Genomic DNA, 69985 nt, shown 5'->3' on the forward strand with positions numbered 1-69985 from the left:
CAGCCAGTTTCTCACTGCGCCAGGGAAAGCCCTTCAGACTCTGCAAAGCTGAACTCATATCCCCAGATGATCTCAGTAGAAGGTCCAAGGCCACCTGCCCCCTCTCCTCTCCACCCTCTCCCTGGCCCCCCTCCTCTTCCCTTGCCCCTCTCCCCGTCCACGCCAGGGCAGTGTGTGCTCCCCCAGCACTTGACTTTGCCCGCCACATGCTGCTTATCTTGTGACATTTCTGCCTCTTCCCTGGGACTGTTTTCAGGATCCTTGCAGCATGAACATTTAATCTGCTACTTCTAATTGCGGACCCCAAATTCCTGAAGATGCCTTTCTCCTGCCTTTGCACGTGATGGACCGTTTCTTCAGGTCTAGAAATCCAGTGGGAAATGCTCTCACTGCAGACAGCTGCATCATCTTACAGATCCCACAGCTGCTGCCAGGAAGGCAGCCTTTGTGCGGTGCCTTCTTTTCCTCTCCCTGGAGGCTGTTAAGATCTTCTTCTGGCCTTCATTGTCCTGAAATTGCACAATAAAGTGCCTTAGTGTCGGTCTATTTTTATCCGTTGTGCTGAGCCTCTTTCACCTGCAAGCATGTGTCCTGCAGCTGGACAAGTCCCTTCTGATCTCTGCTCTCTCCTCTGGAAACCCTTACCTGGGAGCTGCTGCCCTGGGACGCGGGCCTCCCGTTTCTTCTCTCTGCAGCTGTGTCTCTTTCTGACACTTTCCCAACACTACCTTCCAACCTTGCTTTAGGTCTTGGATGTCACCCATCATGTCATGACATTCCCAAGCTCCTTTGGTTGTCCTTGTTGTTTTCTGAGTGTTGCTTTTTTTTGTAATCTCCCGTTCTTGATGCATAGATGAGAAATCTTCCCATCTGCCTGCTACTAATAGTAAGTAAGCAGAGTCTGCTTCCTCCAGGTTTTTTTTTTTTTTTTTTTAAGTTGAGAAATAATCCACATGAAATTCAGCCTTGGTTGATGTATTCCGAGTTGTGCCACCGTCATCATTATCCATTGCAGAACATTTTCACCACCTCCAAAGGAGGCCCCATCCCTGCTCAGTCATTCCCAGCCCCTCCCCCCAGGCCCTGGGAACCAGGAAGGCACTTTTCTGTCTCCACAGCTGTGCCTCTTCTGGACATTTCATACAGATGGACCCTATGGAATTTGGTCTTCTGCGTCTGGCTTCTGCCCCTAGCATCATGTTTTCAAGGTTCCTCCACGTCACACCATGTGTCAGTCCCTCGTTCCTTTTGAGGTGGAAGGAGCGTTGTCTTGTATGGGTAGAGCACAATACACTGGTCCATTCATCAGCTGATGGACATGTGGGTTGTTCCTACCCGGGGAGCAGCTCTTTCTGTGTGTATGGCCCCCGGGGCTGTTGAAAGCCTGATGTATTTTTATCTTTCCCTCTCCTCACTTCCCACCGGTGCTTGGCAGGCAGTCGGTTCTACCTTGGTGCTTACTTTTGATCTGGGAAAACTAGAAAACAGATTAAAGTCTACACGTCGACATGGGGCCATCCTGGAGACCCCCCCCCGCCCCCCGGGAGCCCCAGTAGTGTGGTCTGGCTGGAGGCTGGTAAGACGCTTCCAGCCTGCTGCTTGGAGAGTGAATGTCTGGCTGCCACCTTAGGGAGCAGGGGACCTGTGCCCTGTGTCCTGTGCAGTCCCACTGTGGGGGACAGCTCCTAGGCTCCTCTGTGCCACCAGCCCCAGTGACGGTCTCTCCAGAGAAAAAGTCTCCAGGCCCCTCCAGGGTGTGTGCGGATGCCCAGGGGTCAGCTGCCTCTCGGACGGCCCTCACTGTCCTCCTGATCCAGGTCCTTGCATGCCCACTTGCTCGGGTCTGAGCCCTGGAGTTTGGTACCCAGGACTTTCCACACCCCTGGGGAGGGTTCGGCTTCCCTGAGTCGGCAGAGCCCAGCGCCACCGTCCACCCGGCTCCGGACCCTTCACTGCTCTTGTCCTCGCTGCCCTTCGTCCTTATGCATTTCTGCCTGACACACATTAGTTGTCCTTTGTGGATGAGAGGTGTCCACCTGCCCTTGTCCCCCCGGGGGCTTTAAGCCGACCGTCTCATCCAGTCCTCCTGGAGACCCCTGGGCAGTTCCTCTGAGGTAAACTGAAATGCAGAGAGCCTCGGGGACATCACCACCGCCACGCTGCCCAGCAGGGCAGGGCCTCTACACACCTGGCTGTAGCGTCCCCGTTTCTGCTGCAGAGCTGACCGGGTCAACACGACAGTGGCTTCATGACGAGGTCCTGTCCGAGGACACAGGAAATCGGGGTCAGGAGGTGGAGGTGTGGGGAGAGAAGGGTCTATGGATGACCAGGACCACCCTGAGGGCCCAGAGGATGCTGTGCCAGCCAACATTGCCCCTCAGAGAAGAGAAAACGGGCCAGGTGACAGGTCAGAAGTGGGAGATGCCTGGGGCCAGCACTGGGCACCTCCCCCACTGGAGTCCACTCCACAGCAGTGGGGACAGTAGGGCATGGCGGCTATTGAGCTCTGGAGAGCGCACTGGAGGACTCTGTGACTCATGTCATATTCAACTTTCAGTGTCCTTCACTGCCACCCTCTCTCCAGAGCAACCCAACCAAACAGCTGCTGGAGACACGGTGGAGCAGAGAGGTGCCGGGTCAGGAGTGACGGAGGTTCTGCCCGTAAGAGACCTTCATGGCTGGGGTCTGGACCAACATCCTCATGTTTCTTTAGTTCTCTGGGCCAAGGAGCAAGGCTGGGGAGCAGCAGATTAGGGAGAAGGACGTGTGGGCACAGAGGCTCAGGCACCTGGAGTGGCCATGGGAAGGGGCCTCGGAAATGCCAGCACTAGGTCTGCCGAGAGGAAACCTCGGGAGGGGACTCTGTTCCCTCCCCAGCCGCCTCATCCGAGTCCCATGCAGTGGTGGGCATGCTCAGAACACAGCCCTGCAGAGCCCAGTGTGTCTCTCCGAGTGCACCTTAAAGCCCAATCCTGGTACCTCCAAATGTGACCTTATTTTGATATAAAATCCTTGCAGATGAGATTAGTAAAGATGAGGTCATACTGGTCCTTAATCCAATGCAATTGGTGTCGTTATGGGAACAGAGGAGGGAAAGAGATGGACACGTGGTAGAGAAGACACCATGTGGTGACAAAGGCAGGAGAGGAGCAATGTGCCTACAAGCCAGGAGGGCCCAGGACTAGGGGGCCATGCCTGGCACTCGAGGAGGCTGGAAGGACTCTCAGGTAGGGTTTTTGAGGGAGTGCAGCCTGCACACACCTTGATCATGGACCTCTGGACTCCAAACTGTGAGACAACCCATTTCTGTTCTTGTCAGCTGCCCAGTGTGAGGTACTGTGTCCCAGGAGCCTGAAAAATGAATACAACCTTCACGGGGGGGGGGGGGGGTCAGGGGCAGGACTTAAGTTTTGCTGCCACCACCCCCCCCCACCACCACCATGGTCCATTTGTTCTTGTCCTTATTTCAATTCCCAACACTAACAGTGACAACTTTGAGGCCTGGCTGGCTGTGAGCATCTGTAGGTTCGCTCGTGGTCAGCCATCACAGCCCCAGCTGGCTAACGTCCATCTGCCACCCATTCTCCACCTCTGCCTGCAGCCAGGTGCTCTCGGGGCTGGGGGCAGCCAGGGGAAGCCCTGCAGACCCTGCCCTGATTGCTGCCCCTGCTGCCACTCGGAAGGAATGCTGGACACACCCAGAGGACAGTGTCACGGTAGCCCTAAACGCAATTGTTCAGGCAAGATGTGACACCCCTATTCAAACGGAAACTGAAAACAGCATCCCTGTGATAGACAAAGAAGGGGAAAGGGGGTTTCACTGATTCAAAGTGAAAGGATAGTACCTGCTGGTAGAAAAACTTAAAATTACATAGAGCCTATAAAGTAGAATTAGCGGTGCAGCCGCCTTCTCTGCCCCCAGCTCTCACCTGTGCTCAGCATTCGGTCTCCCAGAAAGAACTGCTCTGACATGTGGTGGAGCATCGTTAGCTGTAGGGTCCCCGTGCCCCTGCAAACACGCCCCGGTATCATTTTGTTTAGTTTCATCTTATTTAAAAACACACAGTCCAACGCCTGCCTTTTCACTCACCGCATTATGGAGCTCTTTCCACATCAGAGGTAAGATTTATCTCAGAGAGTAATTGTAATGAAGTAATCTCAGAGCAGCCCTGTAGGATAGAGAGGTGATTACCAACTACAGTGTGCCCGGGGGAGACACCGCCTGTTTCCACCATACAATTTGCAGCACATTAATTTGACACACCACGAGGACTGGATAGCAGTAGGTTTTAAAAAGGATCCCAACCCATCAGCTGATTTTAAAGGTAAGGTTCATCGCTATAAATGTGGGAAGTGTCTCTTCTGAGACCGGGAGAAAGTGGCCTTGATGAGAATCAATAGTGATGGGTAATTAGAAATTGTCAGTGCAGAAAAGAGTCAAAGAACTGGTAGAATTTTGTATTTTTATTTTGAGTCAGTTGAAGTTGGAGACTTTACATAGTATGAGAGAATAGCTCATCTGTAATTGAACTCCTAAATCTTAATATTTGGGGAAATAAACCAGAAAGAAAATGAAAAACCAAGAGTATGAATAATCTTGAAATCCAGTGATTCCCTGCACACCCCAAGAACAAATTTTGAGAAGGGTGAAGCTCATTTCCCCACTCTGGTGGACCATGTTATGGCAGAGGTTCTTCACGGGGCGGGGGAGGGGGGAAAGGAGCCCCCAACCCTAGGGGACATTTGAAAATGTCCAGAAACATCTTTGATTGTCACACTGAGGGTGAGGGCGGGAGGGGACACCACTGGCCTGAGTGGGTGAAGGCTGGGACGCTGCCAAACATCCTGCTCCGCACAGGGCAGTTCCCATGAGGAAGAAAGTCAGTAACACCCGTGTGTCAGCACAGCGAGGCTGAGAACCCGCGCCACGTCACTCTCAGGGGGATCTGCTTCTGGCCATACCAGGCACAAGCCCTGTTTGATTCACTTACAGATCACATCCTTTTCTTGTGAATCTCAACCTAACCTGAACCATTTCACTCTCCCCTGAAAAAGTTGCAGGAAAATTAATTCCACGTGTGACACGATGACATCAGGTTGAACTGTAGCTCCCTGGACATCACAGACCTTCCAGAGAGGCCAGGGATGGCCTGTTAGACCATGGAGAGCAGGGCTGCAACCCATGTGGCTAAGTCAGGCACCATCTCATACTTCAGAGCAAACCTGCTCATCACTGGACAAGCACCATTCCCATCAGGAAGGGCAGGAAGGGCTGGGGTGTAGCTCTGTGGTAGAGCACTTGCCTAGCATGTGAGGCCCTGGGTTTGATCCCCAGCACTGCAAATATGAAATAAAATGAAATGAAGGAATAGGAGCTTAGCCTCTCATGTGGTTGGTTGCCTAATAAGACACATACACACTCTAGATTCCTGTGAATAAAATCCATCTCAAGACTAAGAAAAAAAAAATCATGGCCAGGAAAAAATCTCCTTTTTCCACTGACTTCGAACTAGGCAATGCATTCCAGAATCCAGCCTCTGACTTTCCCACCCTGTCCCCAGCCCACCCCCATCGCCACCTGGCACCAGATCTGGATTTCTCACTCCTGAGGCCAGCCATCTCCTTGTTGTGAAAGTTGCCACTGTCTCAGTGCATGTGCCACTGGGTGACCTGAAGCCCACCAGGAAGGCAGAAGCATGTGAAGCATCCCAAACAGTGGCAGCATGTGTATATAAGCTGTTTATTTAAGGGCAGGTAGTAATAGGCTGTGGGTGAGCCAGGAATTGCATCAATAGATTCACTGTGGCCTCAGAAAAATCCATGCAGTAACCACAGGACTAGAGATGACGAAGAATTAGCTGCAGGAGGCCTCTGCCCCAGGAGGGCCACCGCCTACTATGTTCAGGCAGGGCACCTGCAAGGGACTAGAGGCTGAACCCCACGGCTTGCTCTGCCAGGGTGGAGCATTTTCCTCCAACACCCACAAGCAGCTGCATGGACTCTCAGCAGCCTAACACCAATGCTCTGAACCAGCCACCATCATCAAATAAGAGGGAAATGAGGAGCAAGAGCCACCCTGAGGTTCAGGGTTCCCTCTAAGGAAACTGGGCTCTGCTCTGTGTGTTTTCATGGGAAACAGAAAACTGCTGATACCTATTTATTTTGAGCTATCACTAAACAATCAGTTCCTATTAATGATCCTAATTACTCAGCTCCTATTTTTAAATGCTGGTCTTTCAGCATGCTCTAAGTGGGTGGCTTTAATTATGCCTAATTGTAGCTACGTCACATCCAAATATACACCCTACACAAGTGATTAACAGGGTTTGGAATTTAGTTCATTGAAGAGGGGATTTGCAATATCAAGCCTACATGTGTCATATAAATCATTTTTCCCCCTGATATCTCCGATGGTGAAGAAGGTTGTTTATTCAGGCAGAGTCATTTGGAATCCAGCCTCCCCCCAGCTTCAGGAGACGAATTCTAAGTGGTTGTCAAGTTCACCGGAGGCTGGTTTCCATAACGCTCTCGGTTGGAAGGCACTGGTTTTGATTTTCTTTTGGATCTGTATTCCCAGATGTCTTCTCACATGGCAAAGTGATTTTAGTATTTAGGAAGCGCCAATCCTAAGTGAAAACAAACAAACTACCCACCTTCTGTGCAAAGTCCAATCGCTCCCTTCAGTCCCTCGCTAGAAATGAACTTTGAATTGCTGCCCATTAACTCGCACATTCCTGTCCAGCTAAGTCTCTGCCTGATCCTCCAATTCTGCTACATTTTTACGTTAGAGGTGAGGAGATCCACTCTGAAGGGCTGATCTCCTAGGGGCAGAGCCCGGCTGGAGGATGATCTGCTGTTTCTTCCACCAGCAGATGCTGAACAGGTGGTGGAGACCTGGTTTCCCAGGTGCAAAGCTCATGTGGGCGGGGCAACCCAGCAGCCAATCAGAGGCTGCCATGCAAATACAGCGGTGACTCAGCTGTCCACCTGCGTGCCCCCACCTGCCCATCCTCCCCGTTTGTAATCCAGGTTGTGCCTTCAACACCCACGGAGGACTTGGAGTTATTCCCAAGGTCTTTCATGGGCCACACCAGCACAAACTGCCCCCGTGCTCTGCTGCAGCCGGCTTCACAGGCTCGCAGAACCTGACCGGGGCTGTGACGGGCTTGGAGCGTCTTCTCAGAGTGGACGTCGGCTCGTTCCACTCTAGGGTGAAAAACCAATGAGCTATAGAGGCAGCCATCCCCAGGCAGGGTTTCTATCATGTTTAGCACCTTGTTCCTGATGGGAACGTGCTCTGAAGGGCGGTCGAAGTTGCTCTGTGACAGGGGCAGAGAATTGGCAGCAGGTGGAACCCAAAAGATGTCTCATTTCAGGTGTGGCCTCAACTGCGTCCCTCTCCTTGGCCTGATCTTTCAACTTAATTGGAAAGGATTCCCCTTAGAGGAGGTCAGAGGTTGGGATGTTGGAAAACCTTGTGCTGGTTGCTGTCCACCAGACGGTTGTGACCTTGAGATATTTAATCGCCTGGGGTGGGGGGTGAACCGTGGGGAGAGACTAAGGCCACAGGTTTGAGTATCAGGAATATTGACTATGGACCTCAGCTCTGCTCCTGTCCACTGAGTGACTTCAGGCGCGTTTCTTAACTTCTCTAAGCCTCTAATGTCCTGCAGGGGCATTCCCACTTAAATGATGGGGGTGTCATGAAATTTCAATGAATTCACAGAAACAAAGTGTCTTCCTCGTAGGAGATAACCAACATAGGTCATTTCTTTATCTGAGCCTCTCTCCTAGAGTCAGAACATTTTGGTTGAGCGTATGAAGTGTGGTTCCTAAGTACTCTCTTGCGCTTTGACCACTTGGAGAAGGCAGGGACCCTTGAATCCCTCACACCCAGGCCAGCTCCTTGGCAGCCTTTGGGTCTGGGTTGATGACAGTCTTGTTAACTGAAAGCACCGTGCCAACACAGTGCTCCTGGTGGCAGAGCAAAGCTTCTGCTGTTGCCCAGGACAAACGGGTTTCCTAAAGTTAAAGTCCCCGGGAAGCTACTGGAACTGCAGAGCACCAGGAAGGCTGATGGCACAACGGTGGCCTCAAAGTTCCAATAAAACAACCCCCTCTTAACTTCACCATTTTACATTGCGTCTTCCAAGATGAAGTCCTTGTGCCACGTTCTTTTTGCCACTTGTCCTGGTTCCGTGGAGTTGTGCTCGTTGTCTGAAGTAAATCGCGTAAGGACAGATGATTCCCTCAGAAAGGAGGTGGCTGGTGCCCGCACTGACATGCCATTTCACCGGATAAGGCAGAAGTGGCTCGGTAACCCACATCCCATCAGCATGGACTCTTCAGGCACAAACAGCAGATAAACACAAGCTGAATAGGATTAGTTTGCTGGGTGCCACCAGTGAATGGAGTGACAGAGGAGGAAGATAAAGAGAAGGCCAAAGAATCAAACGGGGAGACACAGAATGGCGCCTGTCAGAGTCTTGTTTGGAAAGCCCAGGGCCTGAGCCACTCCAGATGCAAATGGGCTTTTGTTTCCCACTCTGTTGCCCCACCCTGAGACTGGCCGTCCCTCCGTTCTGATGCTTGCTTACTGCTGGGCTGCCTGATGCCACCCCAGCCTCCCCCAGGTGCCGCCATCCTGCCCTTGGACCTGAAAGGCAGTGGTTGCATAAATTAAACATGGCAGTGCATGTACAGGTCACAGCCTACATGTTGGTCTCCATTAGAATGAGTAAGCCCATTACCAACCCTCTAAGCAAATCTGCTCCCTCCAGACCACGGTCTCCCAGCCTTCGTAACACGAGCATGATTCATCAGTCTGTCCATCACAACAATGACGTGAGTCACATGTTGTGAGAAGCTCAGGGAATGTATTTTGTGTACACAGAAATGTAAGGTTTGCAAATTTCTGGGATTTAACTTTATTGGGGAGGGAGCAGGGTAGTAATGAATTCCACATTTTTTCAAAGTGAATCAGAGGAAAAACCCACAACAGGCAACATCTGCATGAATTGGTCTCCAAGGACTCGATATAAACGGTTGTTGATATAAATAGATGTGCTTTTAAGCAAAGACAGATGTCCCAGACCAAAATGCTAAGAAAACACATAAAACAGTTAAGTTCAAAGACATCTTGGCTTTCCTAGCTTTCCCAGTAGGTGAATCTTCACAGGGCCAGGACAGGGAGGGTGGAAGACAGAACGTTCTGCTTCCTGTGAACAGGCCAGCAGCCCCACCAGAGCAGGTGTGGGTGCAGCACAGCCACAGGGCGTCCACCCAGGAGAGGCCGGCCGCAAGACGTCCTGGGCTCTTGTGTTCGCGGGCATTCGTGGAGTGATTGGAAGACTTTCTGCTCGGACCTCCTCGGAATACGATCTCAGGGAGGACTGAGTAGAAGGCATCGGGAAATAACCCAGCAGAATCTGGGGGTCAGTTCAGCTGACGTCAGTGAGAGAAGGACCCAGACGCCAGCAGGATTCTGGAGCCAGCGTGGACTCCGAGGCCAGGCTGCAAATTGTTTTCTCAAAGCAAGGTCCTGAAACTAGAAAGTCAGCAGAAGAGTTGGTATTTCTGGGGGAAGAGCATTCTCAGAGGGAGGGTGGAGAGAGTCAGAACCAGGGGGAAGGGTCTTCTAGAAACAGAGAGATTCGCATGTTGTGGTGCGCCAGGCTGCGCCAGAAGCATTTTCACATACACTGAATGCAAGAGATGCAGGAAAGAATTCAAACCACGCAGGAATTAGGGAGAGAAGGCCAGTGCATATTTTGATCACACCATCCTTTATATGGTAAAAAATTCCACTCACCCTGCCAAAGCAGGTCCTCCATCCCTTCGAAAGGTCACACCAAAGACCTCCCTGGCCTTTGGGCTGAGCTTCCCAGGGAAGGGAAGATGCTTACCCTACTGATATTGCCTGGGAGAATGTGACAGACTATGTTGGGGTGCTGTGCTGAGATGAGGCAGGCCAGGAGGCCACCCTGCCAGGTTCCAGCCAGAGCATCCCAGGCTCCACCATGCAGGCTCAGAGGAGGAGAGTTGGCATCCACCATACCCAGGAGTGGGCCATGGTTGGCCAAGGTTTGAGGTAGAAAAGCCCAGGTCTCAGCTATTTGTCATAAAGCCAAATTATCTGGAACTTGGTTCTCTGTGTTAAGCTATCGGTATTAGTCAGCTCTCTATCACTATGACAGACTACCTGAGAAAACCCATTTAAAGAAGAAAAGATATATTTGGGCTCAGGGTTTCAGCCCACAGTCACTTGGTTCCACTCTTCCTGGGCCTTGGTAAAGCAGAACATCATGGTGGAAGGGAATCTGCTCACCTAGTGTGTTTCTATCTGAGAAACACACACACAAACATACATGCAGGGGTGGGGGCAGAGAAGAGAAAATGGGCCAGGGACATATATAGCCTTCTAGGACATGCCCCTAGTGACTGCTTTCTCCAGGTGGGCCCCCTCTTCTGAGCTTCCACTACCCCTCCATAACCCATTAGATGGTGAATCCACCAATGTATTCAGCCATTGATGTAGTTAGGCCCCTCATGATTCAACCACCTTTCAAAGGGTTCCATTTCTGAACACCACTGTCTTGGAGACCAAACCTTTAACACATGGGCTTTGAGGGGGAGGGAGATTTGGGATCTAACCTATAATACTATCCAAAAGTAAAATAAAATAAAGTCCTAATTATGATTCACTTTAGGACATGTGCCACACTCTTTCCGTCCCTGAGCATTTTCATTGATGGAAGATTACCATTCACAGGTAAGCACGGCTGGACAAACTGTCAGAAGTTGTTAAGGCAACCTCTGGTTATATCCTTAGGATGTGGATATCTGTGAGCATTAGGGTGGACGTCACATTAATCAAACATTCAGAGGAGGCCACAGTGATGCTTGGTGACTGTAGACCTGGTGTAGCAGAGGTGGACAATTTTGAGTCCTCTTCCGGGTGTCCAGTAAGACTGCATGTCCCAGCCTCCCTGTAGTTCTCCTGGCTTCTCCCTGAGTTCTGGCCAATGGAAAGCGGGCAGCAGTGATGGAAGCTACTGGTAGACTTGGCCATAAGGCTCCCTGACTGATCTTTAACAGGCTCTCTTCCTCATCTTCCTCCTCTGTGATGACCCCAAGGGTCTTGCATTGAAGAAGTCCTCTCAAAGAGTTAGATAGGATCCATCCGTTAGTCCTGGAGCTCAGGAGAACTGCCTGGACTGCGTCACACGGTGGCGAGACGTGAAGACTGTTTGTCATAGCAGCTAGTGCTTATTATTCTGACTCACCATCTAGTTTCTGGGAATTATAGAAAGGTTACCAACCAGGGTGCCTTCAATTAATGTGTTTTCTGGCATTTTCCTGGTCTAGATCACAATTCAAAATCAGTCCCCAAATCAGTCACAGTCGGGAAGAGAAAGAGAAGCAGAGAATGAAGTGGGTACAGTCAGGCTCACTTGGGGGCCAAATTCACATTGGATTCTTGGGATTAAAAGGATTGATTCAGTTCATTCCCTCATTCTAAGCACAACTGTGTCCAGATCATCTTTGGAGAATAATGGATTCCTTGTTCCTAAACAGACAAGCATGAAATCCCCCAGCCCAGCTGAGTAATTCCATGACTCAAAATTGGGGGGCCTGGGGGTTCTTGTGGCGTTCCAACCCAAGCCCATGGCCAGCCGCTGCTTGCTCCTGTGGTTCCGTTCTTGGGAGCGGTGGGCTGTTGCCGACAGTTACTGGACTGTACATCTTCATTCCTGCTATTGCGTGACCTCCCCAGACTCTCTGTCCAGGTCACGTCACACGTTGCTTAGTCTCTCCAGCAGTTCCTGACGGTGCACCCAACTCTACTGCAGGAAGCCTGAGGCCCAGACCGACCTCAGAGGGAGAAGAGAGAAGTTAACAGGCTCTTGTGGCAGTGAATGGGCCTGAGGAGGGAGGCATGAGCTCCACTCTGGGGGCCCAGGGTTCCTGACAGAGGGTAAGAACTTGGAGGAGTTCTCTGTAGGTCAGGAGGCAAGCCTGGGAGCAAGAGGCCGAGAACCCCAGCTTGGCTGGAGCAGAAACTTCCAGTGGAGGATGGAGAAGAGGAGTAAGAGGAGGAAACATTAGACCAAGGCTCAGAGGATGCCGTCGGTAGATAACAGCCCTCCGAGGCTGCCCAAGTCGTCATATGGAAGCCTGTGAATGTCACCTTCCATGGCCAGAGAGACTTTGTGAAAGGGCCTTGAGTTGGGGAGATAACCCAGGTTATCCAGGTCATCCCAGCATCTTTATAAGGTAAGAGGAGGTGATGATGGAGGTGGAGGTCCAGCAAGAGGGAGAGGGACAGGTGTTAAACTACTGGCCTCGAAGATGGAGGAGGGGCCGGAGCCCAGGAATGCAGGTGGCCTGCAGAAGCAGGAAAAGGCAGAGCTGCAGATTTCCTCCCGAGCCTCTGGAAGGAGCAGGGCCCACGACACCTGGGTTTTAGAACTTCTGTGTGTTGTTTTGAACAACTGTCTGTGGCCATTTGTTCCAACAGCCTTAAAACACTGACACAGGTGACTTCAAACATGAGGCTGATGACATTGGGCCTGCACAACAGTCACTCTTGGGCTCAGAAGGCTCTCAGCCGAGTCCTCCATCAGCACCATCCAAATGGTCCTGGCCTGTGTTGGTCCCCACGGGCCCCAGCAGGGACGGCAGTGACAGGGTGACATCCCTCAGAGTACTTTCTGGATGGACAGATGTGTGGTGTCCCCCTGGTTCCCTCTCGCCTGAACCCTTCCAACCTTCCTTTTCAGACTGCTCAGTACTGGACGTCACTCCAGGCAAACCCACAGCCAGCTTCATCTCTGATTATGTAAATTTCATCCAAATAAAACCCAGACTCCTTAAAGAATTAGTGAAAACCCTCTTTTGGCTTCACATGACCTTCGGGAGCGGAAACCGTTGTTGACAGGACCTCACTATTAGACCAGACCCCTAACACGACTCTGACCATTGAAATCCTGTCTGCTGTCCTTTCACATCGGGGACACACACCACCTCCTCTAAGACGCCTTCCCTGAACGCCACGCTCTGAGTTTGCCCTTCACTTTATACGATCATCCTTCTTTGGCTACGCAGTGCACGTCTGTGTCCTCCACGTGGACCCTCTTAATGCCACCACAGGGTGACCCTTCGTCCAGCTGCATGGTGCAGTACAAAAGGAATTTGATGGAAGTCCCATGTTTAGGGATCAAATATCACTTCTCATGAATTAGGGCTTCGAGAAAATCCCTCTTTTGGAAACAGTTAGGATATGGATCAGAAAAACAAAAAACAATTCCACTAAGAAGCTTGAAAGAGTTGCTATCTAAAGGAATTTGTAAATAATAGAACAAATAGTGAAAGGCCACAGGAATACAGCCCACTTACCCATTAGGCAGGGGGGCTGGTGCTTAGACCCCATAACTTTTTCAGGAACTTGTGAAAGTTTCCGAAAGCCTGGAAGACAAAGGAAAACTATGAGATCAAAATTGTCTCATGAGACGTTCAACAAACTGCGAATTCCTCAATTTAAACTTTTCGTATGTGGAAATTCCTACGTTTAAAACAATATGTGAGCTGATTTTTCTCATTTCACCAGAATTCAGAATTCTCAAGCATGTACAATGGATGGAATTGATTACTTTAGCCAATTAGTTTTGAAAGCAATGTTATTTTTAAAAAAAAATCCTCTCAAGTTATTTTACATTAGGAAATATTTAGGATGGGAAATGGGTGCATTTTAAAATATGTGATGTCGTTTATTGTGGGGTCTCCAAAGCAGCATACCCAGGGCTTAGGACGGACTTCAGCCGGCCAGTGCTGTGGGTGACGGTGAGATCACCTCTCCTTCTCTACTTGCCCTGGTCTCCCTTCATCTTCTTCTCTATTGTGTGCGTAACGTACAATCAACCATTTTAAGATGTAAAACTTGGTGGCACTTAGTACCTTCACAATATTCAAATCCTACTCATCACCCTAGAAAAATCACCCACACCCCTCAAGCAGGCCTCTCCAGCCCCCTTCCCCCAGGCCCTGGTGACTGGCTCAGGGTCTCTGCTCTCCTTCTCTGTTCTGGGAAGTTCACGCACAGAATCTGACAATCTGGGACCTTTTGTGTCTGGCTTCTTGGCATGATGTTTTCAGGGTTCATCCAATGCGGCACAGACGGACCACACTGTATCCACTCGCCCGTCCACTCGCCCGTCCACTCGCCCGTCCACTCGCCCGTCCGTGGCGCTGGGTCGCCTTCACTCTGGCTCTTATGAACAGCGCTGCTACAAGCACTTGGAGCACATTTCTGTGTGGACAGATATTTTCATCCCTCTTGAGTGTGCTCCTAGGAGGGAAGTTACTGGTCTGCACTTAGCTTTTGAGCAATGATGCTTTTACTCTTCACAGTGGCCATGGATAAATTGGAGATAATATGATCCTATGCCCCAGGTGACAATCAGGCCCGTCTGACTCTAGAACCCTGGTCCTTTTACTTGGTTGAGGTGTCTGGTGAGCACACGTGAGACAGAGCCTAGTGGGACAGCTCATTTCTAGGGAATGGCAGGCTAGTGAGAGTGTCGTGTAAAGGCTAGTGAGAGTGTCGTGTAAGGGCTAGTGAGAGTGTCGTGTAAGGGCTAGTGAGAGTGTCGTGTAAAGGCTAGTGAGAGTGTCGTGTGGGGGCACATTCTGAGGACGCTGACGGTGGACTGAGGAAAGCCAGGCATCCAGAGTCAGGCAGCCAGAAGTAGGTGGCTTTAGGTCCTTTAGTGACTCAGGCAGCAATGGTGGCCAAGACTAGGACAGGTCAGAGTCTGTCCTCAGCCATAGAGAGGAGCAGCACCGCGGACTGCCAGCTTGACTGCCCATGTGAGTTGGGGAGAATCGCCGTCTCTCAGTAGAGGGGAGACATGGTCACTGGACCACACAGACAGACCCGGAGGAGGCAGCGTAGCCGACAGCAGCTGCAGAAAGGCAGCTAGGGAGTCCGGGGGCTGTTCAGCCCACACCCACACCCGCTGTGGCCCGCCAGAGGGACCGGTGGACCCTCCCTCATGCGCACACAGACTTCACAATCTGGTCTGCATGCTTGGACCCCAAGTTTATTTGTCTTTCTGTTCTTTTCTTAGCATATTAAGATGGATGCTTAACTCATTAATTTTCAATCTTGCTCTTTGCCCCCCACAACATCAATATTTAAAGCTATATTTGTACTTCTTGCAAATATTCTCTAATTTGCATTATGATTCTTCTTTGAATCTTTGTCTGGATATCTATATCTATTACTACATTACACGTGTGCGTGCGTGCACACACACACACAAACTTAGCAACCTAAAACAAGCAAATTTATTGTTGTCATGACTTGGTGTCATGAGCGTGAACAGGTCTCAGGTGAATGAAACCGGTTCTGCTCTGTTCCAGGCATTGACTGACGCAGCTAGGGCTATTCAGTGGGCAGCTGGGCTGGTCCAGAGGGTCCGAGGGGGTCTCACTTATTGAGATTGTCATCTTATTGAGGATGGCCAGAAGGTTGGCTCAGGTGGGACTGTCGGATGAATAGTCACACGTCACCTCTGTAGCTGTTGGGCTCAGGATGGTTTAGCCAATTCAAGACAGCTGAGGAGTCCCAGAGAGAGAGTTCGCCAACGTGTTAGAAATACCAGGTGCCGCAGGCAATCAAACACGTGCTTGGAAGTAGCTCAGCAAGGCCAACCCGACTTCTGCAGAAGGGCGTGCTCCCCACACATCCAGCAAGCACACCTGGGCGGCAGTCCACCTGTTTTTACCCCCAATGCGTGCTGTCCCTTGCTCTGATAGGAGCTCAGTGGCCATCTGGGTGCTTGGCTCATTTTAAAATTGGGGCAGACAAAGGGAAGGGCTGAAGTTAAAGTGGCTACGATTGGATCTTATATCTCAAATAAGGCTGAGTGCTGTATTCTGAAAATGGATCGTGGAACTTCCTATTTCTCACAACAGGAGGAGACCTACCAGGCTAAGGTCTGTTTAACCCCCAAAATGAAATGCTGAAGGCCCCCCATTCCTCAGAACATGCCTCTGTTTGGAGATGGGGCCTGTAAAGAGGTGATTAAGTTAAAACAGTCTTCAGGGTGGGCCCTAGTCCAATGTGATGGGGGTCTGCAAACAGGGAGAAGAGGGTGAGACAGACAGACAGACAGACAGGAAGACCGCTGCAAACCCAGAAGATCTACCTCAGAAGCATCCAATCCATGGGCACCTGGATCTTAACTGTGAGAAAATAGGTTTGTATTGATCCAAGCGCCCAGCGGCTTGGCCTTGTTTGGATAGCCTGCAAGCCAACCCGCCCTCTCTAATCCTTCTGTCCATGAACTGTTTACACTTGGTTCTTAGACTCCAGCCTCGTGGGTTTCTTCTGGCGCCTATTGGCCGTTCATTTCACTTACAGACGTGGTGGGTGGCTGGAGAGTAGGACTGGCTCTAGCAGTGGTTCACCTGGGCCGAGGCTGGCCCCGTGGCCTTTGGTGAATATTCTTGGTAGGATGGACAGGAGTCTTCTACGGAGCCCATTAAGAGACGATCAAAAGGTGGTGATGATAACTCAACCAGGAACGTGTGGGGAAGTACACGCCACCCAAACGAGCGCAGAGAGCTGGCCTCCCTTCAGACCCGGGCTTTGCTGGGGAGCCAGCTGCTTCCCCGGGAGACGGGCCCCTTGGTCAGGCCTCTGTCCCAGGGAAGGGCTTTCTGGTAAACACGGTCACCTTTACTTTGGGCTCACCAGAAAAGTCTCTCGTTGTCAACCCAGCAACAGGTTCTATTAAACCCAGGTAGACTCGGGTTGCCTGGCTGAAAGGAGGACTTTGGAGCTCGGCCATCAGACTCTGGGCACCACCTCCCGCCACCCCACAGGAGCCTCTGACCTTGAGGGTTGCATTTTCTGGGGTAACTGCTGTGTGCTCAGATGGTGCCCAGATTGGGGACTGCAGCTCCCACTGACCATGGCTGGGTAGTCCATTCCATTGTCCCACGGGAGGGGACCCTGAAAGATGATTTATAACTAGTCGGCTACCCAAGAGCAGGATAGAACAAAGTAATAAAAAATGAGACTGCTGTCAAGAGCAGGCTGCATCCTGCTCTGTGTAGACAGCAGTTCCCAGGCTGGGCCTCACCCTCGCTGCTCCGGCTTGTAAAGCAGCAGTTTGCCGTCGGCTGCTCCATTTGGAGTGTCAATCCCGAGGCAGAGTGACTACACCTCGTCTGTACAGGTAAACAACGACCCTCTGCCCAGCACCACCTCAGGGCACAAATGATACTTAAATTAACAGTGCTAATAAATAATGACCTCTGGCGAACGTGTTCAATCAATGAGAAGCTTGAGGTTGCAAGGGACATCACCCCTGGGCAGAAGGACCAGGCCCACGAGCTTAGCAAACACCCAGGCCGCGGAATAAAGCAGCCCCCTCACCCGAGGCCCATGAAGGAGGAGTACCCCAAGACTGGACACAGCCACACAGTGACCCTGTCCCCTGGTCAGTTGTCACAAACCTTGCCTGTGAAAGTCCCTACAAGGATGAGCCTCTGGTTCTGCTGTCCCTTCAGGCCGACTCCAGGCTGACCCCTGAACTGCCCTCCTTCCTGACGCTGGCCCAGGACAAGCTCCTGATCGTTGCTAGCTCGGTCTGACCCTGCAGTGCCTCTCTGCCCTCCTGTCTGCTCTCTGCCCTGGCTCTGAGCCAGCCCCGACCCTAGCCCTGTCCTGGCTCTACCAGTGGTTCACATTGGCATACCTATCTCACCGTGTAAAGTGTGACTTAAGATTGCAACAGAAGAACCGGCCTGGCTTTTGACCACCAGGTGACCTGAGCAGTCAGTGAACCCCCTGCTGACAGTGCTGCAGCCTGTGGATTTACTGTTAAGAGCGAAAGCTAGCTCTCTGCGAAGACACAGGCCTGCTCGGTCTGTGTCAATGACACAGGTCCCTTGACACTTCCGTTTCCACTGTCTTCCATCTTATGACATTTTACTAGATTCTCACACTTCCGTTGTCCTACCAGGTTCTCAAACTGGAGCAGGAAACCATCCTGCCTTACACAAAAGCCTAAGACTGGATCACTTTGGGATGCGGCGTGGCCAGCGAGTGACAGCACTTGTACTTCCAGCATAGATTGGGGGCGCTGGTGTGATTGATAGACAACTGGCGATAGATAGAGGACAGATGATGGACGGAGCGCCAGGGTGGACACTGGTCCTTCCAGTAGCATGGAGAGGGTGCCGCCACCAGGTCACACAGCTTGGGAATGGTGGCACCAGGATGGGACGCATGCCAGGTCGGATGCACGCTCTCCGGCTGCCTCTCAAAGTACACCCCAAACAGAACCCACCCTGTGTGTGCTGCAAGCTCTCCTTCTACTGGGCGGCTGCTGAGCTGAATTAGACCCCGGTATAATGCAAACTAAAATATCCAGTGGCCAAAGCTTAAAAATAAAATGTCGGCCTGCATTCTGTTTCTTAGTCCAAATGTGGCTTTGGGGCCACTTTTTTTTTTTTCTAAGTTTTTCTTAGTTTCTTTCCCAGCTTTGGCAGTTTAGACCCAAGCACACAAAAGCAGTGAAGACAGCGATCCCCGTGGCCCTCCAGGCAGGGTTGAGGAAGTTCTGCGTAGGGACAGGGGCTGGCGTGGCTGGGAGCAGTTAGGTCCACAGACTGTGTGTGTGAGTCTGTGTGTGCACACGTGTACAGTGATGGTGGCTGTGTGGATGAGCATATGTGTGTGTGGCTGTATGGGTACAAATGCCTATGTGTAGGTGTGTGTGTTGTGTGTTTGTGTTTGTACATGTGTGTGCATGTGTGTGTGTGTGTGTGTGTGTGTGTACACACCTTCCCCACCACACTCTCCTGGACTTTCTCTTGAAGTGGTCTGTGTCCCTTGACAAGCCTGAGATGGTCACATAGAGAAGGCCACATATTAATTAGAAAAAGGGGTCTTCATAGAGTTGGAGATTTTCTTACAAAATTGGTTGTTTAATGACATCATCATTATTGTGCTTTTCCGTCTGCAACCAGCTCCTGAACTCTGACCTTCATTTGGCAAACATTTACTAAGCACCTGCTGCCTGCGGGTGAGCTGAGGCGGAGAACCACTAACGTGCATCACAAGAGCCTGGGTTTCTCTGTCACCCTATGACACCACCCGGGGAAATACAGGGTACCTGATGCCAGTTGCTCCAGACTGGTCTCAGGAACATGGAGGAGCAGGGTGCAAGTCCTCATGATCCCGGGAAGATGGCACCGACTTGGTCAAACACAAAAGCCCAACCTGTCACCTTTAACAGCCCCACGATGATCAGGGCAGAGCTGGGCACCCTGCACCACCTAGATGAGTGGCTATCACTGATGAGGATGCAAATGCTTATGTTGGGAGAGGTGAGGACATTTAGATGGTATTTCATTATAAATAAGTCTGTGTTCCTGAAACAATTTTATTTACTATCATCATTAAGAAGGTGTCAAATAATTTACCTATTCTTGTGGCATCATTTCTCTTGATTTTAAAGCAACATCTTGTCTTTTTTAATTGACATTAGTATTGAACCCCAGAATAAGACAGGATGTATAAGCCAGGTTCCCTCTGTCCATGCTTGATTATAGTGTCGCTTCAGAAATACAATAAAACAGTTGAAAAAAAATGAATTTTTAATTTTATAGACCAGAGTACACTGAACATCCTTCTAAACTTACTCCTGAGTTTGGATAAACATGGTAAATATTTCATAATTCACATTTATGATGGCCATAAAAGGCTATCATGCAAGTTATTTTACCATGTCAACAGTGTTCAAAACTGCGGGATGGAGCTGAGGTCTCGAGACGCAGGCTGTCTGTTAGAAGGACATGTTTTTGGATGCTGAGGTTGGCCTTCAGTTCCAATGGCGGCCCACGGTCCTCTCCTGGCCATGCCCTGCCCTGCCCCTACATTCCAGAAACTCCACTGCCCGCCCCACCATCATGCACTCAGGTTTCTAAGAGGAGAACCCAGAAAGATTGACATGTCGACAGCGTGTTAACGGCAGGTGTGGGGCACCCTGGCCTAGGGACCCCCTGCCTGTGGCCCCCAGAGCTGGCTGCTGTGATCTGGGGTCTGCCAGGGTCTTCCCTTCCGGGGGGTGGAGTCCTGGCTGGCACCATCCCCGATCCGTCTGGATCGATTTCCTCCGTGGTTTCTAGGTGCCTCACAGTATCTGTTGGGGCCCATGACTCACTGGGGACCCTATGAGGACTTTCTCCCTCCCGATAACATCTGGGTGAGTCATCCTAGGACACGGGGAGCTCAGTGCAGGTTTGTTCGGGCCGCGTTCACCCCGGGGGCTGTCCTTCCTGGAATAGAAACTAAAAGTCGGTTCATCTCTGTGGCCCCCGACATGATGAGTCCACCCACTCGCAGCAGGCGGCCCCTGACTAAGGCGACCGGCAGCTCCTGGGAATGAAGAAAGGCCTGGCTTGTCCCTGGAAGTCAAGGTGTGCCACCGAAGACACCCATCCGAAGGTCGGTGCGCTGCCAAGTGTGACCGGCCAAGTGTGACGGGCCTGCCAGGAGCCGCTCGCTCATGAGCCCTCCTCCGTCCGACCTGCAGTGAGATGGCCTTTGTTCCACTCACCCAAGGGGAATATTTACTGTTATTGCGGTGACTCCTCTCAGGGTACACAGGACTACACCTAAGACACATGCGCCTTTCACAGAGAACAAAGGTGCATTGTGCAAACCCGCTGGGAAGACGGAGCAGCCAACACCGATAACCGCCTGCCCGACCTGCCTCTGGCTGCCCCTGGCCTTTCAGCTTGGTCCTTATTTATTCCAAAAGTCGCTGCTTCCTTAAGAGTAGAATTAAATATCTGGAGACTTGATTTGTGCTGAAATAATAAAGCCACAAATGAACACCCTGCTAGGGAGTGAGCCTTGGCTAACGAGTCCTGGTTTGGTCCTGGGTCTGTATTTTGGACCAGAATCCCCCAGAGCCATGGGTCTCAAAGTGTGGTCCAGGGGCACCAGAGGACCCTGCGCCTCTTGCTGTCAATCCACGAGGTCAAAATCACACTCACAATTGTTCTTTGCTGCCTGGTGGGGTGTCGCACATGTGGAAACCCAGGGACTCTGGAGGCTGAGGCAGGAGGATCCCAGGTTCAAGACTAGACTGGACAACTTAGAGAGACCGTGTCTCAAAATAAAAATGAAAAATGAAAAGGACTGGGGAGGTAGCTCAGTGGTACAGCAGCCCTGGGTTCAATCCCTGGCATTAAAACATAAAGAAAAAGACAGGAGCCTCTTGTCATTGGTATCATGTCCACTGGGCCCTGAGAGGTTTGGGAGCACCCCTTGCCTGGTCCATGAGATCTGGTTCCTTTGGTGGAGGTGAGCAGCTGGCTCGGGTTCTCCTGGAGGACAGTACACCCTCCTCCAGGGGACCAACCCTTCATTCAGGGGGCTCTGGGCTGTGAGAGACAGGGGCCTCAGGGCCGGGGGAGGCTTTCCAGCCTCCGTGCTGGCCAGGAAGGTCATGCCCACTCACCTCGCCTGCTTCTGACTGCTCACCTTAGGTGGGCCCCAGCTCCTGGTAAGCCCAGGAGTAAGTGACCATCATCACAGACCAGGCCTTGCTGCCTTTTCTGGAAAGTTCTGGAAGGGGAGAGGAAGTTTTAGGCTCAGCCACCTGAGATCCCGGCTTCCCCGAGTGCATGGACCTGTGTCACTGCCAGCCTCCCAGCCTCCCAGCCCGGAAGTAACCTCCCCTGAGTCCCGTAAGACCTCGGTGCTTCCCCCCACCCTGAGAAGGCTCCCTCTCCTGCCCCTCCCTCGATGGATCCTGGCGCTCCTGGGGAGGCAGCCAGGTGCAGAGTGGGAGAAACCGCGGGCAGTGCAGACGGGAGCCAGGCCAGGCTGCCGAGATTTTATTTTCAGAGCAGTGCAGAGGCTTTGGGTGTTCTTAAGCAGGAGATGCCATACGAAAAGGAACCTGTCGGGGAGGGTGTTGGGTTGCTGAATCAGAGGGAGGGCACCTGATGGGAACAGCTCCCCAAGGCCACAGTGTCCCCGTGAGACAGTGAGAACAGGAAGAGACGATAGGGTCTGAGAAGTTCAGTGTAAGGAGCTGGGATCCAGTCAGGTCCTCCCAGGCACAGCCCCTGAGGGTGCCCAGCCCTCCGGGCGCCTGGCTCCACTGCTGGCCGGCTGGCAGACACCCGAGGATGACAGGCACCTTTCAGACGAGTGCACAGGACCTGATGATGCACAGGAAGGATGCACAGAAGGATGCACAGGACCTGATGATGCACGGGAAGGATGCACAGAAGGATGCACAGGACCGGATGATGTCCACTTGATGTCCAGGCGCGGCACAGACTCATCCAGCTGGACCACCTCCCAGCCGCCCTTGCAGCTGTGTGAAGTCACGTGGCTCCATCCCGACCAGCAGGACTGTGCAGCCCGCCCCCTGCAGCTGTCACCAGCACCGTAAGACCAGGAGCCACCGTCTCCCTCCGTCCTCTCTTGGTGGAATAAGGTGGTGAAGCCACCTTCCGCCACAGGGATGAGGGCAGAACCAGACAGGAGAAGCCTAGGTCCCAGTGTCCCTGGCCCACCTTCTGCAGCTCATGGCAGCCCTCCCCCACCCCCGGGTGACCCCTCTGGTGACATGCTATCTCAGGCCTTGCTCTAGGTGAGGAGCAGACCTGTTTGCTTTGGTGGAGAGGCTGAATCTGAACCCAGGTTCTGAAAGTCACCCTTCCCTGGCCCGCAGGCTCTGGGGATGTCTCAGCACATGGCAGCAGGGGACAGAGGCCACACGGGCCGGCAGCATGCCTGTGGGCAGCAGTGAAAATGCATGTGTGCTCTGGCAGGAGCACAGCTGAGGGAGGTCCCCGGTCACAGGACTTTGTGAAAACAAGTTGTGTCAGTGTGACCGGGTGGCTGTGCCCGAGAGGAGCTGAGCCAAGCGTGGCAGATGTCATTTGCTCTCAGGCAGGACATTTTGCACAACGCCTGCTCTCTCCATGGGCAGTCCCAGGGGAAGAGCCGATCCTCCCCAGGAGGATGTCACCTCAAAGGGAGCGTCCCAGTGACACACTGAGGCTTCGCCTTGTCACTATTTGTTCAAAGACGTGCTTATCGGGGTTAAAGGTGACCGAGTGGTCAGCAAGAGAACATGACTTGGATAAGACACTCAGGAGGCACAGACCTGGGGCGCGGGGCCTGGAGTGAGTCTGGACAGTCTCACTCAGTGAACACGGGTCCCTGGACACCTGGAACGTCCCAGATGCTGTCGAAGGTGCTGGGACACCATGAGGAACAATGACAAGAGCCCGGCTCTCACTGAGCTGAGTTTCTATGTGGCAAGGGATGATAAAAGGAAGCAAGCAGGTGAACTAACAAGGCCACTTGGGTGGTGATAACCACTGGGAACAGCAGCAGCAGCAGGTGACAGTGACAGGAAGCTGAGGCTCCCTCACTCAGGGTGGGAAAGGGACGCCCACAACATGTGACTCGTGATGAAAAGGACCCAGCCTTGCGGAGACCAGTAGAGTTCCAGGGCACAGCAAGTGCTAAGGCCCTGGGGAATGCAGTGCAGCAGGCAGAGGGTTGTGTGCTGAGAAGGATGGGGGGAAGCGGGCAGGGAGCCCATCACAAGGAGCATTGAAGGAGTTTGGATTCTATTTTCTGTGAGGTGAGATGCCTTCTGAGGATTTTGGGGAGAGAAGTGGCCTCATAGGATTTATTTGTTTAATGAGATTGACTGCTCTAAGGAGGATGAATTATAGGAAGTGAAGCAGAGGGTGCTGGGCAGTTGGGGGACTGCTGTGTGGTCAGATCAGTGACAGCAGTGACCAGAGGACAGTTTAAGAAAAGATTTGATAGATAAACCCCCACAGGGTTTGCTGTTGGTTCATAGGGGACAAAAAAAAAAAGTCAAGAACAACCCCAGGGCCCCGGCTGGAGAAACCGGTGGGCGGTAGTCCAGTCCCGGAGACGGGAAGGCCTTATCTGCATCTCTGCCCTGAACTTGCGAGTCCACGCCCCCTGGCCTCTGGCTTCCCTACTTCTGCCACTCTCGCCCCGCAGTTTAGGACTCACCCTGAGAATAGCACCTGGGGTCCAGGTTACTCTCCCCCAGACCAACAGATGGGCTGGGAGGAGCTCTGGGTGGTTCCGATGCCGGCGACGGGCAGACGTTGGTCCCTGTGTGGGGCTGTCCTTGACAGCAGGAATGGGCGTCTCAGCCAGGCTTGAGACCAAGGCAGAAGTCCCGGCTGGAGAGCAGCATGAAGCAAGGAGAAGGTTCTGCAGCCCAGCAAGTGGAGTGTAGGGGGTTCTCAGGACCCAGCAGCGACCCTGGGCTGGCCAGGGGACAGTCCAACCCCTGCCAGCCCACAGAGCCGGCTGGGGTGGACTTCTGGTCCCCAGCTAGACGAGTGCAGGGCCAGCTTTCCTTGGCAATGATTGGAGCAGGGATGGGGTTGGACTCGAGCTGAGGGGCTCGGGGGAAAGCAGGAGCAGGGGAGCGGGTCACTCCCGGGTCCTTCTCGTTTCCCTGCGGCAGACACTATTATTAATAAGTGATCCATCTGAATCGGTAAGTTCTTGATCTTTTTGTGTGATTTCTTTTTTCTGCATGAATTGCAGACGGTGACTCACCCTGGGATTGTACTTGCCATTGCAGCATGTAATTGCCACCATAAAATGCACGTTGGCCCCAGCGGCTGGAGCAGGATTTTAAATCCCTTGTCAAAGACACAAGGGACTGCCTCATTCAAGGCTGTACTCCTTGCCTGAGGTTTCCGTGTCCTCATCCCCGCTCTCCTAGGCTGCTTTGCACCTTTGAATGTCCACCCCGGGTCCGCCAGCCTCTTGATTTCCCCTACAGGATCACTTCTCATAAGGACATGGTACTCGTCTTCCTGTGACTACTGCAACAAATCGCCACAAACGCAGGGGCTTAGAGCAAAACAGACCTGTGATCTGCGGTTCCTCAGTCCCCGTCTCCATCTTTATGTGGCCTTCTCTTCTTCTCCCCGTGTCTCTCCTGTGTCTCTTCCAAGGACCCTTGGATTTAGGGTCCACCAGGGTAACCCAGGGCGGCTTCATCTTGAGACCCTTTCTTACTACATCTTCTCTAATACCCAAACACCTTTGGTCCAATAAGGTCACTTTTGTGGGTACCTGAGGTTGGGGCACACGTATATCTTTTGGGGGACCATCACTCAATCCACTTTGGGGTGCACTGATGGCCCTATAGACGGTTACTTTACAGGCCAAGAGAAGGGGGAATCCGGCCAAGTCAAGGTAAGGTACGAGCTAGGCAGGGGGTGAGGTTCCCTTGCTGTCCTTACATCCCAAACAACTGAGACTGATGCCTTCGCCACATTTCAAAACAAGGCCTCTGTGCATCCTCAGGGTTCCCCAGAAAGATGAAGCCAGCCAACCTCATACCACAAATGCCAAGGGCCAAGCTGTGCCTCTTCTGCAAAGCACAAGGGAGGTACATGCTCTGCATCTGAAGTCCCCGTTCACTGTCTACTGTCATGTCAGTACAAACAGCAGAGGGCCAGCTCCCAGCTCAGCCAACCAGGCTGGAGGGTGGCTGAGTCACTAGCCACATCTCACTGCGAACCAGAGCTGACAGGCCAGGGGCCAGGGCCAGTGTCTGAGAGAGAGTTTGCACATGGCAGTGGCCCCACACGTGCAAAGGGCCATTCAACCTGTTCTCACAGGAAAACCCTCTAGGAGGTATGTGAAGGTCATTCCAATCTTCTGGAATTTTTCCTTGTGACTTTGGGCAGTCATTTACCCTGGAGGTAAGATGTGTGGTTACCTTTTGGATCTGGAAGGTTCCCCCCCCATAAATCCACATCGCGGGGAATGACGCCATGTTCATAGGCGAAAAGACTGGATCATGGGGACTCTGACCTCATCATTGGATGAATCCATTCACTGGATGGATAATCTGAATGGACCACAGGCAGGTGGAGTGTGGCTGGAGGAAGGAGGTCACTGGAGGCGTGCCTTTGGGGACTCTGTCTGAGCAATGGAGTGGGCTGACCATGGACCAAGACCTTTGAATCCAGGAGGCAAAATAAGCTTTTCCTCCTCTAAGTTGTCCTCGTCAGGAATTTGGGCAAAGCTCTGCAAAGCCGACTCACACACCATCCGACAGAGCAATGTCATACACATAGAAGGCTCTTCCTAGGACCGGGCAAAGCCCTGGGTAAATGTGGGGTCGTGGTTACCATGGTTTTCATCAGTTCAGCAAAGTATTTCAAAAGATATTGCTGAGGTTTAATGTGTTAAAACTTCGCCCTAAATTCAAATGTGGGTGGTATTTGGAGATGAGACTTTGGAAGGCAATTAAGATTACATGAGGTCCTGAGGATAGGGTCCCCAGGTGACATTAGTGGCTTTATACATAGAATAAGAGGGGCCCAAGCTGGCACATCTGCTCTGTCTCACCATGCCATGCCCTCCCCACCTCATGATGCGCAGGAAGGCCCTCACCAGGAGCTGGAAGACAAGGGCACAGGCTTTTGGACTTCCAGCCTCCTGAGCCATGAGCCAAAGAATATTCTTCTTATTCTTTTTTAAATGAATTATCTGGTTCCAAGCATGTTGTTATAGCAACAGAAAATAGACTAAGACAGCTGTTACACAATCTATTTCTATCTCTTTAACTGATAAAACTTTTTTTTCTATCTCTTTAACTGATAACATATGTGTTCAAAGTTACCAACCAACATGTCACATTTTTGTCTGAAAAATGATGACCATCCATCCTCAGAATGAATTAGTACAATTTTTTCAATAGACACACATGGAGAGCTGTGTCAGGAATTGTTCTAAAGTGTGCAGAAAAAATCATGATCAAGACAGACACAATTCTAACCCTAATAGGGTAGAAGACGTGCTGGGAAGACAGAATTAGCAAGGAAAAAATTAAAATACTAATTCAATTAAATATTAATTTAATTAACCATATAAAATAATAAAGGCTTAAGAAAAAAATGCACCCTGTGTCCAATGAATTGAAATTGTCAATGGGCAGCCGGGACAGCCCGCCAAGTCTGCCCACGTAGTAAAGGTGAGGGGGAGTCATGTGGAAGGGGGAACCCCCACCTCGGGGAGGGAGCAGCCTGCCTGGGGGACACGCAGCGCATGCGCAGGAGGCTGGCGCGGTGGTGCCCAGGGGAACTGGGGAAAGAGAGATCCCAGCAACTGGAGGTCCCAGAGCTCCTGACAGGCCACAGGCCTCCCTCTGAGAGCGTTAGGGGAGGAAGGGCCCAGGGACTGGTGTTTTTAACAGGATCTCTCAGTTTAGAAGTCTCTAGAAATTAGTGAAGTGTTGGAATTGCAAATCCCATAAAAAGGCATTTCTAAATGCAGCACGCTTGCTTTTCCCCCCCGAAGGAAGAGCAGGTGGTTCTTGGCAAAGAGATGGTCCACTCCTTTTCCTACACCACTGCCGTGGTGTGGGGCTGGAAGGAGGGAGCAGAAGGCTCGCTGGCTAGTGCAGCCAGGCCCTCTTGCCCCTCTTGAGGCAGTGCACAAGCTCAAGCAGGGCGCGCCTCCTTTGCTCCTCCCCATGCACACACAGCTGCCATGGCGGTGGAGGAAGGACCAGAGATCACACAGCTCCCTGCTGTGCCTGCCGGCCACAGGGCTGCACAGGACACATGGGGCCTGAGCGAAGCTCATGCTGCCCGGGCCACCTGCCCATGGTGACCTTGCCTTTCCATTCAGGAAAAGGACACAAGGAATTGTCACCATACATCCACAGTGTCACAGGTACCTGCAAACAGAAATTGGATAACTTGGTATTCACACACACACACACACACACACACACACACACACACACACACACCAAAATAGAAGTGAAGTAGTGACACTTGCCAAAACATGGGTGAACCTGGAGCATAGGTTGTGCTCAGTGAAGGAAAGCAGCCAGTTATAAAGAGGCACTATCGAACATCCCGGGAAACACCCACAGGAAACAACTCGGCAGAGATAAGAAGTGCATTGGTGGCTATTAGGGCTGGGGGACTGGAGGGGAAATAGGGTGATAGCTTATGGGGACAGGTTTGCTTTTGAGGTGGCGAAAATGTTTTGAAGTGGAACAGGGTGACGCTCGCCCTTATCCATGCATATTATAAAACCTACTGAATTGCACCCTTTCGTGGGATTGCTATTGTCTGAATGTCTGTGAGCCCCTTACGATTCATATATTGAAACCAAGGGTGTGGCTCAGGGGTACAGCGCCTGTCTGCATGCACAGGGCACTGGGCCCAATCCTTAGCACCACAAAAAAAAAAAAGAAAGAGAAAGAAGGGAGGAAAAGGAAACCCAGCCTCCAAGGTGCCAGTGCTAGGAAGTGGGGCCTTTGGTGGTTAGATCAGGAGGCGAGGCCTCTGGCCTGAGGGAGTACTGCCATGTGAACTAGGAAGCAGGCCCTCATCAGACCCTGAGTCTGTTGGCTGCTCAAGCTTGGACTTCCCCGTCTCCAGAGCTGTGAGATGAAATTTCCTTTGTCTATAAGTTGCCCAGCAGGTTGGTCAGTTTTCTGTTTCTGTAACAAATACCTGGGGTGATCAACTCATTCTGGAGGCTCTCGTCTGTGGTCAGTGGACTCTGCTGCTTTGGGCCTGGGTGGGGCAGCCCATCATGGCAGGAGGGTGTGGCAGAGTAAAGCTGCTGACCCCATGGCCAGGACTTGCAAAGAAAAAGGGAAAGACACCAGCATCCCACAATTTCCTTCAAGGGCTCCCCACAGGGACCTCACACTCTCTACTAGGCCTCAGCTCTAGAGGTTTCCTCCTTCCTACAGCACCAGGCTGGGAACAAAGACTTTAACACGTGCACCTGTGGGGAATGTTCCAGATCCAAGCTGCAGCACACCATCTAGAATCTTGTTAGAGCAGCTTGGAAAAACTAAGACACAGCTCATCGTCACAGTTGTGATATGTGAATTGTGCCTTAACAAGTGTGTGTCCCACCCAGACATACACAGGCACAAACACAATGCTCTTCTGCAACCTCAGAAAGTATTAATAATTCCAAATGGAAATATGTGCACTCTTTACAGTATGACTTTTGTCAAACAAGAAAGCACAGTTTGAAGAGATGGATGAGATTGCCTTTTCGGGTGGTCTCACCCTGTCCACTGTGCGCTGGTGGCAGCAGGACTTGTACAACCACCCAGGGAGACTGCATGAGTCCTGGGGCCCAGTGCAAGAAGAAAATGGGCCTCTTGATTGACAAGGATTATGAACTTCAAGATGGCAGCAGCAGCAAGCATTGATGCTCTGAGAGGTGTCTCTGCTAGGAGAACCCAAGTAAATCCAACCTCCAAAATTCTGTGAGGATCTTCCAGAACATGAGGGCTGGTGGCCCTCTCCCTGGAGAGCTAAGAGTGGAATTTGACCTTCCTCCTTCTCCTCCTCTTCCCCAGCCTGTTCGAAAGGGTAACCTTTGGCAGTTAGAGGTAAAGACAGCATTAACTGGGAAAACGGAGCGCACCAGGACAGGTAACTTCATATAACAGCCGTGAACAGCTGGTCTAAAATAGACCCAGACACTGGAAATCACACATGTGACGCAGTGGGGTTAAGTCTGACGGCAGGAAGAAAGCCGATCCTCAAAAACGTAACCGAAAGACTCCACTGATTTATTCACGTGCCTGCTTAAGTTAGTTACATTTTTTTCACCTTTCACGTAGATTACAGTTTAATCCAGATTTTGTCACCCAAAGTGGCATGTGAATTAACCTTCCATAATCATTTGCTAGAATGAGACTGACAACATAATGACTAACTCCCAGTGTTCCAGTTCTGCAGTTTGCAGAGAAACCAACTTCATGCTCTGAGCATCCTTCAGGTCAATGCATGTGGGATTATTTTTGTGATTCAGAAAACACACACACACACACACACACACACACAAAAAAAAAAAAAAAAAAAAAAAAAAAGACAAAATCATCTACCTGTGCAGGTCTGACTCAGTTCAGACATATTTACTTAAGGATTATCAATTTTACAGAATACCTCGGTCCCTATTATGGTCTTGGTTGCTCAGACATGCCTGAGGCACGTCACCATGCAGTTTAATATCACGGTGGATTTTCAAGGTGGCTTATGAATTTCGAGAACACTGCCTTATAAGGGAAAGCAGGTGGGAGAGTCACATGTGGTGGACTTGGGGCAGCAAGCCAGGAAGTAGCCACGACCCTGGGCTATTTCCAAGAATCAATCCTCGGGGGCCTCTGTTTCCTTATCTATGAAAACAGGAGTTAGCCTCACTTACCTACTTTCTAAAATTGTTTCTAGTTTTAAAATTCAGTGCTTTGTTCCCTGGCCTCTTACCATTAAAGACTAGAAACTTACAAAGACACCATGGCTCCAGTTACCAAAACCTTGCCCTGAGTGGGGTTCAGAGAGGCAGACGCCAAGTCCTCTGGGTCAGGTCAGCAGACCTGCTGTTATTGATCACACAGGAGACGGGAAGACGTGCCAGGCACTGTTCTAAGTGCTCAAGAATCATCAAAAGACTGTGGTGGAAAGAGGCCAGAGAGGCTCAGCAACTCGCCTTGGGCCCACCTACAGCTGGACAGCTAGTGGAAGGCTTCGCTGGGCTCTGACCCCAGCTATCTGGTGTCACAGCTACCAGCAGACAGAAGAGATGATAAAGGGACATTTGGAAAGCTTTGATACCCACTCCCATGATTGTACCATATTTGCTATTTGAGCATCTTAAAGAAGAGAATAGATCGTTCTCACTCCTGCTTGATTTGAGACCACCTGGTTGGGAGGCTGGGAGGCTGGGGGCTGGAAGGCTGCCAGTTGGCCCCACCTCTGCCAGGGATTCCTGGTACTTAGGCCAGTAAACAAGTGAGCGAGATGAGCTGGATTGGGAGGTGGGGGAGATGCATGCATGTTAAAAAGCTTGACTGTACCCACTCTTAAACCTCATGTGTATGGGTGGAATAGTGTATCCACTCTTAAATCCCATGTGTATCTGTGGAACAGCCGACACTTCCAGACTCACGTTCTAGATGATACATAAATTATTTCTGTCTCTAAGTGCATTTTTTTCCTCCCAGCTCCCCACCCACAGGACATCCAAGGTCTCACTTTGTGTGTGATTTTTATAACACCGTGTACTTTGTTTCTACTTGTTCAAGGGCAGCGACTAAGCCTTACTCATCTTTGTCCTCTCAGCATCTGACACTGTGTTTGCTGAATGAATAAATGATACACCTCCAACTAAATGACGTCTATTTAACTTGCGACTGGAAACCACCGCAAACCATGTGTGGCCATTGATTTGGATCCAGGAGACTTATTTGTGCTGTTTTTTTTTAAAGGATGACTTGGGAAGTTAATAATTTTTCATAATTGTGTTTAGATTCTAAAAAATCCTACCTGTGTATAGCACTTCCCCTGCACTTCAGGGAAGAGTTGAAAGTGCCTCACTTTCAGTCTCCCTCCCACATCTGCTTACTTGGCTTTCAATTTCCTGGACCTCCTAACTCCCATGACTTTTGATCTCCAGGCACAAGGGCTGTACTTTTATTAGGTTTAATTTACCTTACAGCCCCGTGTTCCCTGTGAATCGCACCATAATAGTCAATGAATAATCACAGAATTAGCCAGGCTGGGCTTTAATTCTGCCGAGTAACTAGGAAACCGACTAATAATAGGAAGGAAAAAAAAAAACTGTAAGGAGCCCTGATGTGGCTCCAGAACCAGGTCCTCCGTGTTAACATGAGCATGTAACTGCCCAAGCGCCAGTACGCGGGCCACCAGGTAGCACCCAGGCCAGGGAGACAGGCAGGAGCCTGGCGGGGGCAGGCTCATGGGGGTGACCTTGGCCAACAGGGCAAGCCCCTGGGCAGCCTACCGGCAATCTCTCAGCTCTGGCATTTGTGTTTCCAACCACTGTCATTTTTTTATAGTTTCCCACATCTAGACCTGAGAAGGGAAAGATCTGTGCCCCTGCTGCCCCCCGCCCCGCCCCCGTGTATAGGATAGTTTTTTCAAAGTTTTTCATAAAACACTCTCGGAGGAGAAGAAGTTAATTGCTATACCATCTCGAGCCCCTCGTGACCATGGGCTCCACCCTCCCTGTTGGGTTCTGTTCAGTGCCTACCCACAGTATGACATAGGTTCTGTAATCCGCCCTTATCCTATGGAGGAGGCTCACGACTAGTAAGCAGAGGAAAGACCCCAAGTCTTTGAAACCATGGGCTCCTTCCTTTAAAAGCTTTCTGCTCATAGGGGTTGTAAAATGCCCAGCAAGACAAGCACCCGCTTCTGTCCCTCAGCCCGTACCAGCCCTGGAGGAGGAACGAGGTCTTGGGTCAGGGAGCCTTCCCTGGGAGGCCAGCACAGCTCCCAGGCTCCAGAGCAGTGTGTGTGTGTGGGGGGGGGGAGCAGTCAGGCCCTGAGCTCCACGGGTGGCCTGTCTGGGACAACCTTCTCAGACATGGCCAAAGCCAGGTGGTCAGCCTAGGGGTGGGGGAAGGGGGAGACCCTCTATTAACCAACTGCAGCCCAGATGAGTCAGTATTTTCTGCTAGTGATTTTTACAGAATCAACATATGCTTCGTATCTCCATGGCAACACACTATGGATCTGCATTCCATTTGTGGAGATCCTTCTTGACCTCTCTGTGTTCTCTGATTCAGCCTGAATATCTGCTGAGAAGCCATCAGAGTCCACCCAATCTCCAAGAAGTATGGGTTCCCTCAGTCCTGGCTGTTCCAGAAGGGCAGACGCTGCCTCCATCCATGCAACTGGAATATCTGGAGACCTTCACCTGGAGACACACAACAGTACCTCAATTAGGGGGTAACCCTGATCCGGAGTTGCCATGGAAACCCGGTTGTATTGAGTACTGGAGAAGCTGAGTGCTTCCTCGCCCTTCCCAGTATGGTGGTCCTTCAAGGTCTTGCCTAAGCTGCGTGTTTCTGTTTCACATGCATCTTAGAAATCTGAACGTCCTGCTAAATACTGAGCGTCTGACCTGAGCCTAAACAAGAAATGCACAGGTTTCTAGTTATGGACTCCAGCGCCTTAGGGTAAAAATGGAGACCACATATGGCTGGTAGTTTTGACCACGGGTCTGGGAGGCAGATGCACTCGGGGTTCACCTGTGAACTTCCCACTTAGATGACCTGGCAGGTTTTTACTGTAAGGTTCAGTTGGCTCCTGTGAAGAGTGGGAAGGAGCGAGCGTGCCTCGGAGAACTGGAAGGATTAAAGGTTGATGCACTAGAGCCCTGGGTCCAGAGAAAAGCTCCGTCAAGGCCCAGCTCAGCTCTAGGGGGCGCCACGCACACGGAGGCCATGGGAAGGGGCTTCCTGGTAGCAGCGTTACATCCCGGGCCCCGGCCAAGGGCCCAGCTCCACATTTATAACCTTAATTAGTCCTTTCCCGATGGACTGGCCAGAAGTCAAAGTCCATTCGGAGGCTCAGATGGGCCAGCCCCGGTGCAGAGGCCTTACTACCCCAGCCCCGATGCCATCGCGCCACCAGCGCCAGCGCCAGCGCCAGGTTCCTGCGGAATCCGAAAGGCACGTGGGCGTCGGCGCGAGGGACTGGCCCGCCGCGACACTTCTCGCCTGACCTAGCAGGGCGCACGGCCGCCCGCTCGGCCGAGACCCCCGGTCCCCGAGCCCCGGGCCGGCAGGCGGGAGACCAGCCTAGTGACAGCGGGCGGGGAGTCCGGGCCGGAAGGAGCCGCCCTCCGCGGCCTCCCTCCGCGGCCCCTGCCGGCTCGACGCCTCTCTCCTCCTCCCCCGCAGCCTCCAGCCTCCTCCCCTCGCGCTCGTCGTCCTCCCCGCCCCCTGTCCCCTCCCCTGCCCTCCCCCCGCGCCTGAAGAGCGCGCCGCGAGGGGGCCGGGCCGCTTACTTCCTCCGCCGCGGCGCCGAGCGCGGAGTGGCCCCAGCCGAGCCTGCGCCCCTCCGCCCGCCGTCGCCCCCGGCCCGGCCCGCGCCCGCCTCGCCTCGCCTCGCCTGCCCGGCGCGCACCGGCAGTCCACCCGGCCGCAGCCGCCGCCCGGCCGGCCCTGCCGCAGCAGCACGGTAAGAGCGAGCGGCCGGAGAGGGACACCACGCTGGGCAGGGACGGGCACCAGGGCCAGGTCCCGGGTGCCGCGGGCGGGGGTGGCGGCTGTCCGGCGCGATCGAGGGTCGCTCGTGCGAGGTCCACTCGCGCTTGTTTTCCGGCGGCCGAGTGGCTGGGGTAGTGGGGCCCGGCCACGCAGAGGGGCTGCCCTGCCCGAGGTCCCCGAGCCGGTCCCCTGGCTTTTGTGTTTGGAAGGAGACGCGGGCCTGACAGGGGCTCCTGCCCAATACGCGCCCTGGCTTCGGAGGGCGAGCCCGAGGTGGACCCGGGTTTGGGGGTGATCGGCTGGAGGGGCGTCGTTCCCCGAGGATCTGGGGCGCCCGAAACACCTGGGCGGCTGCGGCTGCCCTGGAACGAGTCACCTGCTCCACCAGGTCCGGGCCGCCAGGGCCCTCGCCCTAGGAGGCCAGCACAGGGCACTCTCGAGGTGGGGTGTGCAGGCTCCAGGAGGCCGCCTTTATTTCCTTGGCCTTGGAGCTCTTGGATGGAGGGGTAAAGGCGTTCGCTGGTGTGTTTGGGTTGTGGTTTTATTTCTTGTTTTTTAGATTCGTTTAAGCGCAGGAGGTATGTTAGCCTGTATTCAGTTTCAGGGTGGCCTAAAATAGTAGTTGACTCGCTACTTATTTAGAAAGTGAAGAAGTGAGCAGTCCTCTTTGGAGATAGGAGTAATTTATTTTAATTCACCAGTAAGCGATTATGTTTGTTCCCTACAGTGGAAGCGCCTCTGCGTTATCCGCCTGCCCACACCACCGCCAATCGCGGAGATCAATCTCCACGTTAAGCTTTATTAAAATTCTGAGTAATATCTCAGTACAGTAAATGTGAACACCGTGCGTCCCGCAGGCAAATAGTCAAACCCTCATTTCTGGGATTAGTCATCCTCTCTCTAAACTGATGGCTTGTAAAGCCAGAAGCAGAAGTGTTACAGGGTTCTCCCCCCACCCCCAAATATACCTACATACAAACCTGTCCTCTAATCTTACATAAGTGACTACTTGTTCCAATAAGGATACTGTTGTCAGGCAAATTCTCCTTGTTTTACAATTTAACCATTTTCAGTCCTGAGCCTGCTGCCATCTTTCTTCCCCCACCCCCATGTTTCTTTTGGTTCAGAAGCAGCAGCCAATGACAGCACCAAAAAGATCTAAACTTGAAATTGATTTATATGTTGCCACTTGGTCTGCCTGCTGAGTTAACAAGCAGGTTGAGTAGAATAAGTGAACTTACATTTGATGAGTTGTGTGTCTGCCTGAAACCATTTAGTAGAGCACTTTAAGTCTACATGGTTTTTTAACAAAACTCATTAAAAGCTGGACAACAAAAGAATCCTATTCTGCAGATGGTAATTACGCTCTTTATGTGGGAGTGGTAGGCTGGCTGCCTTTTCTCCTGGTATTTGTACACAAAAGCTGGCAGAGCTCTTCAGTGGCCCTCCACATCCATTCTCTGTCCATCTCAGAAGCTAAAAACATAGAATTAAGTCAGCAGGTGTCTGTAGACCAAATCATGACAAGAAAGTGCCGTCTGGGGGCTCTGGAGGGGTGATTGAACACGCCCAGGTGTGCTGGTTTTGTTGACTGACCTAGAGACCTAGAGTTGTAAGTTAGCATTTCCCGGGTCCCAGGGTAGTGAAAAGGGCCTGGTCTAATAATATTTGTAGACTCTGTCAGATATAGTCATACTTATTCCAGGGTTTTAGACCACCCTCGACTGGAATTCTGATCCCCACTCTTGCCCCTTACAGGCCTCCATAGTAGCTGTGTGGCCCCAGGCCAGTGACTCATGTTGCTGGGCCTCAGTGGCCTCTCTTGAAGGAGGTAGAGCATCTGCCTAGAAATGCAGAGACTCAGGGACTGGGGACACAGGGTTGTCCAGCATAGGGCTTATCCCTTGGTGACTGTGGGTTCTGGTATGGCCACCATCATTAGTAGCAAATGTTGACTTCTGAGCGAATGTTGCTGACACCATGCACCAAGTGGAGACTCCAACAAGGGTGGCCACTTACGAGCCAGTCCCCTCCGCATGCTCCCACGGGCTTCTTGCTCATTGCAGTGCTCCTCGGCCTCTGAAGGCTACTGCGATCTTACCTCTTTCCTTTAGCCCTTCCCAGCCCTTGTGGCCTCTGTTATCTCTTTAGCCGAGATGTGTGCACATGTGTGTGTGCGTGCGTCGGCTGTCGGCATTGTTGACACATCTGCTTTAGCCCTAATGTTGACCATAAAGCGAGAACGAGAAAGCTTAAACCCTCATAATTCCATGACAATGTGCTGTTTGCTGCCTCCAGTAGGTTCTCTCAGTAGCACGGTATTTTAGTTCAAGTTCTCAGTTGCAACAGGTAGGAGCACCCACAGGAGACCTGGGTGGTAATTAGGGGTGCCCGTGGAGCAAGTTGAAGGCCTTCAATACTGTAGCCATGAGGCAGGGAGGGTGGGGGATGGCCTTCAGTGGCCTTATTTGCCATGTTAGAAATAGTACAACCGATGACATGGATTGCATTACATTTCAATTACGTAATAGATTCAAAATATTCTATAAGCATGCAGTAAATGAATAAGTTATTGAGATATTTTTCTTTTTTCTCCTAAATCTTTGTGCTGACCATGTTGGTCAGCACAGATCTCTTGTCAGCCCACCTTATCAGAGCCAGTGAGGCTGATCCCTATTTGGGATTACTCCCACTGTGGAAATTGCAGAAATCGTTTAAGCTCTGTATTCAGAGCAGGAAGATCCTGGGACAGCAAGGGTTTCATCTCACCCTCTCCCTTTTACCCCCCTTCTGGGCCTGTGCTTCCTGGCATCTTGGAGAGCAGAAGGGAGAAAGGGGAATTTTCTGAGACTCCTCCTAGGGCGGCTTTTCCAGATCTGGATCCCATGGGAGCTATTTGGTGGGGCCACCAACCCTCCTGCAGCTGCCTTGGTTGAGGGGACTATGCCCCCGCAGGCAGGAAGTGACCCACTGCCCTGCCAGCCCCCCATGTCATTGAAAAGCATGAAAGTGCCGCCTTCCAGCATGAAGGTGCCAGCCATCCAAAATGGTGCTTAATCTGGAGAACCATTTCTAAGGGAATTCAGTAGGGAGTCAGCATTGTTATTTAAATACCTGATTTGAGGAAACGCCTTGGGAGGAAAGCCCTGTAAATAAGAATCCAGGTGTGAACTACCTGTTACTGTGGAATCAACCAGGACTTCCTGGAAACCTGCTTCATGTGTTGCCCCTTTAACTCTTCATTTCCTTTTCTTTTTCAAGATGAATGATTTTGGAATCAAGAATATGGACCAGGTGGCCCCGGTGGCTAACAGTTTTCGAGGGACGCTCAAGGTGAGTGAGTCTTCATGACAATAATTTACAAAGAGGAGAAACCTCCATCTCTAGGAGAAAAACACATTGGCCTTGTCCCAGAAGATGGGTAGTGAGGCCTTTGTAGTGGACTTGGCTCCTTCCATATGAAAAGGTCCTGTGATTCTCAGTCTGACAGTTGGAGCAGCTTCCTGTCCTGCCTTTTTATCTACTGGGGGGTTTCCTCTGTGGTGAAAAGGCTGTTTATGAGCTGCTGTGAAAGAGGTAAGAAGAATTAGCTGCTGCTTCCATCAGAAGGGGTGACACCCGGGGGAGGTCGCAGGGAGCCTGTTGTCACTGGTGCAGAGAAACAGGCCTGTTTATGTAAACTGGAAAACAGATTAAAGATGAAAGAGCCTGGGTGGCACATGCCTGGAATCCCAGCTGCTGGGAGTCTGAGGCAAGTTCAAAGCCAGCCTCAGCAAAGATGTGAGACCCTAAATACAAAGTAGGGCCGGGGGATGTGGCTCAGTGGTTAAATGCCCCTGAGTTCAATCCACCCCCCCCCAAAAAAAAAAGATGAAAGAGGCTTCTTCGCTGCAGAAACGTGCTTCATGTCTCTTCTATCATGATTCCTTTTGGAGAATGTTTCGTAGCCCAAAATGGTAACTTCCCATTTGCTTTCTCCAAGTGTAAGTGACAAGGTGCGGTTGTTTTTGTATAGTAAGCATGTTTCAGAAGTACTGATTTTAAGGTTGGCCTCCTGAAAGCTGGGTCTGGCAGGATGATGGCGTTATCCCCGATATGTTGTATTTTCCTTTGTAAATCACTAGTGAGGTTATTTGTGTGATACAGTACCGAAAGAAGCCAGAAGCCGGTGCAGTATTCATGTCATTATGAAGAACAAAAAATTTCAGTGAGTTTTCATGTGTGTTTGGTGCGATGTTTTAAGCCAGGCAGAAGTGGAGTAGAGATTATGGTTACTGAGTTGCCACCAACACCCCTAAGGAAATCCTTCTATGAATTAAAAGAATCTGATGATGCATCTGAGGTCTCTGGATTCGGAAAAGAAATAGTCATTGCTGAAATCTGTGTGTTGAAATACAAAATGCGGATTTGATTTGTTCTTTGGCTTCCTGATTTTAAAACAAGAACTTACAGTCCGGAAAAGCACTTGTTAGCGGCTTGGGTAATGCTAGTGGGAATTTTTAACCTCTATGGGACATTTCACCAAAATTAGCTCTGCTGTGAAGTCGTTTATGACTGCAGATGAGTATTTTGCCCTTGCCTGGTGAGTTTCTCCTCCCAGGTCATAGGCAGTCAAGTCACCTCCTAGGGCTTGGGGTTTTAGGGGGCTGGGCTCCCAACTTCTGCCTGCCTGCTTTTGCAATGCGTCATTCATTGTTCTGCATTCTGGAAAAAAAAAAAAAAAGGGCACAACTGATTTTATTTGTAAATGTGTTACACATTTTTTTTTTGATGACTCAACAGATGGGTCATTGTGTTACACATAACATGGAATTTCCAGAATATGTTGGAAAAATAGAACTTTTCTTCACGTTTCCCCCAACAAGTTAGGCAATGACAATGAAGACATTATCTATGACTTAGAAATGTGTCTTCCATTAGAGACTGTGTTCGCAAGGTGCTGGAGGTGCTAGATCAGCACTCCACACACCCTGAGTTTTCTGTCCCGGCGCATCTGTCTCCCCTAAAGTGCAGGTGGTTGAACTTCAAACTCATTTCCTTTGGAAATCCTTCCACTTAGGGGTGTGTGAGTGGTTCTTTTCAATAACACACTTCACTTTTATAAAATGAAACCTTAAGGAATCTTTTTTTCACAAGTTATTATTTTCTGAACTGTTGAAACCAGAGGGGGACCAACTTCTCTGTTTCCATTTAAATTGTCTCATGAGAAACATTTCAAGTGAATGCTTCCAAAGATATTCCAAAGATATCTTTATTACAGAGATAAAATGTGATGGTTAGATTTTCAATTTTTATTTGTTTAAAAATATGTACCCCACCTGGTTGAATTCCACTCCTTCATAACAGGAAGGACAGGTGTTTACAAAAGGGGTCTTGAAGTTCCTCCTAGCAGAGTCCCAAGATTCTGTTGTTCTGAATTTTTTTTTTAATTTCTTAATTTATGTTGATTAGACCAAGAAAATAATCTCCTGGTCATTGTGATTCTGTGAGGTTAATTAAATAATCCAGAATAAAATGGAATCACCGGGTCACTCTCCCTTCTTAGGAAGTCTGAGTACTGAGTGGTTAATTGCGTGTGTTGCTTGATAATTGCTGGTTTAATCAGGGTCCATCAGTAAGATCACCCGTGGACCCCTTTTAAAGTGGGTAATTAAGTAAGTTCCTCTTGTATCTCCATTTGCTTTTGCATCTGTTTCTGCAGCGCCAGCCGGCCTTCGACACCTTTGATGGGTCCCTATTTGCGGTTTTCCCCTCTCTAAATGAAGAGCAAACGCTCCAAGAAGTGCCCACAGGCTTGGATTCTATTTCTCATGGTAATTTCATCCTTAGACTTGAGACAGACGCTGCATGATTTCCCTGAGTGGTTCAGTTGATGGAGAGGGTGATGGTTCAGAAGCAGTGAGTGTTCCTATGTTGAACTTGGGTGTGAAAACCCTGGTAGATGACCGGAACTGGGAGAAGGCGGGTTCCTTTTTTTCTCTTTTTTTTCCTCCAGTACTGGGTACAGGTGCTCTCCCCCTGAGACCTAAATCTGGAGAATCCCACCAGCGCGCTCACCCTGCGAGCTTCTGTGAGGAAACTGCAGGGGAGCTCTGTGTTTCCAGCCCCGGCAAGCACTTCCTCTTCTCCTGGGTCCAGCTCAGAAAGCAGACATTGAAATTCACCGGCTTTTAAGCCTGGGCTCACATTATTAGTTAAATTTCCAACCCCCACCCCCACTGCGGCTCTGTTTTCAGGACAACAAATTATTGTTGATCTGTTCCCATCCGATTCCTTTCTGCAGTTCTCGGTGTCACTGCTTACTCTTTTTAAAGGACCAGCATGGCAGATGATGGAGGGACTGGCTGCAAGCTGGCCAGCCCCTGCTTCCTCCTGTGAGGAAAGTGCTAGAAGATTCAGCCCAGGCAATTAATTGAAAGCCTATGCTTGCGTTAGCATAACATCATGTGACTATCATTTATCATTCCTGAAACTTCTGGAAGCATCTAGAGAAGACTGTTTTTCAATTAAAATTGAAGACTGGCCCCCTTTGTGGTGCTAAGCTCTGCCTGACCTGATCATGCCGGGCCTCCTGCCTGCTGCTTGGTTTAATGGACATAACTTCTCACCTGTGCATTTAAAATCCCTTATGCCTTTTGACCAAAAACCATACCATTTCACCTTTTTCTAAAATTTTAAATGACATTCTGTCTATTCATGTAAAGCTTTGCAAAAGAGGATAGATTTTTAGATTTTTTTTATGTGTGTGTGTGTGTGTGTGTGTGTGTGAGTGTAGTTCTGAGACATATAATGATTTCTCAATTTCCGTTGAGATTTTTTGTTCCTATTTATACTTTTTTTGTTGTTGTTCGCGGGGCCCCTGGTGTGCTAGGCTAGCTGCCTCCCCAGCCCCGCGATTACATTCCTTTAAGGAATAGTGTCCAGGTTTGGGATCAGAGTTGCTCTCTCCTGAAGTTGGGTCCCTGTGTCAGTCCCCCCTGGTGTCGCCCCAGGCCCTCACCTGCCCTGCTTTCCTCTAGACTCGGCCAGCTGCTTCGAGCTGCCTCTGCTGACGCCCTGCAGCAAGGCGGTGATGAGTCAGGCCCTAACAGCCACCTTCAGCGGCTTCCAGAAGGAGCGTCGGCGTCTTGGCATTCCAAAGAGTAAGTGCTGTGTGTCCAGCGCCGACCCTGGCGTCCAGGGCCAGGGGCACGGCGGGTGCTCCATTTTGACCCCGGGTTGAGGGGTGTTAGCAGAGGCAGCGATGCAGTGCCCGGAACCCGTGTTTCCTGCAGGGTCTGCTGCACACCCGGGCCCCCCATCAGGCTAAGTTTCAGGGCAGAGCCCTGCTCACCTCCTGGGTTGGGTGGGTCTCCAAGAACACATCAGGGTTGCCTAGTCCCCCCTTCCCGCTCTGTCCCCGGAGTCCTCATCACGTGTCCCCTCCTCGCAGACCCCTGGCTGTGGAGCGAGCGGCAGGTGTGCCAGTGGCTCCTGTGGGCCACCAGCGAGTTCAGCCTGGTGAACGTGAACCTGCAGAGGCTCGGCATGAGCGGCCAGGTGCTGTGCAACCTTGGCAAGGAGCGTTTCCTGGAGCTGGCCCCGGACTTTGTGGGCGACATTCTCTGGGAGCACCTGGAGCAGATGATCAAAGGTACCCCGAGTGACCCGACGGCCTTGTGCAGGGAGGGGAGGCTTGGGAGCAGCAGGTGCTCTTCCACCTGAGGGTCCCGTTTCAGATGACACAGAGGGCACTGCCTCGGCACCCACTAAGGGAAGTGACCGGAGGTCTTCGTGCCACTGCGGGAGGTGTGTGGCATACACAGGGGATGACGCCACCGGCAGCAGCCTTGGCCAGGGAGCGCTGCTGTGCCGGACGCCACCATCACGGCAGCCTGGGTGGACGGGCAGTGCGCCATCCAGGGTTCCCCGACTCTGAAGGCCAGGGCACCTTCATGGAGATGAGCTCTGTGCATCACCCAGTAAATTTCCTAAATCCAAAGGAAATCCAGCAGAGGACTCTCTTAGGAGGAGGAGCGTTATGTGTTTAAACAAGCGAGTGGTTGATTCCCACCTCTACACGGATGGTGTTACAGAAGCTGACCATTGACCACCAGAGACCTCACCAATACAGAGATAGCCACAATTCAGAACTTACCAGCAACAGCAATGTGTAAAATGCATTGTTTGAAAAGGAAAACGAAATTCATAGGGGTTGTTTAAGTTAAGAATTATAAGAGAATAAGCGTGTGTTGAGTTTGGGGAAATATTCTTCACTTAAATGGATTTTAAACATATCAAATTTCAGCATCTGCTGTAGACTCAGAACCTCAGAAAGCCTGGGGTTCACCCGACACCTCTTCCTAGTTACGACGTCTCGGGGCCAGGGGATCTTGTTTTAAAAGATCCCCTGTTTATTTGGCGAGCTGGACCTGTTTTGCTGTCACTCGGGCGTGTGAGCCTGTGTGTTGCGGGAAAGGCGTGTAGCAGAGTGCAGACCCTTTCAAGTTCTCCCATGCACCTGGCCCCTGCACTGGGCCTGCCGTGCCCTGGCCACACCTCCCGGTCTGGTCGCTGTGGGCCTGAGCCTCACAGGGCAGGAGCCATAGCCATCTCGTTAATCCTCAGCACTCCCTGCCCCTCACGGACAGTTTTTCCCAAATGGTTTAGGTGTTTCCTGAGCCTGGAAGTAAAGACATTTCAGGTCTTTCCAGCTTTGCCATCAAGTTGGACTTTGCCAATGGCATCATTAATTTTGGAAAACTTACTGACATTCTTAGGAAAATGTATTGCTGTCTCTGTATTTTTGAAGGTCACACAAAGACACGGGATGTGATGAGATGAACGGGAGGTGCCATATGCATTGGGTCATTCTGGGTCACCCATGCGACAGGGTTCGGAAAGCAACTTTTCTTGTGGTTTTTACCTGTTTGCCATCTTACGTCTCTTGCATCTATTTTTCAGAAACCCAAGAAAAGACAGAAGATCAGTATGAAGAAAATTCACACCTCAATTCAGTTCCTCACTGGATTAACAGCAACACCTTAGGTCAGTCTGCTTGATTCTGTCTCAGGTCTTGCTCTTGGGTCTTCCTGGTAGACAGGCCCTAATAGAAGCTCCACGGGGTATCCTGGACCTGCACTGTGCCCCTGGGGTGGCCACACCTGTGTGTTAAGCTATGCGTGGTTGAAATGTGGCTGACCCACATTGAGATATACGAGGGAGGCTATAACGCACACCAGTTCATAAGTCTTAGTGTGAGATAACATAAAATCTCCCCGATGATCATACCACACTGATTACATATTAAAAAGGTAATTGATATGTTAGGTCAATTAAAATGGAAAAATAGCTGCCCGTGGTTCTTGTTTAATGCAGCCACTAGAAAGTTTAAAGTCCTGTAAGTGGCTTGCAGCGTCTCCCGTGGGTCAGGGTGGTCCAGGCAGCATACAGAGGAGAGCTGACGTCTGCGGTGGCTGGCTGTTCCTCTGCGGTGGGCCCAGGGCGAGCCATGCAGCCCTCAAGTGGCTCAGCACTTGGGAGTTGAAACGGCTGTTGTGGAGGCAGGGTGCTCTGGTCACTGCTCAGTGGGAGGGAGGTCACATGGAGGCTGGAGGGTGCAGTGCCACATGGGATTTGCTCCAGGGATGGCCATCGGGTGATCTGACTCTCACAGCCCTGCCCTCCTTCATTCCGCTCAGGTTTCGGCGTGGAGCAGGCTCCGTTCTCAGTGCAGACGCAGAATTACCCCAAAGGCGGCCTCCTGGACAGCGCGTGTCCCTCGTCTGTGGCTCCCGGCGTGCTCAGTTCCGAGCAGGACTTCCAGATGTTCCCCAAGTCGCAGCTCAACACCGTCAGTGTCAACTACTGTCCTGTGGGTCAGGACTTCCCCGGCTCCAACTTGAATCTGCTCACCAGCAGCTCTGGTAAGCACCAGTGTCCTTGGCCGAGCGTCGATTGCAGGAGCCGCACTCAGTGGTCTCTGAATAAATGTGTCCTGGGTTCAGCCGTTGGAGAAGGACGTCAGAGGACGCTCTGTGCTCGCTCGGTGACTTTCCGACAAGCGGGCTTCTGATGTGCTGGAAACTCTGGGAGGGAGCTCACATGCAGGGCTGGAGGGGGCCGTGCCTCCTGAGAGTGAGCCCGACGGTCCCCTCTCTTGAGCTAAATCCCCCACCCTGAGGGCCATTTCGTGGGAATGATGTAAAACGTGACAGATTTCTTTTTAAGGAGAGGTAACACACATTGTGCAAATCCCAGTTGTACACAGTGGAATCTGTGCATGTAAGGCCACCTGTGACAGCTGTTCAGATAGAAACAGGAGTGTTCCCGGCACCCCAGGGAGTTCCCGCTCACCCCCTCAGTCACGGCATCCTCCCCCCAGGAGGAAACCAGTCTGACGTTGTGTCGTCCTGAATCACTTCTTGCCAGTCTTCCTCGATGGAATCATACAGCACTTTTTCCTTTGAGTCTGTCTTGCTGCTATGTGTGAGCGCCATCCGGCCTGTAGCCAGTTTTCCATTTCAGTGCTGCATAGTGTTCCATCTTTGAGGCTGTAACTGGTTTATTGTCCTGTGGACACATGGTGATTTGTGGATGTGCCTGTCTTAAGGAGGAGGCCTCTGAGTCTGAGAGCACTTGGGGGGCCCTGAAGGACCCTGCACCTGTGGAGGGGTGGCTGCAGTCGGGGTGGTTGGCGGCGGTGCCACAGTGGTGCCCCAGACCCACCTGTGGCGGTGACCCGGTGGCCCTGGACCCTTCCCATGTCCCGGGGACTCAAAGCATGTGCTGGGCTGTCTCTGCCAGGGAAGCCCGAGGACCGCGACTCCCCCGAGACGGGCGCGGACAGCTTCGAGAGCGCGGACTCGCTGCTGCGGTCCTGGAGCAGCCAGTCCTCCCTGCTGGACGTGCAGCGGGTGCCTTCCTTCGAGAGCTTCGAGGACGACTGCAGCCAGTCTCTCTGCCTCAGCAAGCCGACCATGTCCTTCAAGGACTACATCCAGGAGAGGAGCGACCCGGCCGAGCAGGGCAAGCCGGTCATACCTGCCGCCGTCCTGGCCGGCTTCACAGGTGAGCCTGGAGCCGGCCCCCGCCGTCCCTGCCCACCACCTCCGTCCAGGCCTGCCCCCACGTGCCAGGGGGTCAGGGTGTCTCCAGGCAAAGCCAGCTGGGTCCACACCGGCTGGGGACACCCCGGGTCTGGCCCTGGGAGGATCATGACCACGCCCTGCACCTGGAGGCGGAGGCCCAGGAGGGGGACAGGCGCTGAGTCCTGGGCCCTGACTCACCTCCTGCAGGATCTCCAAGAATGTAAGCTGCCCCGGAGGAGTGGCCGGAGCGGCCTCCAGTAATACCTGGGCTGTTTACCTTTCCTGGCCTCTACAGCCATCGGCTCTTAGTGTTCAGGTTTGGGTGAGGGCTGTTCTAGGCAGAGAACAAATATTAAAGCCACTTTAGAAACAGATAATCCAATCCTGGAGTGAAAATACCAAGGTTGTTTTGTTTTCATTGCTTTGTGTGTTCTTTAAAATATATATATATACACACACACACACACACGTACATATGTGTATATATGTGTATATTATTTTAACCATATGGAGCTACTTTAAAAAAAAAAACAAACCTCAGTAGATTAAAATGAGGCTACAAGGGCATCCATTTTTTCTGTCATCTGAAAAGCCCGTCTGTGCAGTCCACGTGGAGGGTGGGGGCCGGCGGTAGCTCCCCTATCTGGAGGTGCAGGGCCTGGTAGGGAAATGCAGGGCGTGGTGCTGGTTCTCTGTGTGGGTAGTGACGCTGGTCCCCATGCGTCCACTGCCACTCTGTGGGGAAATGGGCCCAGGGTCTGCGCATAGTGTGGTGTGGACCCACTGTTGAGATGGGGCGGAGAGGTGGGCAGCTCTGGGTGGTCACCCAGCGCCCCAGCCTGGCTCGCTGGCTCCAGAACACTGTCCTTAGTGCTTCAAGGGATCACTATTCGGTGGGAGAGGGTGGGCTTCAGAGCAGAAGGTCTAGGTTCCCCCCGTCCCCGGCTGCCTGTGACCAGGACGGGGCGCTGGCCTGCAAGTGCACCTTCAGACCAGGCCCGTGAGGTCTGGGCCCCACAGGCTCTCGGTTCCGAGCAGCAGTGGAGAAGGAAGGTGGCTGAGTTGTTTTGTGCCAGGTTGGCTTCGCAGGCCGGCCGTGAGGCCACGGGGGTCACCCCCAGGCCACCGAGCACCCCTCTCCTGAGCAGCGGCCCCACCTTCTCGAGCGACATGTGTCCCTTCGGCCGTCCCCACAGTGCCCCACTGGGAGTTTCTAGAGATAGCCCCTCAGGCTTCTCCCAGGGGAGCAGCTCCGCAGGGTGAGACCGTGAAGGCCAGACGTGGTGGCCCTGAACTTTCTTCCCCAGAGCCAACCCAGGGAGCGGCCTCTTCTCCAACGGTGGGGGGTGTAGAGGGACAGCCCCCCCTGGTGTCTAGCCTCATCCCGTGGAGGCATTTAGACTGTCCCCACCACGCTGGGTCCCGCCTGCAGGCCAGTGCCCAGCTGGCCAGCTGTGTCCCTCGGCCGTCCTGCCCCACGGTGTCCTGATTCTGTGATTGCAAGCCGCCTCCCTCTCCCCACAGGAAGCGGGCCCATCCAGCTGTGGCAGTTCCTCCTGGAGCTGCTTTCCGACAAGTCTTGCCAGTCCTTCATCAGCTGGACCGGGGACGGCTGGGAGTTCAAGCTTGCGGACCCGGATGAGGTAGGGCCCTGGAAGTCCCCAGGCTCTAAACCTGATTCGTCGCACCACGATCCCCTCTCCATCCCCTGAGCCCAAGAAAGGCTCATGGGGTCCCCTCCCGAGCGCTCAGGCTCCACTGGAGCTTTCGCTTTGATGATGGACCCACAAGGTGTCCTGCGGGAGCCTCTGTCCAGGGCCACTGGGCTTGCTTCCCGGTCTTGCTCTGATGTCCAGTCAGAAGCCTGAAGCTACACACAAAGCCTGTCCCCAAATGCCTTAGGAGACCCGCATTTGCCCACTGGGGGGCCGAGCTTCCTGACTGCCCTGCCTGGGGGTCGGGACCAGGGCTCCCTGCTGCAGAAGGCAGCAGTGTTCAGAGCCCTGAGGAGCCCCCGCCTCTGGCAGTGTGGAGTGGAGCCTGTCACCTCCCAGTTCCCTCGAGGAACCCGCACCGAGGAGTGAACATGTCACTCATGTCACTGGGCTTGGAGCCCTGCTCAGAGAGAGAACCCAGGGCAGTGGTGACCCAGCCTGTGTCAGGCCTCCTGGTGGCAGCCCTCGGCTCCCAGGAGGTTTTGCTAAGACACACTTAAGCCAGAGGCGGGGACCTCAGGCACCCAGGTACAGAGGAACAGCCCAGGAGGGACACAGTGGCCCTCGCGTATGTATTAAAAGACGACCGGCCCTCCGGGGCCTTGTGTGGTTGGCAGACTGTCGGGTGAGCCCGCATCAGAGTCGGGGAGCCATTAGACTCTGTGACTAAGTCGGCAAATGTAACTCTGTTCCATCTCTGTCCATCCAAGGTGGCCCGCCGGTGGGGGAAGAGGAAAAATAAGCCCAAGATGAACTACGAGAAGCTGAGCCGAGGCCTACGCTACTACTACGACAAGAACATCATCCACAAGACGTCGGGCAAGCGCTACGTGTACCGCTTCGTGTGTGACCTCCAGAACCTGCTGGGGTTCACGCCCGAGGAACTGCACGCCATCCTGGGCGTCCAACCGGACACAGAGGACTGAGGTCTCTGGCGCCGCCCTGAGCCACCCCGGGCCTGGGACTGTGAGCGGGAAGCCCAGCCTGACCAGCTGATCCCCAGACCCGGAAAGGCAAGGTTGAACCTGTCCCTGTCCAGAAAGGTCACCGGGAAGCCGTGGCCTTATTTGATCCCAGATCCTGCCTGTTCAGCAGGGTGCCCCTGGTGGCCGAGTGGCCCGCAGCTGGGCAGGAGCGACTTTAATGAACGTGGTGGAGATGGAGGCGCAGGGGCCATCCGCCTGGCCATGTGGCAGGGAGTCTGTTCAGGATCCCCCAGGGAGCGAGCGGGTGTGGAAACACGGACATTGAGTGGTGTTTTGGCCTGTTGCAACCGGAGCAGGGACCCTCTCTGTCAGAGAGGGCTGGGAGGGAGGGAGCCTGGGACCACGCCATTTCAGAAGACAGTTTGTGTATATTATTGTAATCTTATAATTGTTATCAAAATCTAACAGTTCTATTTAACAGAAATTGTATATTGTAATTTAAAATAATTATATGACTGTATTTGAGATAAGAATGCAGACATCCAATATTTTATTCCATTTTTTCAATAGCACATGCGTCCGGCATTTTACAAAGACGCTCTCTGCCCCCGTGGCAGACGGAGGTGTTGTGAGTGTGGATTACGTTCATCTGATAGACCTACAGGAACAAGGTCTCAGGGGTAATCCCTGGTTTTCGTCCTCTTATTGTTGGTTTTTTGTTTTGGTTTTGCCATGATGACTATCTTGGCAAGGACTTTGTACACTTGGATTTTTATAAGAAACTTCATGTCATTATCCTGGGGTACATGGACCTCTCTGCTTTTTCCTTGAATTGTAAAGCAAAAGCTACAAAGCAGTATTTTTCTTGACAAATGGCATATGTTTTCCACTTCTGTGCATGCCTTAAAGCCGTTTATACACAAATGTATTTTATTTTTTGGTGTAACCGTGTTTTCCCGACAGCTCACCTCTCCTGGCCAAACTTTTCCTTCCTGTGCCCCGAGTGACTCTGTGTGATTAAAATAAGAAAACTATTTTTGGAAATATGCGAATCCTTTTCAGAGACCAGGAGGGATTTATGTAGCAGCTATTTTTACTACAAAAGTAATTCACTGGGAAAAAAAAAAAAAGTAATTTGTACGAAAGCTTTATTTTTATCTCAGCTCTGTGTCCTGTATTGTGCAGAGCTGAAGGGCTGGGTGGGTGGGAGGGGCTTCTGTACCGCGACGCATGGCTGCACCAAGGTGGTCGCCTGCCGTGCCTGGGGCCATCTGGATAGTATGCTTTCCTTTTCTGCTCAGCGTCCTCAGCAAGATCGTCTCCTCTTTCTTTATTATTTTCTTGGGTGAGGAATACCCAGAAGCACCAAGAGGGTCCGCAGACAGAGAAGAACGCCCTGGAGTGGATCGTTGGAGGAAAATGTTTCGATTCCCGCCAAGACCTGAGGACACATAGTCCACCATGTAGTCCTGGCCTTTGCCAGTGATCCAGCCACGTTGACTTCACAGTCGGAGGGACTTTCCTAGCAGCGTGGCCCTGGATCCCTGAGGCTGAATGAAATCACGGCACAGGCACCCGCGAGCCGGGGCCAGCAGAGCCAGCCTGTGGCGGCCCAGCCAACCTGCTCAGAAGAGATGGTTTTCAGGACACTGGCGTACAGGATGTTTTTTCAAGTGGGACCTATTTGTCACTGGAACATCTGTTTATAATATAAACAGACATGACTGGGAACATCTTGCTGCCGAAAGAAAGCAAGCGTAGCCATCGGCTGATTTGAATGAGGTGGAGCTACGAGCCACGGCCAGTTTCAGGCTGGTTCTGACCAGCAGAGACGGCAGTTTCTTGTGGTTCAGCCTCAAGTGATGGAAGCAAGTCCCGAGAAGCCTTTGGCATGGTAATGAATGAATGTTGAGTATAAAAGTTTTGTAATTTGGCTTTTTCTCTCTCAAGTAATAAAGTCTTTGGTTTCTGTAAACGTCTCCGTAATATTCCTCACCTTCTCCACTCCTGTGTCAGGAGCCAGAGTGAGGCCCAGGGTTGGGGACCCCGCCTGCACCTGCACCTTCCTGTCTCGGGTGGGCCTTCCGGTCGTGACCTGGTCTCACCCTCGAGGAAGCCCAGGAACCCTAGAATCCCTGGCCTGGAGGAAGCACTGAGCCCATCCGGAAGGAGTTCCCCAAAAAGTGCTCCTTCAAGGGAGAAATTCTTCCTAATCGTCACGGGGATCCTTCGGGCGTCTGGTCTTTGAGAAAAGACTGAGGATGTCTGTGTTAAGGATAGGACTTGAGGTGTAAGCACTTCTGTAATTTGAGGCTGGGGTGCTCCAAGTCCCCACATTGGAGCTCTGACACAGGGGACAGGAGCCAGAGAGGACAGAGATGGTCCAGGACACTCGTTCCCATACCCAGGACTCCACACCCTGGGCTGCCAGGCTGCCAGGACCTGGGGAAACCAGCAAAGGACAGCACTTAGGATAGCACCACATCCCTGCCAATGGTCACCATTTCAGAAGTTAACTGTTAAGATAATAATTTTGAAACAATCTACTACATATTAGCATAAACAGCACGTTTTTCTCACTGAATTGAAATTTTTTTTTAAATAATCATGGCATTATTCTACATTGGCAAATCTCTTTAATGTCTGGCTTAATAGATTTCTGTCTGCTTATTTCTGCATTTAGTTTGTTCTGTCATTTTTTGATGAGTGTATGATTGGAAAGTATTGCTTCAAAACGTTGACACATTTCGATACCAGACGATCATAATAGTTACTTTAGTCACCACCCATCTTACCAGGCTCACAACGACTAACAAATTTTCAAGAATTCACATCTTTATTTGGAAATTCAAATCTTATCATTGACAACAAATCTTCCTCTCGAATGTTTTCTCTGAAGGGACGGCTCAGTTCCGTCATTTTTGAGAAGTGACTCACCCGGTACTCTTGGCTGAATAGATGTAGAATCTGCCACTTGTTCTTTCAGGTAAAGATGGTGCCCGTGAATAAAGTGGTTAGTTTAGCTTGTAACTCCACACAGCCGCCTTTCCTTGGGATGGGCACCATACTTCCCCAAGCAGGCTTTCCATTTTATTACACAAAAAATTAAAAAGAGGTCTGTTCTGTTGGTAAAATTAGATTTCACTGATTCAGCAAAAATATTCTTGAGTGGAACTGACATCTATACACATTTAATTCATCAAGTACATGATGCTGAAGAATGTGATGACTCCTGTCCAGTTGTCAGTGCCAAAGTCAGCCCAGTAAAGGTATCGCAAAAACGCTTGCCTGACGTGTGTGAGGCACGGATTGGCGTCTCAGCTCCACATGTAAATAAATGAATAAAATGAAGGTTCATCAACAACTAAAAAATACATATTAAAAAAAAAGATACTGCAAAAAAAAAAATAGTTCCAACCTTCAGGAGACACCCCCCCCCCCAGTCTGAGTACCACACTCTGAGTACTATTCTAGAAAGGAAAGAGGCTTACCTAGAACAAAAGGGGTGGACCTTGAGGGGAGGGGGCAAAATTAGGCCTGGCTATGTCAGAATCTGATGCCCCTGGTTCCAATTTTGCCCTTTCACAACCAGAGGATGCATTTGAAACTTAAAGCAAAAGGAATCACCTACTATTCTGCATGATGTAGGAAAAGTTCCTCACTTGGAGTAAGACAGACTTTGTTTTCCAAACCTTTTATAGAAAAAAAATGTATATTTTACCACAGTTCAGATTTAAATTCAGTTATAATTGTCTGTTTAATACATGAGTTCGTTTTCTGTCACTGTAACAAAATACTTGAGGCAATAAATTTATAAATGGAAAAAGGTTATTTTGATTCACAGTTTTTAGGGTTTCTGTTCTTGACTGATGGGCCCTATTGCTTTTGTGCTTGTGGCTAGGCAGCACATCATGGCAGTAGCTCAAGGTGAAGCAAAACCACTCACCCCGTGACAAGGAAGCAAAAGAGAAAAAGTGGCCAAAGTCCCTCAATCCCTGGCAGGGACACTCTCCCCGTGATCTCAGGATTCCCACTGGGTGCCCCTGCTGAGCCTCCATTCCCTGTCAATTGTGCCACCCTGGGAAGCACCTGGGCCTTGGGGGCACATTCAGAGGGAAACCACAGCGACATAAGGACCATCCTCCATAAGGGTGGCCTGGCCGGGAGAAGTATCAGGGAGAGCTGAACCGAAATCACTCTAAAAATACAAGATCCTGTCCCTTGAAAGATGGAAACCTTTTTCTGAAGGATGCAAGAGTTCATCGATTGCTTTCACCACCTTCCTATAAAATGCTCACTTCGTCACCTCCAACAGAACCAACCATCACTTTGAAAACCTTAATGTCATTGGTCGGTTATGAAGACGATATCAATGGACAGGTTCTGTGCTTGTAACCAACCTCAACTGATCATCACAATGAATTTAAAAAAAAAAAACAGAAAGGGAATGGAAATTAAATATTTAGATCTGTGTCTGGGATCTTATGTCCCCCAGGGGTCACGGCGTGAATGTCCCCATGCGCAGTGCTCAGAGGAGGGACCTTTGGACAGTGCTCGGGTTTGAGGGCTCTGACCTCGGCAGCGGACTGATCCACTGATGGATTCAGGGCTGGTGGGCTTTGGGGGAGGGGCTTTGTTATAAAAGCAAGTTGTCTCTCTTGGCTTTCCGGCCAGCACGAGCTGAGTAGCTTCCCTCCACCACACGCTTCCGCCATGATGGGTAGCCTCACCCCAGTCCCAAAGCCATCAGGTCAAGTGACCATGGACGGAACCTCAGAAGTCATGAGCCAAAATAAACCTTTACTCTTTAAACTGATTTTCTCAGGCATTTTGTCACAGTGGCAGGGATCTGACTAATACACAGAGAAGTCACTCTTCTTAACATTCTGAGTTCTGAGGCCATGCCGAGATGAGGCCCACGTGGCCTGCCTTCCAGCCTTTCCCCACGTGGGAAGGAGTGAGGCTCAGTTGCCTCTGGGCCCACCCCACAGGCTGGCTCTTCCCATGTTCCGGCAGGGCTGAGGGCCTCTGGGTGTTGGACGCTCACGGCGGACGATGACTCAGAGTCTGATGGAGCTGCTCAGTGAGGTGTGTAAGGCACAGGGCACAGGGGCACGGCGAGGGCAGCATGGGCAGCGGGCGTGGGGGGTAGAAAGTTGTCTGAAACATGGAGCCAGTTGGCAGTAGGTGTCCTTGAGCTTTGGAGCCACTTGGGGCTGGCTGTCACCAGCTCTGTCACGTATGGCCTGTGACCTGGGGCATGAGACCTACTCCCTCTCTGCCTCAGTTTCCCCTCAGGAAGTGGGGTCACTGGGTGGCTGTGGATGGATCACCATCGTGGGTACAGACGGCGTGCCGTCGGCAGCCCTGGGGGAGCACCATGAAGGACCAACCAGCGACTCCGGGCAAGGTGTGCTCAGCCAGGGGTCTGCAGAGAAAGCAGGGCTCCTGACAGCCACGTCTCCATTTTCACAAGGAGTGACCTGACCCATAGGTCAGCAGTAGAGCCGGTAACCAGGCTCCACCCAAGGCCTGGTCTCCGTTTCCTGGTGTGGGTCTCCGACCGCGGTAACCCTGCCCCGTGCTGTGGTGCGAATGTCCTCCTGACCTCCATTGAAATTCCATCCCCACTGGGACAGCGCTAGGAGGTGGGGCCTTTCAGGGGCGATTAGGCCACGGGGCTCTCTGGCCTCCTGAGTGGAGCCCTGCGGCTCCCACAGGAGTGGCTCTTCCTCGAGGATCCGGTTCTTGAAAAGAGGGGGGAGTTGGGGCCACTTTCTCCTGTCCATCGGGCACAGGTTACTTACCTTCCCTGCTGTCGTGATGCAGCCAGGAGGCCCTTGCCAGACGCTGATCCTGGACCCTTGGCCTTGCCAGCCTCCAGCGCTGGACTCCTTTTCTTTATGCATTGCCCAGTCTGAGCATTCTCTTGAGGCTACAGAAAGCAGACTACATCACAGTTTGGATTCAGTGATGACAAACGCTACCCAGGGCCTCCCCCAAGCTTCCAGTCCCTCCTTGCACACAACGGAGGGCCAGCCCTTGGTTCGTGTTCCATTAAGCATCACCTCCCCCCGAAAGAACGCACAGTCCTGGTGCTCAGCGCTGGCGGCGGCTGGCTGAGTTTGAACAGATGCAAGGATCTCATAATCTGGGCCAGATGTTAATCTGTCTTTCTGTAGGAGCAAAGCAGAAGGGTGAGACCCGAAGCGCTGTGGGGAAACCCCTTATTTTGTAATTGTTTTGTAACTCCTGGGCGGGCTTCAAGCACGTTAGTTCTGCTTGAGATCTAACATTAGGGGAAAGACCATTTTTGGTCATAGCTGGTGTGATGACATCTTGGCAACTGGAATTGACAGGGTATTTGTTCCTTGTGCTCTGAGTAAGTGCCACTCCCGGGCTCCCAAACTCATATTCAGATGGCACAGCAGCCTGGGGACACCACACCTCGCTCCTATCATCTGTCTCTGAATCTCTGGCTTCTTGCTGTTGCAACCAGTGCTGCAGCTCAGCACGCATGCGTGGCTCCTGTGGCCTGGGGTCAGAAACGGGGAGTCATGAGCATCTGTGGCCCCAGAGAGGCTGGGTGGGCTGGGGGACAGCGGGGAGGGGGGGAGGAAATGATAAATGGTGAATAAAAGTGAGCTTTCAGGCAAAGGCACGGTGTGAGCCATCTCCACGTGAAGCCAAGCTGAGAAATCTCCCCGCACCCTTGCTGGTCAGGTCTGCCTGTGCCATGATGGAAGATCAGCAAGCGGACATATAATTAATCACTGCAAAACAGGGCTCCGTGTTCAAAGTTGGCTTCCATCCGTCGTCCACTCACAGCTCTGTGTCACCTGGGGAGTCGGCGTCACTACACCCACTTTGCACAGGTGGAAACTGAGGCTTGGAAAGTGACAGCCCCATAGTGAAACTGTAGGGACTGGCCCTGACTCATCGGTGGCTCCTGGTTTGCGGGGACCGAGGTGCAGACCGTGGCTTGGGGGGGGGGGCTCCGTGGTCTGGAGCCAGGGCTCTCTCCGACTGGGTCTCAATGTCCCCTAGGTACTGGAGCGGCCTCTCCATCTCTGGTGATGACCGAGAGGGCTATGGGTGCCTGCTCCATCCCACTCTCAGGCTGAGGCGACTCCTTCATCAACCAAGAGATCAACATCGCGTCTGTGATTCTCAGGTCCTGGACAATCAGAGGGTTTGGGATTATGTCTGCAGGGCCCTGGGGCGTCTGTCCTCCCCAGCTGTGGAGCAGACCCCAATGCCGGCTCCTGCAGCTGCGGGACTTTTTCCTTTCCCATCCCCCGAGGAGCGTTGACCAGCAGCTGTGGAACGTCAGCCGTCAGCCAGCCGCTGGGAATCTGCAGATGACTGAAAGCCAGGCCCTGCCCGCTGGGAGCCGCTTTCCAGGGAAGGAATTCGGGAGGACAGGGACCCCCAGTGGGAGACTCAGCTGGCTCCCCAGCTGTGGCTGTGGCTGGAGTCACTGGTTTCTCCCGTGCACAGCACGGGACACCACAACAGGAAGCAGCAGGGCATCCACACGCTGGTGCTGGGAAGCTGCCCGGGTGCACAGGTGTGCTGACGCCCCCGAGGCAGCCCTGCACGGGGGACCAAGACGTGCAGGTGTCCCAGTGCACACACACGCACCTGCTCACGCCCAAGCGTCCAGGGCTGGGGGGCCTTCCAACCTCTGCCGCCAGCTGCCGCCCCAGAATGCCTCTCCTGCCACCCAGAAGCAGCCCTGACTGCTCTGCTGCTGACAGCATGGGACACACCCCGGGGACCTGGGTGTCCCTGGGAGCTGCTGGTTTCCTGTCATGAGGGTCTCCACAGTGAGGAGGCCGTGTACTATAGGAAGAGGAGGATGGCTAAGGACAGGCATTCTGCCCACCAGGGAGCCTTAGAAAGGCCACCAGGACAGGTGACGTAGGACATGAGCCAAGGAACCTCAGGTGGGGCCAGGCCTGCGCGGTCACAGACGCTCCACCTGTCAGCCCTTGATACACCTGAGCAGCTCTTCCCCATAGACGTCCTGGAAAACCACGGGAAGTGGAGCCTCCTTGACTCTCCAGGAGACCATCCGAGGACTCGGCTAAGAAGACCAGCAACCGAGCAGGCGACGGTCAGGAGAACTGCCCACAGTGAGGGGGAGGCTCCTCTGCAGGAGGTCCATGAGTCTGTGGGAGAGAAGCGGAGGGAGCCGGAAAGAAGCGGGAGGCTTCCGGTGCACCTCCTGCAGGCTTGCCTGGTCCTCACCCGGCATCTGTCTGGGCGCCCTTCAGAGTGGCTTTGGTTTATCCGTCTGGTTTAGCTTTTATTTAGTGGGTGCTGCAGTTGGCTCTTACTGATACTTGAGAAAGCATTATAATTTTATGGCTCTATTCTAAAATACAGTCGCCTTTTTATAATTCTCACTAAAATATTTCCCCCACACTGAACCTTTTGTTTTGTATTTGGATTTAAGTGAAATCACCACTACTCCTTATGCCTGCATCTAACATTGAGATCAAAAGGGACATTGAAAATAGTGAACACCATTTCTGTATGCTCTTAGCTCTTTTTATTAGTCTACCCAAGTGACTTAATGTTTCCTTGAGTTTTGTTTTTAAAACCATTACCAAAAAAAAAAAACTTAGATAAAACATCATCAAAACTACATAGTCTTTTTATTAGTTTAATCCTAAATTCATAGATTAATTTTAATGAGTCAACACTTTGCAACTATTTATTATTGTTCTGTGTATTTTCTTAACTACAGTAGTTTTGATTAAGATAATGTTTTGTGTTTAGTGCTTGTTACGTTTATGAAGTCACAAAGATCTTCTCCTCTGATTGCAAACACACAGACACACACACACGTGCACACATACCCAACCACGATGTGGATAAACGCCCTTATTGCTATGTTGGTACATTATTTATTTTAAAATAAAGTTGAAATTTTTCAGATATTTTAAAAAATTAAGCAAATAAATGAAAATAAAAAGTGTGTAAAATTTGTATGTATCCAAATATACACCCAGCAGGAGAGTTGCCCACTGCAGGACAGGGTCCCTGAGGAAGCGCTCCATCCCAGGTGACGCAGGCGCAGACACGTGATGAGGGCAGCTTCCCGGGGGTGGGGGGTGGGGGGGGTGGGCAGGATGGAGAGGAGCCCACACAGGGCTGTCCCACCCCTAGGCCCCCAGGGAGGAAGGAGGATCTCTGTTATCTGACCCCAGTGGGCAGCTGCCAAGGATGGGGAAAGCGGTCCCGTCCTCTCTCCTCCTGTTCTCCCACTTACTGCTGGTGCCCCGGGCAGCTGCCAGGCAGAGGACTGGGCAGTGCAGGCCAGGGGAGTAGAGTAGCCTGCCGACAGGCGGCCGGCAAAGGCTGCAGGAATCCGGAGAAAACTGGCACACATGGCCTCGCCTGGCCGAGGGGTTACTGCATCCGTCCACCCCATTTATTGCCAGGAGTCCACTGCGCTTCCGGAGGCCTTCAGTGGGGCTCTCAGGGCCTGGGGTGCAGCCTTGGAGAGAGCAGCCCGGGGAGGCCCGAGGCCCAGAGCTGGCGTTCTCCTGAGGGTAAGGTCAGGTGCGAGGATCAGAGCAAGGCCACGTGACTGCAGACACTTCCTGTGGGGTGATGGGACAATGGGGGTGACATATAACCTGAGGTCTGAAAGCAAGAAGCAGCTGGCCTGGGCAGGAGAGGACAGAGCACTCCAGGTACCAAGTTTCTGGCCTGGAGACCCAGGAGCCCAGCCTCTGGGGCCAGAGGAGAAGGAGGGAAGGCGGGTGGGGGGGAGCGGGCCCAGGGCCGGGCGTGGCCTGGGGCACAGGGTGACCACCCAGGGGAGGTGTCCAGCCCTGAGAGGTGGGGCTGGGGGAAGGGAAGGGGACACAGAGGGATATGTGGCTCTGTGGCTCTTCGGGCCATGCCAAGCATGCAGGAAGAGGAACAGGACGATGGTGGGGGGTCTGGCCATTGGGTGGCCATCATGGGAATGGAGAGGTGGGTTGCCTGGATGATTGGGGGGACGGGAAAGAGGGGCAGAGGACACTCAGACATTTTCTAATAACCCCCTGTGTTGTTTGTCACTTCTTGAAGCAAAACTAACACAATCTGCAGGGAAACCCTGAGAAAAGCCAGGTTATCCCGGTGCCCAGCCCAGAAGGCCTGTCCTCTGAAGATGGACCTGGCTCAGGCCTGTGTCTCCCGGGCCTCCATGCAGTCCCATAACCCCTGAGGCCCTTGACCAGGCAGCCCACCTCTCAGGTGCTCTCACCCAAAGGGGCAGGTTGAAGCGAGGCTCCAGGGCAGGGCGCGTGTTCCCAGGTGAGGCGCTCTGGCAACCCGAGGGAGCCCACATGCTGGACCCTCGCTGGACTCCTCGCTGGGCGTTCCGAGGAGAGCCATGCTCCTCCGGCACGAGTGTGCAGCCGTCGACTAGGGGGACTCCAGAGCTGGGCGTGCCCCGGCAGGCGGGGGTCACTCCCTGGGGCTGTTCCTGCAGCCAGCTGGAGACGGTGGGAGGGTCTGGACAGGTCCTCTGGAGGAGGTGGCCTCTGAACCGAGCACTGAATATCAGGAGGAGTCACCCTCGATGCTTCTCAAACTCCAGAACGTCTGTGAGTCCCTGGGAGATCTCGGTACCAAGCAGATTTGGATTTATCAGGTCTTGAGGCCCTGCCTCCCCCACCCCCCAATTGTCACTGTGCGGAGACCAGACCTGGAATAGGGAGGGGCTGGGAAAGATGAAGGCTGGGCCTTCCTGGCCATGATGGAAAGGCCAGGACCCAAGCAGCTAGGTCTGCGAGGCGGGGAGGGCTCTGGGCAGTTAGTGTCCTGGGCCCAGGGCTCAGGAAGAGGGCAGAGCACAGGGCAGAGCCCCCGGAGACTTGTGCACAAGGCCCCCTTTCCTCAGCTGCCCTCCCGGCACAGCTGCCAACACACAGTCCCCGTCTTAGCACACTCTTTCAGAGGGGCATGAGGACCCAGGTCAAGGCTGCCCTGGAAGGCAGCCGTGGACCCCCACTCTGCCGGATGCAGAAACAGCTTGCCAAGGAGCAGAGCCATTTGGAAAGAAGACCCTGAAGATAAAGTCGTGGCTTCAAACCACAAGCCAACTCACGTGCTCAGGGATGAGCTCATCCGTCCCATGAGCAGGACGGCTGAGAGCTCAGCTGGCCACCCGTCTTAGTGGACGTAGCAAGTTACTACTCAGCAGAGGCCTAGGATTGGATGACAAATGATGTTTCTATCTCCTTTGGCCTCAGATGACAGGTGTGCATTCTCCTGTGGCCACCCCAACTCTCCCTGTGTGTGTCTGTCTGTCCTACACGTAGCTTACAAAACTGCACAGGATCTACATGCTTTCTCATTTCAATCATACAAGCTCTCAGCTAACTCCGACCACTAGCCCAGGGGCAGGGGACAAGGACAGAAAGACGGCGTGTACCTTTTTACAGGTTCTATGCTAGTTAGACTTTTTTTTTTCTCTCTCGTTCATTTCTTCATCCATCAAGAATTAATCAAGCATCTTCTCTGTCCAGGCACTGGGCCGCTTGTGGCACTGTACTTGGATCAGGAGGACGAGGCCCAGCTTACCAGAGCTCAACTTGACCAAAGGCCCGTGGACGGCAGAGGTCCCCTGACCAGATGCCTCTTCAGTCCGGTTTCCCCGGGGCCAGGGAGAGCACTGGCGGTCAGCACACGGTCAGGGAAGCTTATAATGACAGTGTTTATTAGGACAGATGACAGCCGAAAGAATCACATCGTTAAAGGAACAACGAATAAGGAAAGAGGTTAAGCAAGAACCTCGGAGGGAGAAGCCCGGCTCGGCCAGCCCGCGCACGCCTCGCGGGGCTGCAGCTGCCTGATGGAAATCAGCTCAGCTGCGCTCTCCCTGCTCAGCGGTCTTCCTCAGAAGATGCTGATTCGAGTCTTCTCCGGTTCTGAGCCCAGGCCTCCTCTCAGGTGACCTGAGTGGCTGGCAGCTGGCTGGCAGGGGCCGAGGGCACAGGCTGGACATTGGGCAGCTGGCCTAGCCTCCCGGGGGCCTCAGTTTACCTGTTTAATGAATAATGACCCCCGGAGTAATAATGATGAATGATGGAAACAATAGTGACAATAATCCTTCCTTGTGGGGTTGTCACAAACAAGAAATCTCGTGACAAGCACCGAAGTCCGTAAAGAGGCATAACTGTCAGCAACAGGCCCTGCCACCGTGGAGCCTGGGGCAAAGGGAACATTCAGAACTAGTATCCCCTTTATTTAAAGTTTGGCAATTTTGTCTACATGGATTTTATCACATTAATTTTTATTTTTAAAAAATATTGCATTAACAATATTTAACATAATCTCTTGATTGCTCAGATTCTTGGAATCTCTTGAAATTTTTTATTTTGGTAAAATATATAGAACATCACACTTAGCCTGGAATCATTTGTAAGCTCACCATTCAGGGCTCAAGCACATTCACACTGCAGCCCCCGGCCCCTGACTCTGTCTTCAGGACTCCTCATCCTCTCAAACTTCAGCTCTGTCCCCACTGAACACTGGCTCCGGTGTCCTCCTTGCCTGGTCCTTGGCAACTGTGATTCCACTTCTTGTCTCTAGGGGTCTAACCACTCTAGGGACCTTTAGAGGTCTAACCACATGGTACTTGCCCTCCTAGGTCTGGCTTGTTCTGTTTAGTGTGAGGTTCATCGGCTGTACCATACGTGAAAATTCCATTCTTTTTAAAGGCTGAATAATACTCCATTGGATAGAGACGCTACCTGTTGTGTGGCACTTGTGTATCAGTGGACAGTGGACTCATTTGTACCATCTGGCTCTCGTGGACAAGGCTACTAGGAGCACTAACACAACATGCCCACTGGGCCCTGCTCTTGGATCTTTGGCGCATACACCGTGGGCAGAATTCCAGGTCGTGTGCTGGTGCCGTGTGCTGTCTCCGCAGGGCCACACGGTCACCCACAGAAGCTCATGGCTCCACCCCCACAGCAGGGCGGGGTTCTGCTGTCCCCACACCCTGGCTGGCACTTGTTATTAACGTGCTGACATCCCAGCATGTGTGGGGGGCACCCCACCCCACCTCGCCCAGCCACACACCTCCCCAGTGTCCACGAGGGCCCTGGCAGGAGGCCCGGTCCCTGTGTGTCCATGGGTCTTTCCCTGTGGAACCCCAGGGGGCTTCCTGTACCCCCACACAGCCCCGCAGACCCTGCCGGGCCTTGGCTATAGCTGCAGCCTGTGTCCATGGGCCAGTGGGTGGGGCCGCAGAGGTGGGATGACTGACAGTAAAGCAGACAGGACTGGGGTCTTTAGGGGGCAGGGGCCCACTTGGAAGGCAGGTGATCTGGATTTTGTCACCAGAAGTGTTGACTTCTCTTTCCGTGGCCAGCCCGGCCTGGGCAGAGTGGAGAGAGCTGTCCTCAGAGCACACTGTCCCAGGCTCCCCAGTGCCACAGGCCACAACGGTGTGATACCCAGAGCCAGGGCTGCTCCACCAGCCCCTCGAAGCCTGCTCCCCTCCCTCAGCACTGGCTGATGGCCACAGGCTGGAAACGGCCTTGGCTCATGGGGCAGGACTTGGCTGCAGGTCACTTGCTTTTATCTTCACAGAGTTACCCTCCCCGTAGGGAACGCCGGCCACACTCTCAGGGAGAGACCACCACCCTCCACACCTGGGCAGCTGCTCCGACGACCTCTGCACTCAGCCAATGAATGGTCCCTATGGACGCGAAGGCTGCTGCTCCTCTGCTTCTCCCTTCCTCCAATTCAACTGCCCCTTGGTGAACAAGCCCAGCGCAGGCCAGCACTGGCCAGGAGATGCAGGGACTCTTCCTGACCCCAGCCTTGACAGGGACTGACACTGGACCCCGTGGGAAAGGTTCGGGCTCGAGGTTCCTCTGAGAGGTGGAGGTGGCTGGACGTGAGCTCGTTCGTCTCTCTGGGTTGTGTCTCTTGTGTCTCCATCAGTGCAGTATCTCACGTGAGCCTGCTAGTGCCCAGCTCAGGGAGGGGGGCTCCAAGGAGGGAGGGACCATGGGTGGCTGAGGTGTGGCAGCAGGTGGGAAGGGCACGGGAGAGACGTTGGCAGGCCTTCTTGGTGTTCCTACAATCTCTCAGGAGAGAAGAGCCTTCTTCAGTGAGAAATCTCTAATTTTTAGGTCTATTTTCGGTCTAAATCCTCCCTCAGTCACTGACCGTTTGCTGCCAGTCCCCACGACCTTTCAGTGTGAGGTTAAGCTCCCCAGATTAAAGGCTAACGAAGGGGATTTAGCCCTGGAATACAAGGATGGTTCAGTGCCCACTAATCAATATGTGACACAGCATGTTAACAGAATGAAGGACAAAAACCACACCCTCATCTCCACAGATGCAAAAACAGCACTCAGTGAAGTTCAGCACATGTTTTATGGTGAAAGCTCTCAACAAATTAGGTATGGAAGGAACATGCCTCATCTTAAAGGCCAATGCCACTGTCCCATAACTAACATGACACCCCACGGTGGGAAGTTGGTAGCTTCTCAGATCAAGAGTAAGCTCACGGTGCCCACTCCTACCATTTCTATTCAATGTCATGCTAGAAGTCCTAGTCAGAGCAACTAGGCAAGAGAAAGAAAGAAAAAGCATCCAACTCAGAAAGAAACAAGTCAAAAAGAGTCTCTGTTTGCAGATAACATGATTCATACAACATTCCTGAAGGTTCACCAAGAACCGTCATAACTAATAAATAAATTCAGTGAAGTTGCAGGATCCCAAATCAACATGCAAAAGATTGATAGCGTTTCTATAAAATAACAACAAACTATCTGAGAAAGAAAGAAAGAAGATAGTCTTATTTACAATAGCTTCAAAAAAAACAAAAAACAAAAACAAAATCTACTTAGGTGTAAATGTAACCAAGTTGGTAAAAGATACGTACATGGAAAAGTATTTAAAAATCAGGAAAGAAATTGAAGGAGACACAAATAAATAGAAAATACCCCATATTTGAGTATTGAAAGAATCCATGGCTTGTCCCCAGAGAGAGAATGATGCTAGACCCTCATCTCACACCACATCCAAGCATCAACTCAATACACGGCTTGAGGATGCAGCTCTCCAAAATATGACTGGCAGTGAGCAGAATAAGCCACACAAACCTGCAATATACCACACAAACCTGTCACATCTGTAGTTGATTAGTCTAAGAAAGTCAGACACAGGAGTAGCTCGGAAAATCTGTTCTTTTCTAAAAGGAATTTGCATGTGTAAAGGAGATCTGCTTTGAGCATACCTGCATCCGGAAGAGGGCTGCCAGAGACAGCTCTCCTTACCAGAGAGCAGGAAATACCGCCCCAAGCACCAGGCACTGTGCGCTCGTGACTTTGGGCAGAGGGCACGTGGACACACAGAGGCTTTCCCTGACCTGTCTTATCTGTCTGAAGATTGTCCTCCAAGGGTACTCCGTTATCACAATTGCCTCCTTGGGACTTAACCAAGTCTGATCAACTGACTCACAGAAGAGATTGGAGGCGGACGCCAGGACCAAACAGACCAGACTTACTCTTCCGCAGGCTCGTTCACCTTTCTTCCAATTCATTCTGATCCTCCAAATTGCACAAGATCCCCTCCCGCTCCTGAATTCCCCGGGAAGAGCATAGATGAGCATAAGGTTGGGGGTACACATTTTTCTCCCATGTGATGCTCCTACTCACAGAATGAATTTGTGTTTCTTCTGTAAATATGTCTTTTATCTATTTAATTTGTAGCCCTGCTAAAAAAAAAAAAAAAAAAAAAAAAAAAAAAAAAGTCTAAAAGGGTGGAAGGAAGTCATTTGTCCCTGGGCTAACACCTCAGAAGAACAAGCAGCAAAAGCAAAAGTAGACAAATGGAATTTCATCAAACAAAAAAAGCTTCCACCCCACAGCTGGGCACGGTGGCGCATGCCTGTAATCCCAGGGGCACAGCAGGCTGAGGCAGGAGGATCACAGGTTCAAAGCCAGCCTCAGCAACTTACTGAGGCCCTAAGCAACTTAGAACTTGTCTCAAAATAAAAAAAAATATAAAAAGGGCTGGGGATGTGGCTCAGTGGTTAAGCACCTCTGGGTTCAATCCCTGGTACTAAAAACAAAAACAAAAAAGAAGCAGCTTCTGCACAGCAAAGTACACAGTCCACAGAGTGGAGAGGCAGCCTGCGGAGCTGGAGAACCTATCTGCAAACACACATCTGACAAGAGGGTCATATCTGGGGCCTGCGAGGAACTCAAGCCAATAGCAAAAGACTAAATAACCCAACTAAAAAATGGGCAGGAGATCTAACAAAAGAATTCTGAGACGTCTAAATTTAATCTCAAAGCCGGAGTCGGGGTGGAGAAAGAGATAAGGGACATCCATCAGCAAGCAGCTTCTCCTGGGAGCACACAAGACTGCTTCCTGAGCAAGCTGCAGCCTGGAACTTCAACCCCTGGAGACTCAGGCGCTAGCCCTCCTGCAGGGCTACAAACCTTCCAGACCACTGATCCCACCAATGCAGAAGCAATACCACATCTGGACCATCCCCCTGCCTCCAGACTTTTCCAGCCTCACAACATCCACAGCAAATGTAAGTTCCCTGTAAACAATTGATGATTTAATTTTCTTCCCCAAATTTTCATTATAAACATACTCTGGGCTATTAGGTCCAGTGGACGCTTTCCCCACTGCTGTCTACCCTTGCTGTTGGAAGTTACAGGAACTGGCCCAGAATCAAGTTCTTCTGGCTAGCACTGGTCAAGACTCATCAGCACTTTTATTTTAGAGATCCTGCAGTCAAGAGTTTTGGTCTAACAGATCCAAATAGACATCTCTCCCGAGAAGACACGCAGATGGCCGAGGGGAGTGTGAATAGATGCTCAGCGTCACTGACCATCGGGGAGATGCCAGTCCGGTCCACATTGAGGTGTCCTCCCACCCCTGTTCCACTGGCTGAGGGCAGAAGACTAACTGTGCTGGTGAGGCTGTGTGGAAAAAGAGTCCCTTGCTCGCAGTCGGTGGGAATGCAGACTGGCACAGCCACCTTGGAAAACAGTAGGAGGAGCCGCAAACCATTGGAACCATCACAGGATCCCGCCATCCCGCTTCCATGGCCTCCATTCAACAGCTCAGGACCAGGCTCCCGGCCAGCTGGAAGTCCGGGGAAATTCAAATGCGCTTCCCCGTCCATCTTTACTCTTAGACCCCAAACAGTCACTTTTCTGGTGACTCTGGGGACACCCAGCCTGGGGCCTCTGGTTCAGGGGACTAAAACACGGCCCCCGTTTCAGTTTCAGGTCACAGGGACAGCACTGGATGTCACAGGTGGTTCCGGCCACGCTGCTTCCTCTGGTTCTCCTGAGAGGCAGGCGTTGGTGACCAGCTTGGCAGAGGACGTCCTTGCTCCGACAGCTGCCCTTTACCTGGACCTGGAGAGTCGCTCTGGTCTCCCCAGGAAACCTTGGCATTGAAGGCCAAAAACAAAGGGCTGCGAGGTCCCCACGGCAGGCAGCTCTGTGCTCCAGAGCAGCGGGCTGCGGGCTGGGCCAGGGGACCTGCCAGCCCTCTGCTGTCCTTACTGACGTGACGCTTTCAGCTTTCAGAGCTGTGCGCCGGTGAGTGTGAAGGGTCTCTAAAGCCCTTGTATTTCCTCCTGTCGTCACAGCTATTCCTCCTCCAGCTTCTGCTGAGCACCACGCACTCACCAGGAACCTGGAATTCACCCCCCACCCGGAGCTGGTCTCAACTGTCCCGTGGTGGATGATGCAGTTCTGTCTCCTGGGAACTGCCCTCCTTGACCCAGGAGCAATCTCCAGGCCCTCAGTACCAGGAGGGGCATGAGACCCCAGCAGGTCCAAGTTCCCCTTCTGGAATCATAGGCTTCAAGAATCCGGTGGTCCTGGGCTCCACAGTCATCCTGTCCCCTTTAGCTGCCTACCTTGGGGACTGAGCTCTCAGAGAGGAAGCACTGGACAGAGCCCTGAGGCCCTGATCCACCTGCTCCTGAAGCCCCATACCCTAGTCTATAAATCACCCAAGACAGTCAGCCCCCTGAAGGCTTAAGCCAATCTGAGCTGCGTTTCTGCCCCATTCTCATGAAAGGATTCTATTGGCCTAATTGGTGCTAATCCTCCCAGTGAGCCGAGTCCCTTAGGTGGAATGCTCTGTGCAGAGTCACAGAGCCATCAGAACATGAAGGCTCCAGCTCAGGGTTCAGCAGAGGGATGGGGGCTCTCACCTCCTGGGACAATAGCAGTAGGAACTCACCCTGTTCCCGGGTCGACCAGACTCTCCTCTGAGGCCACCTGTTTGCCCTGGCGTTCTCTCTGGTGGTTTCCGCCTACTCCCAAACTGACCCACCGAACATGGCAGGACAAGGAGTCCAAGGCCCAGCCCTGGCCGCCGACCTGTCAGGCCCAGAGGGCAGAGGCTGGAGGGCCCCAGATAGCCCGGAGCCGGAGAATCCTCCCTCCGTGGGCTCTGCTGGGCCAGGAGAGAAGAGGTGCACCTGCTCCAGAGGGAGCCCCCCAGGGCCTGGAGCTGTTGGCACCCCAGGAGGCGCCTCAGGGGATAGACCCCTGGCTCAGGCCACCTGGGCACCAAGCCTGAGCAGGAGCTCTGCCTCTCTGCACCCCAGCAGCTGACCAGCACCTCCGCCAACACCCCAGCTGGGATTCCACCATCAGTTTCAATCATGGCCGATTTGAGGCTGGTTTTTCTTGAATATTCCCTCGTGTTCTCTCTGCTGATGAAATTTCCAGTCTGAATCTCAGTTAGGATGAACCAAACGGATACAGTAATTGGAAAACTGATGCAAAAGGACAACTCCACGCCCGCGCCTCCTGGATACCTTATTCCTGCCACCAGACAGAACCTTCCAGCTGAAGCCACATCCCGCCACCCAGCACCAGCAGGTTCTCTGACAGGATAAGGAAAGAAGGCGGCTCTCACCCATCCATTCAGGTGTGGGAAGGATGGTCGGAGGTGAGGATCCATTCCCCCGGGAGGTGAATGCCACCCTGTCCACTAACTCTGGGGAGACCAGGGGCGTAGGGAGCAGGGTCTGTGGAATGACACCTGTCTGGGGGCACTTGACTCCCCAGGCCCAGCCTGGACCGTCCCCCAAATGCCTGATAGAAAATGCCCGTGAGAAATCCCCAGCTGGGGCTCCAAAGCCACCTCGCCCTGTCTTCAGCTTCCAGAACACAGTTGCGATGACTGAATCTCCAGGTCTCTGCCACCAGTTGACACGAAGCCCAGCTAGACCTCTTGTCCTGCAGGGAGGCCAAGCCCCAGGAGACCCGTGTGCTGCGGGTCTGGAGCCCAGGGCTAGCGCCCAGCCGCCTGCTCCTGCCCAGCACCTCCCAGTGTCCCCTCCTGGAAGCACAGCCCTCCTCACCCTCCCACAGCGGTGGCTCCACTGGACCCCATGCTGTCGGGTGAGGGGAAGAGTGCTGGCCCCCACAGGACCCTGTGTGGGGGACGTTGGCTCAGGAATCATCCAGACCTGAGGGGGAGGACAGGACCCCCGTGGTAGGGAGGACCGTAGAGACTGGAGAGGGAGTCACCAGGGAGAGCACCCCAGCCCCATCCTCCCTTGGTCCAGCCCCTCTCCCCCAGAACATGTGGCCCGAGGCTCCTCCAAGTCCCATGGTGTGGTCACAGGGGTCTCTGCAGAACTGCAAAGGGCGGGAGGGAGGGGCAAGCCAGCGCTGGGTGCTCCGTGTGCTGGGTTAATAGCCTCTCCCCAAACTCATGTCCTTCCCAGAGCCACAGAGAGTGACCCTGTGTGACAACGGGGTCTTTGCAGGTGTAATTGTTGGCATGAGGTCATACTGGATTAGGAGGGGTCCTAAATTCAAAGACTGTTGTCTTTACAAAGAGAGAAAACAGAGATGCAAAGACACAGGGAAGAAGCACGAGAGGACAGAAGGGGAGCGCGCCACAAGCCAGGGAACACCAGGGGTGGGCAGCTCCCAGCAGCGCCAGAGAGTCCCAAAGGCCCCGAGAGCTCCCTGGAGGAGCCAGCCTGCCACCCCTTGACTGCAGACAGAACTCCGACATCCAGGACTGTGAGAGAACGAACTTCTGCTGTGTCGAGACTCCCAGTCTGTGGAGCTTTGTTTGTTACAGCAGCCACAGGAAACTCATACAGTGCCACACACACATCCAGCCTGAGCCTGTCATTAAAAGCAACATTCAGTGTGGCTGAGATCTGCTCTCCACGTTGTCAAGGAGGCACCAATAGTAAGAAAACAGAACAGACCAGCCCCTCCTGTTAGGTATTTATTTTAGAAGCAGCCTCTGGGGAATGTCCTGTGAACTTGAGGCTCGTGTGACCTTTGCTGTTTGAGCCAGGTAGGTGGCTGCAGGTGCTGGGGGAGGCACCAGGGCCTCTGGTTTGCTCTGCAGCTCAGCAGGGGGCCCTGCTCTCACAGCACAGTGCAGGACAGCTGGAGATCCATTCCCCCTGGGGAGGTGAATGCTGCACTCTGCCCTGCTCCATCCTGGGGAAGGTGTCTTCACTGGGGTCTGTCCATGGAGGGATGCGGATTCTGCATCTGATCCTGTATCCCTGCTGCCCCTCTCCCCTCTCCATAGAGGTGACTATAAGTCAAAGCCCCTGGAAAAGGCATTGTGGGACCAGCTGATCTGTGTGCTGGGACAGTTGAGCACTTGGGGGGAGCAGCCTCACAGGTGGCCATGATGGGGGGCAGGTCCAAGGACATTCTGATGTGGCTCCAGCCCTCCAGGACCCTGTGATCCTACTGGACCCAGGATCCCAGCACAGGTGAGGCAGGATGTAATTGAGAGCAGAGGAGGGTCCAAGTCACCTGGTGGGATATACCCCCTTGCCTTGCTTGCCTTGGAGACCAACCGGGCAGCTGCATCCATGTCACTTGTTGGGCTGCAACCCTGTGCCCACCTGCACCTGTAGCTCACAGTGTGGGATGCGTTTCCTGTCTGAGGTGTGATGGGGTTGCTCTGCAAGAGCAGGTGCGAGTGGACCAAGAAATCTAACCTCGTCCCTTGTGCTTTCTCCTGGACTCTGGAGGGCGCTTCCTCCTGTCACGTCCATCACTGGGCGAACAGGAAAACCAGTTGCCACCTGCATGTGGAAGTCAGGTACAGGGAGGGGCCGCAGCCGGGATGGCTGGTCTCCTCGGTGGATGTCTGTTAAATACCCATCAGAGATCAGGGCAAGGTTCCTAGGGAGACCACAGTTATACCACAGTTTATTACAAATGCAGAATTAAATTCTGAAATTTAATTCTTTTTAATGCAACACTTATAAGGTGTTACAGCTCAAATTCTAGTTAAACATGATTCTCTCGTTTCCGCTCCCAGCACAAGGTTCAAGTCCAAAGTGCAGGGTCTTTTTTAATCCATATTTTTGGATTTCACTGAGGCACAACACCGTACCTTGGTCAAATTTCGGCTGTACCTTTCAATGACTCCTGGAACAAGAACCAGAGCATCCAAGCCCCCAGCTGGCCCCTGGAGTCCCTCCCATCCACTTAATCCTGCAGTCCTGCAGCGGCTGCCATGCTAACTCCTACATGTTACTGAACTTCATGTGGAAGCTGTAGCACACTACGTACTCCCCAGGGCCTGTTTTCTTTTGTCCATGTTAATTCTGTGAGATGTTCTTGCAAGAAACTAAGATTTATTTTCTCGTTGCTATCTGCCGTTCGCTCGTGTGCACATATCACACTTTATTTAATCCATTCCCCTGATGGTGGACATCTGGGTGTGTCAGGTGTGGGGCTGTGACAAGCCCAGGTGCTAAGGTCATTCCCCCCATGTCTCCTGCTGCCCGAGACCCTCACTTTCCTTGAGTGTCTATCTACCCAGGACCTGCTGAGCCACAGGGACAGGTGTGGTGAGCCAGGCAGACACTCCCAGCTGTTTGCCTACGGCCTATTGGCACTGGAGCCACTGGTGCTGCAGGACTGCTGTCGGGCCATCTTAAAGGAGAGTGAATGTGTCCTTCTGGGGTCCAGCCTTTCTTTTTATGGTGGCTCATCACATTGGAGCATTTTTTCATGTGAGGGTCAGTCACCTGGATATCTTCTGTTGCAGGGACCAGCAAATTCCTCTGTAAAGGATTTGAGAGTAACTGTCCTTGGCTCTGTGGGCCATGTGGTCTTGTCCCCAGT

The 69985-nt window shown here is 52.2% G+C and overlaps 1 protein-coding gene and 3 long non-coding RNA genes across 5 annotated transcripts in view; 1 reads left to right on the forward strand and 3 right to left on the reverse strand.

The window, feature by feature from the left end:
• Positions 1-94, reverse strand: part of LOC144376496 (uncharacterized) — a 2129-nt gene extending 2035 nt beyond the window's left edge. The window contains exon 1 of the long non-coding RNA XR_013437038.1: positions 1-94. This exon is cut by the window's left edge and continues 656 nt beyond it. This is a non-coding gene — a long non-coding RNA (uncharacterized LOC144376496).
• A 61-nt stretch (positions 95-155) lies between these two features.
• LOC120890454 (uncharacterized) lies at positions 156-6900 on the reverse strand. 2 transcript variants are annotated; one of them, XR_013437037.1, is made up of 6 exons: positions 6654-6900; positions 3930-4169; positions 3262-3369; positions 2189-2259; positions 646-1477; positions 156-509 (listed from the first exon to the last, which is right to left on the reverse strand). It is a non-coding gene; the product is annotated as an uncharacterized LOC120890454 (long non-coding RNA). The 2 variants fall into 2 exon arrangements; XR_013437036.1 differs by having other exon boundaries at positions 156-1477.
• Positions 6901-21909: 15009 nt separating this feature from the next.
• LOC144376497 (uncharacterized) lies at positions 21910-24922 on the reverse strand. The gene is made up of 2 exons (XR_013437039.1): positions 24104-24922; positions 21910-22472 (listed from the first exon to the last, which is right to left on the reverse strand). It is a non-coding gene; the product is annotated as an uncharacterized LOC144376497 (long non-coding RNA).
• Positions 24923-33905: 8983 nt separating this feature from the next.
• Ets2 (ETS proto-oncogene 2, transcription factor) lies at positions 33906-49815 on the forward strand. Its single transcript, XM_078044653.1, has 10 exons — positions 33906-34101; positions 37392-37463; positions 39832-39943; positions 41150-41272; positions 41563-41763; positions 43074-43157; positions 43811-44035; positions 44916-45179; positions 46724-46842; positions 47625-49815. Exons 2-10 carry the CDS (start codon positions 37392-37394, stop codon positions 47838-47840), a joined length of 1416 nt encoding a protein of 471 aa, XP_077900779.1. The 5' UTR covers positions 33906-34101; the 3' UTR covers positions 47841-49815.
• Positions 49816-69985: the final 20170 nt, after the last annotated feature.

Source organism: Ictidomys tridecemlineatus, chromosome 3 (assembly GCF_052094955.1).
Source record: "Ictidomys tridecemlineatus isolate mIctTri1 chromosome 3, mIctTri1.hap1, whole genome shotgun sequence".
In the NCBI taxonomy this organism is placed as follows: Eukaryota; Metazoa; Chordata; class Mammalia; order Rodentia; family Sciuridae; genus Ictidomys; species Ictidomys tridecemlineatus.

Excerpts from the sequence above, each read along its gene's own strand:
- Ets2 (XM_078044653.1), top strand. The coding sequence starts at position 37,392 with ATGAATGATTTTGGAATCAAGAATATGGACCAGGTGGCCCCGGTGGCT. Across the intron at positions 41,764-43,073 it reads CCTGGAGCAGATGATCAAAG|AAACCCAAGAAAAGACAGAA; the intron begins GTACCCCGAGTG and ends TCTATTTTTCAG. Across the intron at positions 44,036-44,915 it reads TCTGCTCACCAGCAGCTCTG|GGAAGCCCGAGGACCGCGAC; the intron begins GTAAGCACCAGT and ends TGTCTCTGCCAG.